At 55.2% G+C, this 60,948-nt stretch overlaps 1 protein-coding gene across 1 annotated transcript; it reads left to right on the forward strand.

Moving 5' to 3' along the window:
• Window positions 1–24,851: 24,851 nt before the first annotated feature.
• TBX4 (T-box transcription factor 4) lies at window positions 24,852–60,386 on the forward strand. Its single transcript, XM_082008421.1, is given in 9 exon segments — window positions 24,852–25,363; window positions 25,366–25,409; window positions 26,317–26,411; window positions 38,377–38,496; window positions 40,275–40,422; window positions 53,485–53,637; window positions 57,408–57,496; window positions 57,999–58,240; window positions 59,638–60,386. Coding segments are annotated over 9 exon segments (1,896 nt in total). The 5' UTR covers window positions 24,852–24,981; the 3' UTR covers window positions 60,261–60,386.
• Window positions 60,387–60,948: the final 562 nt, after the last annotated feature.

A 60,948-nucleotide genomic window follows, 5' to 3' on the forward strand; every position in this document is an offset into this window, starting at 1 on the left:
GTCCTCCAGATGGGGATGATCAGAGGGTCCCTGATCCTGGGATACCCCAGTGTGGCTCCTTGTGGCAGCAAAAGTGGTTTTTGCAGCTCGCACACTTGCCCTGTGACCTGGGGCGATTTGCCAGGACCCCATTTCAGGACCGGGGGAGTCCCGCTGCCCCCCACCTCGCTATTCCACTCTGTGAGGTAAGACTGCTTTGAGACCCCACTGATGCCTGTGATGCCTCCAGAATGGGGAAGGGCTGTTTATGAGTTCCCAAGCTCTGCCACAAATCCAACGCCAAAACTGCCACTTCTGGGGGCGCAGGATCAGGCCCTGGTGCGTTGGTGGCCGCGTGTGCTGTGGGTGGTTTGAAGAACGATGCATAAACAGCCTGAGCTCTCAGAGGGGACCCAGACCCTGCCTCCCCCCCTCCCCATGCGTCCCTGGAGCCTGCGAGCGCTCAGACTACCCTATCTGCAAATTGCAGAGCAGATTATCAGCGAGCGCGTCTGAGATTAGAGACCCGTATTTATGTCTGCTTCCCCCAGAGCCAGGGAGGCCGGAGCTGAATTTGGTGCAGACTCTTTGGCACCATGGGGCTGATTACTGGGGTAACCTTTTCCTTTGCTGCCAGCGTTGCAAGGAGGGCTCAGATGATTTTCAATTAAGGGGGGGGAGAGAAAAGGGAACACACACCACCACCACCAGTTTCCTCCATGAGGGTGGTGGGAGGAAAGTCAGGCGCATCTCCGAGATGCCACTGGTTTGTGCAAGCTGTGACCCACGGGGCTGGGAGCAAGTTGGGGGGGGGGTGTGTGTGCGCGCTTCTTCAGCCATCCTTTGGTGCTGTAAAGTCTCGATCAAGAGCCCAGTGAGAGCACGGAGATGGTGGGTTTGCAGCTGCGGGACGCAGAAGAGCCCCGGGGCTGCCCTGGCTTTGCTGTCCTGGCTGCGTGTGCCCCGCAGAGCATGTGTGGGTGCGACGCTTGCTTTCACTGGGTACAGAGCCCGGCACTGCGCGGCGAGGGCATCCTCATCAAGCCGGGGCGAGGTTTTTTTTTTTCTGAGGGATCTGGTTAAGGAGAAACAGCAAAGATTTCGTTCTGCGTGCTGTGTTCTCTTAGGCAGAATGAGTGCCCAGCTTCTCTGAGCAGACCTCAGGCTTTGGAGGGTGCGCAGCCAGGCAGCGGCTTTGCCGGGCCAGCCTGGTGCCGTGGCCGGCGGGAGCGGGTAGCCCTGGCTGGCCGGAATGGCTTAACAGGCTTAGTGCGGCGTTGTTCTTATAAACAATCATGTGAATTAGTACAAATCTCATTAGACCCGTGCTTCTCCTGGTCTCCCATGTTCCTAATGCCAGGAGCAGCCCCTCGCCAGGGTCCCGCACGGTCTCTGGGGCAAAGAAACTCTTTCCAAGGAGCTCTGAGCCGCTGCTGCGGGCGCTCAGCCCCCGCGGCTGTGTCCCTGTGGAGCCGTGGCATTTTGGCTTTGCTTTTCTCATAACCGTTGCCATTAAGCTTAATGGGAGGGAGAGCAGAAATGTAATAGGTAAAAAGCCATTCAAGGTCCTTGGCTATTTTAAACCTGATTTAAAGCTTTGGTCGCTCCGCTAGCGCGGTGATTCAGCTGATGCTGCCCAGGGGTGCTCCTCATGTCTCCCCTCGTTAAGCAGCGGGTGCGCAGCGATGTGCTCTGCTCTGGCTCAGCACCAGCCCCGTGGGGCCGCAGTGCTTGTCCCCGGCGGCTCAGCTCTCCATCGGCTCTTGCTCTTGGCTGGCCGGTGGCCTGCCACCGTGAGGACCGGCGCTGTCTCGGCAGGGTTTTATAGCGTGTTCAGCTAAGAGTTTAGCAGCAGAGGTGGTCAGTGCCCAAAAAACGTGGGAACCGCAGGTTTGGCCTGCAGCGCTTTGGGGAAGAAATGGTTTTCCTCCCGTTAGTGCCGTGCTGTGCACGCCTGCTGAATGCTGCCAGCTCCCCGGCAGCGACAGGCCTCCGTGTCGCCTGTTTCTGCTCCCAGATCGCTCCAAGAAGCAACGCCGGAGTCTCCCTTGTTCCAGAACCACAGCCGCTCCTGGGGCGAAGCACCTCGGCTGGTGCTTCAGAGCCTGGGTTGGGGTCCTGGGAGTCAGGGCAGGAAACGCCACAGGAGCTTTCATGACAAAAAACCTTTTTAAAATTTCTGCTGAAAGTCTGTTGGCTGCTTCACCTCTCGGCAGAGGAGAGCTGTGAGCAGCAAAGGACTGGGGCAGGCAGCAGAGCTTGAGAAAGCTGCTCCCCGGGGACCGGGGCTCTGGCGGAGCAGCCCAGGATAAGCGAGCATGAGAAAAGCAGGCTTAGCCCTCCAGTCACCCGTTAGATGCGTTTCCGGCTGCTTTTCATCCCGCTCCGAGTTTAAAAGCCATCTTATTGCAGCACGGGTGCTGCCGCCAGCCCCGGCACGGCTTCAAAGCGCGGCTGCCGTGGGGCGGCCCGGAGGGAGAGGCGCCGGCAGGAGAGCGGGGACTGTGGCCCAGCAGCACCCGCCAGCCCCACGGGAGCCGCGTCCACGGGCGCTGGGAGGGTCTGGCCTCCAGCAACCCCCCCGTGCACCGCGAGTCTGCCCCGGCAACGGGCCTGTGGCTTCCCAGGAAAGCGTGGTGGTACAGGGCCGCCCGTGGGGACGCGCTTAAGGCCGGTCACTTGTCCCACTGTCCTCAGGCCTGCAGACTGGCCACGGACACCACCAGGGATGCTCTTTCTCCAGACCCTTTTTGTCCCACTAGCACGAAGCTCAGCCTTGCAGCAGGGAGCGGGGTCACCTCCAAGTCAGGGGCCTCTCCAGAGTTTTGCATCCCCTTTTTACAGTCACGCTTACCTAAATTTCTTCTTCTCCCCCGTAGCGCTCCGTGGTGTGGCCGGTGACACCCGCTGTCACATACCCAATTCTGGGGAGACCCCGGGGGATCCTGGAGCACTACAGACCGTGCCTGTGGGGTTAGGCATTCAGATGATCTGGAAAAGGGAGGATGGCGAGTGACGCAGCGCCGGGATGGCGTTGGCCATCGGGGTGGTTATTTTGCATGTCACAGCTCGGGTGATGATGGTGGATCCCCACAACTACAGAGGGACTGTTGCCCGAAGCTGGGGCTCTCCCGCAGTCCGAGCAAAGGCTGGGGATGGGGTCTGCTCAATCCTGGGTCATGCGTGACTGATTTTTGCCCCAACAGTGCTGCTTTGGGCAGGAGCTCGCGGGTCTGAACTTTGTGTTTTAGGCTGGAGGCAAGACCTGAATTCAGCTGATGGTGATTTCCGTGGATTTGCTGGAAAGACTCTTGGAGTCAGCAGTTGCATTTGCTTTTCCTTTTTGGCTCTTCCTCAAGTGAGAAATACCAGATAATGCAGCAAACTGTGGCGCAAGCAGCATCTGCCGCTGGCCATAAGCTCCCCAAGAGCCAGACACCCTTCTGGGCCTCATGGGGTGTCTTCGCTACCCCGAAAGGAGCAGCAGGGGCAGTGCTGGGGGAGGCACAGGGGAGCAGAGGGTCCGAGTTGGGAACCGGGGCTCCCTAAGGATGGATGCACTTTTTTTTTCTCCCCCAAGTGAAAAAGTAGAAGAACAGTTAGAGGATGAGCAGCAGACCTCCTCGGATGGAAATGTGCTGCCCGGACTCCTCTCTTCTTGGCCTTTATTTGTTTGCTGAGCGCCTGGATGCGACTCTCTGGTTTTTCCAAGAGCTCTTGCTTCAGCAAATCTGTCGGCAGAAGTGCACTTACTGCTCAGTGACAAAACACATTCTTGAGGTGGAAAAAGCTCTTTTCAAGGAAAACATGACATTTCAATGGAAAAGTAACTTTGCGTGCTGTTTCTAATTTTAAAGCTCTGCCTTGGAATGCTCCCATGGACTTTGAAATCAGAGCTGGCTCTTATGCTTTCCAGGTTTTACCCACCTTTCCCATATAATTTCAAATTGCTCCCTCTGTTAACGAGACAATATTAATTCTGCCTTGGTGGATTTTACATAGATCACTTCCAAAGAGTAGTTTCCCTTATCCCATCCCTTTTTTCTGTTTGGTTTTTTTTTTTGTGTGTGTGTATGTGTGTGGGGATTGTGTTTTGTTTCATTTTGGTTTTGTTGTTGTGGGTTCCCCCCCCCCCAGCTCTAGGCTATAAATACCTTCAGGCCAGACTCTGGGAACTGCACAAAGCCCTGTACCTGGCTGATTCCTCCTGAATAAGTGGATGAATGAATGCTCTTCCTGGTATCGCTCCATACTAAGATTAGCTCCTACAGCCTCCTGCTTCAAATTAATGCATCTGCTCATTCGTAAAGCATTTCATCTCCATTAAACGTGCTAGCATTAATTGTCCCCTGTTAATCTGACCCGTGTCATGCAGGAGAAATGCCGATGGGTTTTTCCCAGAATATTCTGTGTAGTCCCAGTTTGGCCTCGCTGTGCTTAACTCTTTTAAAGCAGGGGAGCAAACCTGGGTGAGAGTCAAGTGCTGCAGCTGGCCGGAGCCAGCAGAGGGGAGGCGAGAGCAGAGATTCTGCGCTTCCCTACTTCGCAATAAATTTCAGGAGAGGGCAAAAATGGCTACTGGGTCATTTTTATTATTATTATTATTTCCCAAAATAAGAGCGATCTGGTCAAGCTGATGGTAAGAGCGGTCAGTCCAGCAGCAGTCTCAATCCAGCAGCAAACCAGTGGCGTGGGACGAAGCCGTGGGCAGGCGGAGGCTGGAGGGCAACCGGTGTCATCCCAACCGCCGCCCCGAGCCCCCGCAAGCTCCCGACCCTCTTGGAGGGTGATGCGTCCCGTTGCGCCGGCGGCCGAGCTTGCGCAGGGCCCGCGGCCGCATCCTTCCCAACCCCGGTGGGGACCGCGGGCACGGGCACCCCTCTCCTTGGCAGAGCTTCTGCTGGCGAGGTCCCGCGCTCTGGGAGAGCGGGGGAATATTTATACTGGAAGATGGTATCGTGGTGCTGCTTGAGCTGTCCTTTGAGGTGAAGCACAAACAGGTTTGTTTAAACAAGGTCAGCCCTTTAACAGGTTTAAGTGAGTTTCACTGTAAAATGAATTTATTTCAACAAAACCTTTTTTGATAAATTAAACCGGCACCACTCTGTATATAATTTCTATAAACAATCTTCTCTAATGTTTACCTAACCTGGGCATGCAGAAACTCTCGCATGTTAAATATTAGATGAAAAGGGGCTATGAAAGCTTTAAATACTTTTTTTTTTTTTAAAGCAAGAAAGCCAGCATGCCATGGGAAAATACTTTGCTGCTTTTGAGCTGGGGCTCTTCAGGCTCCTGCCAAGGGTGAAGGGAGGCAGCCCTTCATGCTGCCATGGCTTTGCTTTGGGGATTTTTATTTCCAGGGCTGTGGCCATGGGCAGGGCTGTAGCACGAGGCTTGGTTGGGCTTGCTGGGTGCCCAGTGCCATGTACCAGCACCCATCCATGCACACCCTTTTGTAGCTGGAGTTTGATGCCATAGCTTATCTCTTCCTGCGTCAGGTTTGCGGGGCCCCGTGAAGCCCAGGACTCTAATTTGTGAATTAATGGTAGAGCATTCATTAATTCATTAATTCCAGGGCTGCAGCCCAGCCCCGCTCCAGGCACTGGTTTGGGAGAGCTGAGAACTGTTTGTGGTTTGAAGCGCTGCGGTGCTTTGGGCCGTGCTGGGTCGTTTGCTGGGTGATTTGGATGCTTTCCCTTGATCGCCCAGGTTGCAGAGCACCGCTGGAGAAGATGAGCATGACTTTGGCAAGGACAAACTGTCCGGCTCGTAAAAGGTAGCTGCAGTGAGTGTGAGATCTTCTGCCTGCAGCAAGAGGGAAATTTGCCTGATAGGGACTGTGCAGGTTTGAGTGAGTTTGGGTGAATTTGTGCTGTTTGCCTCCAGAAAGAAGGAAGGGGGGAGTGGATCGGACCCATTCCTGGTGGAAAGCCCCAGCCTGGACAAAGCATCTCCCTTCCAACTTTGCTCCTCGGGGGCAGGTCACTCCATTGCTTCAAATCCTTCTTGGGCCGGACTCTTGGACTTGTAGGAAAAACCTTAATCTTAAACAAAGTCCTCACTGCAGCTGACTTTTCCCTAAGACATGACCGACCCCAGTCCCAGGTCCCACTGTTACGTGAAAATAAGGGCAGTGTGCTTTGCAATTAAGCCTATAGCTTAACTGGATTGGAGGGAGGACAGCAGAATCATTTTTGCTGAATAATTCAGTATTTGGAGATGCCCGCACTGCTCATGTCCTGCTAAACCAATGATTTCCTCATGAGTCAAATTATATGGTAATATAGAGACTAAATTTGGCCCCTTCAGGCCAAAGAAGGGTTGCCAGAATATTAATCCAGCAAGCTGCACCATGGGGCTGTTTGCGGATCAATTGGCCGCAGCAGCTCCTGCGGAGACCTGATGCCATCAGGGGAGTACCCACCCCAAAACCAACTCCCTGCTCCTCCGGCACCCGAGAGCCAGCGACCCCCCCAGCTGCGACGCCCACGGCTCCGTAGCGTTTTCTATTGCCTGTCGGTAAAAGTTTCCCAAAAAGTTTTTTGGGGCTGTTTTAGATGGCTTCCCAGAGTCTGCTCCGGCAGGTGACAAATAACCTGAAGCACTCGGCGAGACGGGCGCTGCCGCTCAGAGCGTGAACGGTGGCGGCAGAGCAGGGCGCGGCGCAGCTGCCGGCAGGGGGGAGAGGCGATCTAGAGCGACGCGGGAGGGGAGATGGGAGCGATCTAGAGCGACACGGGAGATGGGAGCGATCTAGAGCGACACGGGGGGGGACGCCGGGAGCGATCTAGAGCGACACGGGAGATGGGAGCGATCTAGAGCGACACGGGAGGGGAGATGGGAGCGATCTAGAGCGACACGGGGGGGGGCGCCGGGAGCGATCTAGAGTGACACGGGAGCTGGGAGCGATCTAGAGAGACACAGGAGGGGAGACGGGAGCAATCTAGAGCAATGCGGGAGCTGGGAGTGATCTAGAGCGACACGGGGGGATGCCAGGAGCGATCTAGAGCGACACGGGAGATGGGAGCGATCTAGAGCAACACGGGAGGGGGAGACGGGAGCGGTCTAGAGCGACACGGGGGATGGGAGCGATCTAGAGCGACACGGGAGCTGGGAGCGATCTAGAGCGACACGGGGGGGGGACGCCGGGAGCGATCTAGAGCGACGCGGGAGCTGGGAGTGATCTAGAGCGACACGGGGGGATGCCAGGAGTGATCTAGAGCGACACGGGAGATGGGATCGATCTAGAGCGACACGGGAGATGGGAGCGATCTAGAGAGACACGGGAGGGGAGACGGGAGCAATCTAGAGCGACGTGGGAGCTGGGAGTGATCTAGAGCGACACGGGGGGATGCCAGGAGTGATCTAGAGTGACACAGGAGATGGGAGTGATCTAGAGCGACACGGGAGGGGACACAGGAGGGGAGACGGGAGCGATCTAGAGTGATACGGGAGCTGGGAGTGATCTAGAGCGACACGGGAGGGGAGATGGGAGCGATCTAGAGCGACACGGGAGATGGGAGCGATCTAGAGCGACACGGGGGGGGACGCCGGGAGCGATCTAGAGCGACGCGGGAGATGGGAGCGATCTAGAGAGACACAGGAGGGGAGACGGGAGCAATCTAGAGCGACACGGGGGATGGGAGCGGTCTAGAGCGACACGGGAGGTGGGAGCGATCTAGAGCGACACGGGGGGATGCCAGGAGCGATCTAGAGCGACACGGGAGCTGGGAGCGATCTAGAGAGACACAGGAGGGGAGACGGGAGCAATCTAGAGCGACGCGGGAGCTGGGAGTGATCTAGAGCGACACGGGGGGATGGGAGTGATCTAGAGAGACACGGGAGGGGAGACGGGAGCGATCTAGAGTGATACGGGAGCTGGGAGTGATCTAGAGAGACACGGGAGGGGAGACGGGAGCGATCTAGAGTGACACGTGAGATGGGAGCGATCTAGAGCGATACGGGGGACACGCCGGGAGCGGTATAAAGCAGGTCCTGGCTGCAGGACCCATGAGCTGGGCGCGTCCCCACCTTCTGGGGACAGGGTGGGACTTGGACGGGCTCACAGTGACTTTTGTCACTGTCTTCAGTGCAAGTGCCTTGAAGCCCTTTCTCCTGCGGGCAGGGAGAGCCTGCACTGAGCTCATGTGTTTCTTCAGGGCTTTGTGGATACTGGGATTGCAGGATCTGGCGAAAATGTGTGTTAAAAATCAACTTATCTTCCAAACAAACTCTCAGAAATTCCAGTATCTCCAAGATCCGCTCGGAAGTGATTTATTCTTTTTGCTTTTGGTGTTTCCCCGACACTTTTCAGCATTATTTTCAATGACAGTGTTTTACCAGAGATCAGTTTTGGTGGATAATACAATATTTATGGAGAAACCAACAGCTAAATCTGGTTATCATTGACGTTGCTTATAAAATATACATAGCAATCAAGATACTGACCATGGCAGTAAATTGAAAATATATTGAAAACATAAAGCATTTTTTCAATTTATTAGTAATATAAAAAATATTTGGGCGTTTTTTCCCCCCGTTGTTAAAAAGAAAGATATAGAAGCTGTTATAAGGAAATCTCGAGTAGTGTTGGTGCAAATGCGGGTGCGATGCAGAGGGTGAGCGGCGTGCGGGGTTTTGTGGGGTTTCAGACCGCAAACAGCCCGCTCCGGACACGCTAAGGCAGCGCCTGGGGCACGTTCCCATCTACCCAAGGGCTCGTGGAGGGAGGCCAGCCCGATGCAGATGCTGACTCGGTGTTCGTGCCAGCCCCCGTGGCTCTAAGGGGTCCTGTGAGCAGGTTTAGGAGCTACTGGAAGGCTGGTGGCTTTGCAGCGGTGGCATTAAAATACGGGACTCTCCCACCGGCTGCAGCCGCCCGTGCTGGGTCAGGTCACCCCTCCTGCCCCTGTGGCACAGAACAATTTGGGCACGTTGTTGAAGGGTTAGCCCTGGCAACTGCTGGGTAAGTGTAAAAAATATTAATAAGGCTGCCGTGAGTCGCCCTAAAATGGGAATTTACGGTGGTAGTCAAAGCTAATGTTTTGGATCAATGAACATCCCTTCTTGGAATGAAAAAATAAATTAAACAGACCGTCATACGGAGGGTATGTAACCAAATCAATCATATTTATTGCATTTAATCAAAACTTGATTCAGTTAAATTTATTCCATATGATAGCCATGCGCTTCCCATGATGCACACCTAGCTGAGGCGGCTGGCGCGGCTCAGCGAGCTCTGCACCGCGCACCGGAGGGAGGGCTCAACCCCTGCGTCGTTACACGTTGTGTAAGATTAGAGGTATTAATTTGTGTACGATGCTCCGAGCAATGGATGAAGGGTGTGTATGTGTACCCAGGGAAATGATCACGGGGGCTTTACCATGGATAAATAATACGTATTTAGTAACCAACACAATTCCTGCTGATGGAATCTGCCCAGTGGAATCCTGGGCGGAGATGTCCGTGCCTTCGGGAAGGCTCTTGCCACCATCCCGGAGGAGCAGGTCCTTGGGAGCAAGGGGTGCTCGCAACCCCCGCCTGCCTGCACGCACCCACTGGGTGCTGCGTTCCCATCCAGGGAGGAGGATTTGATCACACGAACCTTCCTTCTCCTCCTGGAAGTTAAATATTAGAATTCTTCCTAGCTGCATGTATAATTCACTACATTAATCTTCCCTTAAAACATGCTCCTTCCACAAAGCCCCTCTGTATTGATCCAACAAAGACAATTATATATTATGGGGGGAGGGGGAAACAGCTGAAATATTTGAGATTGGCCCTTCAGCAGGATTTATGATGTGTCTGAACTATAGTGTCTGCCTATTTTTTATTCTAAGCCTCTATGACAGGGGTCATGTCTTCCTCCATATACTGTACAGCGCTCTGCACTCCGATGGGGCTATATTAAATACTCGGGATGATTAATCGCGCTGTATAAATAACACACTTCTGTTGTGTTTGGAGGCGTGCACGCCTGCGTACGTCAGCGGTCCCGCGCAGCCGGAGCGCCGTCTCCAGCGACAGGTACTGCAGGGTCCCGAGCGGCGCGGTCTGACGCTGAAGCGCTCCTTGGTGTGTGCGGAGGGTTGGTCTGGAGGCCGCCAAGGTCCTTTCCAACGTGGATTTCTTCCGGTTCCCTGTTGGGTTTTTTTCTCAGCCCGGTTGGTTGCAGCGACCTTTCCGAGCGGGATGCAGCCCCGGGGCGTCTCCCAAAGGCGAGACGGAGCAGGAGCCCGGGGGCTTTTCTGGTACCCCGCCTCTGCTGGAGCCCCAGGTCGTGCGGGTGCAGATCCCGCTGCCTTCGGGAGAGGGATCGTGTACTATCTCCATCCGTACCCCAAAACGAGGAGGCAAAGCAGACAAGCTGAGAGCATCTGTGAGCCTGTGTAGAGAATGAGAAAATAATGAATTACCAGGATCGACTGTTTGTAAATGTGCGTAAGATTAACGAGCAAAGGCTTCTCCATAACACAGAAGGTATGAAATCAATCCTGTGCTCCGAGAATAATGAGGGAATCAATAGGATTATGAGGTTAAGGCTGGAGTAAACCTGAATGACAGCTGCAAAATAAATTTTATTTGGAGGACGTGGCTGGGGTTAAATGAAACGTAATAAATAATGTAAAGCATTTAAGGGGTGGGGAAATGGTCCAGAGATGTAAGGAAGAACAGAAGGCCCCACAGTTGCTAAATCTGCCCCGTTTTTATCCACGGGGTGTTTTCACAGGCGTGTGATGAGCGTGACAGGCACCACGCCTGCGGCGGGGCTAGTGCCCGTGCGAGGCTGTGCCCGCTCCCCCGGCTGTCTGGGGCAGGGGCAGGAGCGGGGCGGTGGCACCGAAGCGGGACAGCGACGTGCACGCGTGAGCGAGTGTAACGCCGCCTGGGACGCGTTCGGGGTGCGTCGTGTATGAGCTGCAGGTTTGTGCATCCCTTTCTCCCTCTGCTTCCCTCCCGGTGTCTGACGTTGCCGCCATCCCGTTTCCCACCAGCCACAGACCCCCGGAGTCCTGCTGCAGGGCACAGAGACCCTCCTCTGCGGAGCCCACGGCTGCGCTCGGGGCTCCTGTGTCCCCCCGCGGATGCGTCCTCTGTGCCTGCGGGGATGCGGTCCCTTCGGCAGCGTGCACCCGCGGCCGCTCCGCCTTTGTGCCCGAGGTGGGCACGTCCGCTCCGCTCTGCGCTCCTGCAGGCAGTGGGGAGCCGTGGGCTGCGGCTGGGGGGGTTCGATGTCCCGCTGAGCTCAACTTGAGGGATAAAAGCTGTGTGGGTGGGTGTAGGGCTGGTATTTCAGGGACTCGGCGCCTTCTTCTGTGCAGCTTTAGGGGGACGGTTGTGGAAGAGCTCGGCGTCGAGCCGGCTGCTCTCCGAGAGCTCAGCAGCTCTCAATGCCTCGGTAAAAATTGCTCTGAAAAACCGGCCACAGCAGTGGGTGCCAAACCGGTCTGAACCCTAACGCTGCGCTGGTTGCACTGATTTTCCCAGCATGATTAACTCCTGGTCCTGCTCCTCCTTGCTAGGAGTTCTCGGGGAAGGAGATCTGGAGTTCCTGGGACGTGCTTAATGCTTTAGAGGCAGAGCCCAGCCCGGAGAGACATCAGCCGTTTCTGCCCCCAAGGAAACACATTTCCCACTCCAGGAGGAGCAGCTCCAAGCAGGGATGCGGCAGCAGAGATTTTGCTCTTGAATCTCCATGTAAAAAACCCTCTCTCTCCCTTCTGGGGCCAGTCCCAAGGCAGCCCGCGGGGCACTGCTTGCCCCGGATGCTTTTCCATCAGGTTACCCTGGGCCATGAGGGCTTCTCCTCCTGGAGCGGGCCGTGCGTGTGCTGCTCAGCCCTGCTAGGAACGGCTGCGTGTGTTTTTCCAGTCATTAAGCGCGTGACTAATAGAGCTGTCCTGGCTGCATAATGCACGCTGACAACAAGGAGCCTCAGGGGAGGGGAACAGCAGTAGTGGGATATGAAGAAAATAGCTTAAAATTATCCGCCAGCCAGTAGACGTGTTTTCCCCGTAGGTGTTACGTCCCCGCCGCGCTGGGCCGGGAGGAGCCGGAAGGCTGCCTTCTGCCGCTCTTCCCATTGGAGCCGCCTGGGGCCCGGTGTGTCCGTCCGTCCGCCCCAGCCCGTTCGACGCAGCACAGTGGCACTCTGTGCTGTGAGCTGCCCCTGTGTGGGGGATGCCGTGAGCTCATCCCCGTGGGTGATGCCCGTGTGCGTCCCGACCCCACCACGTGTTCACTTGGGCTCTGGTGTCGCCAGCGCAAGGCTGTTAAGGGCAGTGCTGGCGGCCGGTAGTTTATCCCGCTGCCGTGTGCCGAGTGTGTGCTGAGGGAGGGTTTGCAAACCTCTGCACGCACAGGCAGGTCCCTGCTGCCCACCCCCTGCCCGCCTGCTGCCCGCGCATCGCTGCGTGCTCCTGCACACACATGCCTGGTCCGGGGCAGCGCCTCCCCACCGGGGTCCTGCAGACCCACCTGCCTCCCACATGAGACCTCTCTGCAACAGGATGCAGAAAAAAATGCCTTTAAGTTTCCTTTTAATAGCTCCTGTAAATCTTATTTTATGCTAAAGCTAAAGACATGTTTATTATTGTCATAAAGGAAGAAGAACCGGTGAGTCCCCGGCTGGCCCCAGCCCAGGTGACTTGGGCAGAGCAGAGGCAGCAGGTTGAGGGCCACGCTTATCCCTCGCTGTTTGGCACATTTGGGAGCACATCAATGACACCAGGCGGAAACCTCCGGCTGCTCGTGGGGAACAGTGCCCCACACCCAGAATGGGCTTGAGGAGCCCAGGGGCCCCGGGGGCAGGAACATGGAGCTGTGGGTCAGGGCTCGGGGACCAGGCTGGGGATGCACGTGTCTAAGCACCCGGGTGCTGGTTTTGCTCCAGCACCTTCCATGCCTTGGGAAGCCATGCAGGATTTTTTTTTTTTTTTAATGTTTTTATTTAATATTTTTAAACCCTTGCACAGGCAATCTCTATCCCAAATCCCAGCCCAGAGGTCAGTGGAGAATTGGCCCTGCACCTGCAACCTGAAACCAGCTCTGCCTGGCTGGCGAGCCTCATGCTGCGCCGCTAATGGCAGGGTTCAGGGGGTGGTTTTTCTTTTCTATTTTATTTTGAGATGCTGTTTTGAAGACTGTGGCCAAGAATGGGAATTTCATACAGTAAACAGAAAAGCTGTTCTGAAGTTATTTATTGGTTCTCTTTTCCAGCACGTGGACTAGTATTGATTTATTTTGCAGTGTCTCTAGAGGCTTCTTCAAGGTTAAAATGTAGACATTGCATGTTAGGCTGGACTAAATACTGGCAGGAAAATGCATTTGGCTCTTTTAATTGGAAAAACATACTCCTTTTATCATCCTGAGGCCAAGACTCTACCACAGCAGTGCAGCACAGCACAGGGAGGGCAGGGGAACGTACACAAGCGTGAGATGCTCTGGTTCACGCCTGCTCTGGGTATTCGGTGGGAGCACAGAGGCCCCCGCAGCCAGCTCTGGGGTCCCACCTGGCCCTGAGAGCAATTCCCCAGGGGACGGTGGGGGCCAGCGGCCATCCCGGGTGGGGAGGCTGGGCGTCAGCATCCTGCTGAGCAAACCCGTGCTGGTTTTAGGAGTCGCCGTGGCCAAGCTTGGTCCCAGCTCCATTTTTGCCTCTGTGATCTCGTCCCAGTTGGCACCAGGGGCCAGCCAGGCTCCCGCAGCCCAGCAGGGGTGGCTTGGTGCTGGTCTCCAGCAGTTGATGACAGGGGTTTGTCCCAAGTGGAGATGCTCCACGTCAGGAGCAGGAAAGACCCACACGTGCGTACCTCAGGCCCCGCTACCCCGTTTTCAATCCATACAGTTGCAACAACCATTCAGATGGCGAAGGTGATGGGAAGAGAATTCTTCATCCCTAAGCAGCACTTCACAGCCCGTTACATCCTCAAAGTGCTTTTCAGCTCCCGTGCTGCTCCTATACTGCTTGTGCCCCTTTCTTTGGCAGGTTAAGGGACTCGCCCTGCGCCATCGAAGGAGGCTGTGTCAGAGATGAGATGGCGGCTGTTACCACGGGTCCTCCTTCCCTGTCGCTGCCGAGCCGGCAGCGAGCGCATGCAGCCAGGGCGGAGGTGGGGAGCTCTGCTGGGAAGGTACAGGCTGAGGTTTAGAAATCATGATGTGCGAATTGAAATGGGAAGCAACGGATCGCAGGAATCACCGCAACTGCTACAAGGTGTTCCTGAAGCTGTCAGCAAGCCATCTGCCCGCTCGCCCTAGGTAAACACTGCGCCACGGCCAGCCCTCCTTGGAAAGCTGTGGGGCAGAGGGGTCCCGTGGGGCGATCCCCGCCGGGGCAGCAGCGTGGTCCCGGGTGGGAACGGGAGGAAAAGGGCTCTGGCGCGTACATGCGGAGGGAGCCGTGCTGCCTCGCTCATGCTGGGGCTCTGGAGCGAAGCCCTGGCCGCGGCGCTCGCTCCTCGTAACTCATCCCAGGGACACCCGCGGTGGGGAGGCTGCGGGCGACCGCGCGAGGACTGCTGGCCCCGGCGTGCAATTTATGGCTCGGGGGGGGGAAAAATAGCAGCTGGTTTGGGAGCAGAGCGGCGTGCGGGAGGAGCGCACCCGGGCTCAGGCTGTGGCCCGGTTTCTCTCGCTTGGAGCTCGTTATTCAAGCGTTGGCTCTGCCCGTCGCTCCCCGGCACACGCCGCAGCCACCTTGGCTGCACGCTGGGTGCAGCTAGGAAGGCGAGGCGTGCGCAAGGCATGGCTCAGGGCGCCGGGGTGGAGAGCCTGCCATGCTCCGGTTCCGCTGCACATCACGGCTCCCGGCACAGCTTGGGCAGTGGGTCCCTGATGCCCTTCGCTGTCAGGCACCTACGTGCACCGGTGCTCACGGTGAGCCGGCTCGGAGGCCACGTGGAGCGATGAAATGGCTGCGGGCTGGCCTTGTCTGCAGCCCTGACGCAGCAAGGCAGGCAGGCAGCCCTGAAATGGCTGATTAGGGCAAGCTGGGTGATCTGGGATGACACGGGGGGCTGGTGAGTCCGTACGGCCCCAGAAATGGGTCAGGACTGCAGCATCGCCGCCAGCCCCGCGGGCAGGAGCGGGAGGAAGGGCCCGTGGCTGACGCAGACCCAGCGCGGGAGGGCCCGGGGGGCTGCTCGTGTTTCCCTGCAGGGTTGGGGTGCAGCCCTGGCCGGTGCCCCCAGCCCCACATCTGCTGCATGCCCAGGACTGTTGGTCGTGACGTGCCTCGGTTTCCCCTCTGTCCCTGGGTGCCCAGGGCGGTGCGCTGAGCTTTGGTAAGTTCTGGGGCTGAGTGAGCTAGAGAAAAGCAAAACTGTGAAAAAACACATATTTTTTGCAAAACTGGGCAAAGGGATGCCAAGGTCCATCCGCACCTGGCGCAGCCATGCAGGGGGGAGTGCGGAGGGTTGTGATTTCGGGGCTGAGCCCCTTGCTGAGGACACTGGGGTGTGCGTGAGCCCGAGGCAGTGCCAGCCAGCACTCTCAGTCCTCCCAGTCACTCACAATTCAAAATAAATACAGGGAGCGAACATGACCTTGAGTGTATAGTCTAAAGCTTTTAAAACTCTCCTCTAATTCTTTTAACTTCCCACACATCTATCCTCTGCAGCAGCCTCCTCATTTCTCTTTCTCTACAGTAAACTTATACCCTTTCTAAAGTGCCCGGAGAAGACGCCATAGATGAAATGTTGGCTTTAGCTTAATTTCCTATTCCTAACATATGCTTTAATTAATGTCATTTGCTTTGATTTGCTGCCAGCATGCCAGTGCAGCACTTCCTTCGTTTCCCAACCTTTACTATAACCTTGTGGGAATGAGTATCAGGTGTTCCTGGCTGATTTCATCTGTTTCAGGGCATTTATCTTGAGCTCTGTGGCTTTCCTGTGCTGCGTTGGTGGCACCAGCACAGAGGCAAAACTGCAGCGTCCTCCTTTGCTGGAAGTGCTGAGTGTGTGTGGTGTGCGGACATGCAAAGCGCTGACCAACACTTGTGTGTGTGTGTCCCCCCCCCTTTTTTTTTTTTACACTTTCTAGAGCTGAAAGTTCAATCCAGAATGGTGAGTAAAAGTGGGGGAGAGGGTGGATGGGGCCCCCGGCTCCTGGTTTCTCCATGTCAGGATCAGAGAAGGGTCCCCGCTGCCAGCCTGGGCGTGTGCTCGTGGTGGTGGACCGGTGGTTGGGGTCTGGGGCAGAGCCCCCTTCGCCCCCTCCCAGAGCTGGCTCCCTGCTAAGTGCGGGGAGTGGCAGGGGCAGAAGCCCCTGGTCTCCCTCCGTAGCAGCGGTTGTGCTGAAGCTCGGTGGCACAAACCTCCTCTCTCCTGCTGCACGGAGCAACAGGGCTCCGTGGACGAGAGCAGCATCTCCTGCTGTCCCCACTGCTCCTGCTTCTCCCCAGATTTCATCCTATTGTGACAGGTGCAGATTGATCAAGAGGACCCAGATCCCCCTTTTCCATACCTCTCGCTGTTCCCCCTGCTTGGTGAGACACGTGTGCCCACATCATTCACCTCGGCTGCGGCCATGCGATGCCCTCCCTCCAGCTGGAGCTGCCCCAGCCTCGCTGCATTGCCCAGTCAGTGCCCTGAGCTGCTGTGTGAGAAGGAAAACTGCTAATTTGAGGGATCTTTTTCCTTCCGTTCTCCTGATGGAGCCAGCTTGGTCTCCCGTGCCAGGCAGAAAAGCACCATTAAGGTCCCCACAACTTTCCGTAACCGGTACGCTTGAGAGCAGCTCCCTGCACAGTGGAGCCCGGAGGAACATTTAGCAATTGTCTATTCTGGCCCCAGACCACTGGCACTTGAATACAGTGGGCCTGAAATGGCCCCTTTCCCAGACAGCTCCTTAAGCAAGGTTTTCCTGTCTTTTTATTTAATGAATCTCAGCCACCCTTTCTCTCCTCGCTGGAGCCAGGGACAGAGAGAGGAGAGGGAGCACATGCCGCTCTAGCACTTCATCCCGCCCCTCTCTCCAGTTTCCCTCATGCTACCTGCAGCATTTGGGGTTCCACAGCAAGTCATGCCCCACGAGGAGGAAATTCCCAGCTTCTGGGCCCCATCCCAGTTGGCTATCATTTCCCTTCCCATTTGCTCCTATTGAGAACCTCGCCCAGGAATGGGAGTGTGATGCCTGTTGCAGCTCTTCCCCCCGTTACTACAGAGGCAAAGCCACCCCAAAGGCTGAGTCCTCTTTTCAGAGCAACCCCACTCACTGGGCAAGGAGGAAAATGCCCAAAATGGAGAATGGCATTTGTCCCAGGCCTGGCCCTGCCCCGCTGCAGCCCGAGGAATGTGTTTCATCGCAGGGTCCCGGGAGCGGGACGGAGGCATGGGAGGGATGTGACTGAGCAGGGAGCCAGCCGCCACATCCCGGAGGCCGGCTGGCGATGCGGCCCGGCTTCCTGATGAGCAGAGTTACTGGGAACCGAACCCAGCCCGAGGGTTTGCCTCTTTATGGGAGATGCTCGGGGGAAATCCCACCCCAGCATCTCCTGACGGCAGAGGGATGCGGTGATGAATTTTGACAGGCTTTGCTGTCCTGCTTCCTAGGAAGGACCTTGTATTCCCCCCTCCCTCCCCCCCACTGCCAGCTCCTCAGCAGCTCTGCAGCCCCCCAGGGCTGCTGCTGGCCCCGCAGCTGCTCCCCCCCATCTGTGGGGCAGAAGCCTGCGGCCATCGCACTGCTCTGTGAAGCAAAACCCCTCCCCGAGGCGGCCCCTTCCCGCTGCAGCCTCCTGCTCCCCAGACCCCCTCTCCTCCCCGCTCTCATCTGCCTCTCACCTCATCTTCCTCCATCCCGTCTGGCCGCCTCCTCGCCGGCAGCTCCACATCCGGACGCGTGTTTGTGCCTCTCTGCCCCTACGCTCGGAGGCCGCCTGCTTGCGCCGCTCCCCTCCGCCCTTTTAAATCACAGCTGCCTTCCCGCGCCCCGAAAGCATCACGCCCCTCAAATCTGCCCTGAGTTAGCAAGGACCTGGGACAGGACTGACCCCCAGGAGCATGAGACATGGCCGTCGCAGGCATCTGGCAAGTGTTTAAATCCCCAGGGTCCCCATTTGCTCCTGGCTTAGTGTTTCTCGTAAGCCCGAAAGAGGGGGTGTCGTTGTCGTCCCCCCCCCAGTAGCTACGGTGCCGAGCCCTGCTTTGACCCACTGCCGTGCTGTGGGGTCTGGCCCCAGCCCGGGAGAAGGAGGTTTCCCTCTGGGCAGCACCATGGTGGAAAGGGACTGGCCGAGAAGAGCCGTGGGCTCTGGTGGGGAGCGGGGGTTTGTGTGCGCCGGCCGGGGGGATGGCGGCTTTGCTGATGGCTGGGATGATGCTTTTGCCTAAATTGCGACTGGAACACCAAGGTAAACAGCGGGAGCGTGGGCTGCAGCCTCTGTCCCAAGGCACGGCAGCGCTCACCAGGCACCACTGGCACACGCTCGTGTGCCGCTCTGCTGCCTTGCCCGGGCTGTTGTTCACGGGGTCTGTCCCAGAGGACAGGGTCCCTGTTGGGGTGTAATGTTTAAATGTGGCTGTTTGACCCAACCAGCCCCGGTTGCCACAGCAGAGCAGTGTGCTGTGCCACATCGCGGGTTAGGACAGGGTCTGCACCCAGCTCCAGGGCAGAGACAGTGCTGGCAGCTGGCTGCTTCATCCCTCCTGCTGGGAGCTTCTCAGCCAGACCAGCATTTTCCCTCTGTTCACCCTGGAGGACAGTGATTCCCCATAGCAACAATCTCCTCCTCATCCCCAACACAAATTAAATATTTGGGTAGGACTCACCCCAAGCCCCTCATCCCCTGCGCAGTGACGGGTGGATGATGCCAAGTACGCCGTGCAGAGCCACGACGCGTTGCTCTGAGGGTGTGCTGGGCTGGTTTTGCGATACCTTAAGGCAGTTTCTTGCTCTGATGCAAGGCTTCCGAGACAAGCCTCTCCTCTTTTCTTCCTGCCTGGTGAGAAGTGACTTGCAGTGTTGTCACTTGGTGGATTTATGTGCGTCTTGTTTTCGCTCGTAGCCCGTGTGCTCCGGAGCAGCTTACCCAGGAGGTTCCGTGCGTCCTCCTCTGGCTCCACCGAGGTCCCCGCAGGACACCGTGCTGCCCCGGGGCTGCTCTCCCCTCTCCCCGTCGCTGCGCACAGGTCAGGCTGCCGCCCCGACCCACGCCGCCGCCTGAGTCCCTTCTCCGGGCTATCCTCCGGGCCTCAGCCAAGGTTACCTGGCGGTGCCGGTGACCATGGCACGTCTAACCGGGGGCTTGCGCAGCCAGAGATGCTGACCCGCTGACCTGCCGTAAACGGCGGTGGCCGCCGCGTGCAGAGCAGCGATGGCGGGGCCTGCTCGCGCCCCGTCCCGGCAGCACCGTTTTGGCTGGGTGCAGGAAGCAGAGCGGAGCTGCGGCTGCCGTGGCGCTTGCAGCCAGGCTGCATAAATATCACAACGCGCTGAGCGCTGGGCGTTGTTCTGCTTTTATTTTTTAAAACATTATTTCCATTTCAGCGTGGCCCTGTTTGCCTGCTCCCATGCTCCAGCACGCTGTAGCTTTGGGGCTTCTTTCGTTAAAAAATAAAAAAGTAATTGCAAAACAGATGAAGCAATTTTTAAAATATATATGTTGAAGTGAAATCAGACCTTTGGCTAGGAGAGACCATTGGGGACTATCTCAGTCTGACATTCACAGGGCAGTGATTTCTGGACTATTCGTTCTTACTCTGGTGCTGAGCTCACAGTAAAGTCTCTTCTGTACAAAATGTGCAATGGTCTTGAAATGTTATTTTTCTAGATGCTACTTTAAAAAATAGTAAGACAGCACATTCAAAAATAAAACTCCAGAGCATTCAAAGTTAGTGTTAGTTTTAAATATTAAAACAATTCCACAACTGTTTGCTTTTATTTGTAAAATAATTAAGCAGATACATCAGTATTCTTTCGTAGTTTAATTATTACTGGTTACATAGTGAATATTGCCCGTTTACATCCTACATAACTTTGAAATTGCGAGGGGTAAGTACACTTGGTATGCTGGGACAAAATTATCAAATATCCCCCAAATATTTAAAAACAAATCGGAATAAGGTTGTTCGTTTGATTTACCTGGTTTCAGTGGAGCTCGGTGCAAGACGGAGTAACACATTAGTTTACAACGTTTTAAAACATTCGTTAAATATTTACTTCGTAGTCTAAAACAAAGCCTTAGAGGCTACAAACGTGCCCAGGTCAGGCAAATACATGCGGATAATTCGGCTGAACGATTTAGAAGCAGAGAATCACTTGCATTTAAAACTCTGCATATTTTCAGTACCCCCTTAGTGCGTTTATTTTAGGCAGATACTTAAGATTAAAGGGCCGCGTGTCGGCCCGTATCTTACCCATGCTTCCTGTCATCGTTTCTTTGCGATTTAATTTTTGTGTTTTCCTTTCAGCCTAGAAGTGTTTGGTACCAGTCTCTTGGCAAAAGAGCCCGAGGAATGGAAGAGTAAAGAAATATGACCCAGCTGCTATGCACAATGAGGTTTGTAAGTCCTTGTATGGTATAAATAAGCATATTACACAGTTATTAGAAATCTGGCACTGTCCCTGTTTAGAAGCCCGAGTCTGATGCTGTGTAATTCCTCCCGAGTACGTGCATAATTCAGTATTACCACTCCATCCTCCCAGCCTTATTACTGGCCAAATTCGGCAACTTTTTCTCAGTCCTCATCCATTCAAACCCTCCTCGGCAGTGTAAACCGGTGAGTTTCTGCTCAGGCCAATAAATCTGTGCCAACCCAGGCGTCCGACGCTCCGTCCTGCCTTCACGGGAGCCGGGGCCAGGGCGGGAGCGACGCCGGGGCCGGACCCCGCGGGTTCCCCTCGCCGCCCTCCGCCTCACACGGGGGTTGCGAGCCGCCGTCGGAGCCGCAGGGTACCGTCGGGTATGGGCCGGGGGCTCGCTTCTCCCCTTGTCTCCGCCGTGGCTCGCAGGGTTTCTCGGGGGGCAGAGGAGCGCGGTTTCCCGGGGAGCAGAGGAGGAGCCAAGGGGAGCGGCGCTGCCCGCCGCGGCGGGAGCATGCCCGCAGGTACCGCGCAGAACTGAGCCCGCTCGCTTTCTCCCGGCCCGCAGACCGAGTGTAGTTCTTGGAGAAAAGCGACAGTAAATTTTTATTAATCGCCGGTGTTTAGGGCCAAGGCATGAGCGAGCACAGTGACAGTGATGAGTGGTTTGGAGCGCCGGTCCTTGAAAGCGGGGCTTACCCCCCCGCCTGCTCCTCTGACTCGGCGATGATGAGCCGTGGATAGGAGCCACCCTGCCGTAGGGGATCCGGCCGTTTATCTGCCGAGTGATGACAGTCGGGCTGGTTTCGAGCCTCGCCGTGAATTGCCGGAGCCTTCGGGAAGCGCACGGCGCTGCCGCAGCCGGGGGGCTCCGGCCGGCGGGGACGCTTCGCCCCTCGGCCCAGTCCCTCCGGCCGGGGGGTGATGAAAGCGGCCGCAGCTTCCCTCAGCCCCGGCCGAGCCCCACGGACACCGAGCTCGGTGCAGGCGGCGGCTGGGGGAGCCCCGGAGCGGGCCGCAAGGCACGGAACGGGCCCGGCACCAGCATCCCTGTCCGCACAGACGGGGAGGGCCGGGGGCTGGCGGGAGGAGGAGGAAGCTTTGGCTTTGCTTAATTAAATCTTCCCCACTTGGGGATCGCCCCCTCCGCCTTTTTTTTTTTTTTTTTTTTTTGTTTTTTTTTTTGTTCAAGGAGGGGGGAAAAAAAATGCATTTAACGTTGGGAAGCGCAGGCAGCGCCCGTGGCTCCCTCTATCCCCGTGCGCGGCCGCGGGAGGACGGGGCGGAGGGAGACTCTCCCAGACAAAGCCAAGCGACCGGCACCAGCCGCAGGGTAAATACAGAAATTCACCTTGCCGAGAAGCCCGGCCCTCGGCAGCCGCCCCGGGCCCCGCCGCCTGCGGGGCGAGCCCGGCCCGCAGGTGGGAACCGACGCCGGGGAAGAGCGCTGCAAGCGGGAGGCGGCTGCGGTGCCCGGCTGGCGCATCCTCCGCGGCTCTGCACGGAATCTCCCCTGCCGCGGCGGTGGGCTTGGGATACGGGGCCGGCCCGCGGCTTAGAGGCAGCTATGATCCGCGGAAACCACCGCGGCCCCGCCGGGACGGCTCCTCACCCCCGGGCCTGTCTCGGCTCTATCTGTGCGGGGGCAGGACGGGCACGGGTCCCCACTCGCCCCGGCCCCGCGTGCGCACGTCGGGGCCCGCCGCCGGCCCGGTCTCACCTGCCGCCGGCCCCGGCTCCTGCGGGAATTACTCGCCGCTCCCTCGCCCGCATCCCCCGGCCCGTCCGCGCCTGCTTTTTTTTTTTTTGCCTTTTTTTTTTTGTTTCTGGTAGGAGTGGGGGAAAAGGTTCATTAAGAGGTTGACCTCAGTTTACTTTTTATTCTGCTCCTGTTCCCAATTTCGGCACCACGTGACGGTGGGAGTGAGTTTGGGTTTAAATTCACTTTCAAGAAAACCCCGATAAAAATTCTGCCCCGTGCAGCCCCGTCGGCCCGCGGCGGTGTCCCGGTAAGCCCGGGGCTGCGGGAGGCGAGCGGCACCTCGGCGCCCGCCCGGGACCCGCCGGCTCGGGTAAGGGGCTCCTGCCCGCCGCCCTCCCCGCGGGCGCACAGCGGGGCGGAGGCCGGCGGAGAGGGTGCGCAGGGGCACGATGTAGAGCAGAGCCAGGCGGGGCTGTCGCGATGGGCATAGCTGCAGGGGGTAGCGGGGGAGGCTGGGCGCGTTTCGGCCGCGGGTGGAGGCTCAGCACAAGGCGGGCAGCCCCCACGGCAGCGCTGCGGTGGGTGCTGGTGGTGTCTGTGTCTTGGTAACCGCGACAGCAGAGCTGAAGCGGCCCGGTCAGTCGCGACAGCACACGTGGACTCTCCCGAGGGGGTTCTCACCTTGATTTGGGGGTTTGGCTTGGTGGTGGGAGCCCCGAGCAGGCGGTGCCCGTGGCCGGAGGGTGCGGAGCTCCTGCCCGGCGGCGTGCGGGGCCGGGAGCTCCGCTCCCCCCCGCCGCCGTCACCTCGAGGCGGCCCGGCCTCGCCGCCGCTTTGTTGTGGCCGCCCAGCTCCTACACGCCCCGGGGCAAGGCTCGGGGCTCTCTGTCGCGACCGGCGGAGGACGGGGAGCCCTGTCCCCCTCCCCGGACTCCCGGGGAGGCCCGCGCCCTAAGAGCGGCCCCAGGCCGGCGGGACACGGGCAGTTTGGCTGCCTGTGCAGCAGGGCCGCGGAAGCCGCCGGAGGCTGCGGACCCCTCCCGAAGCGTGACCCCCGTCCAGGCCCGGGACGGCCCCATCGCCTCGCCCGGGCGGCCCCGGCTCCTGCCGCGGGGTCCCGCCGCCCCACACGGCCCGGCCCGCCGAGCCAAGGGCCCTTCCAGCGCGGCCTGCGCCCGCCGCGGCCCTCTTACCCCCGCTGCAGGCCCCCGGCCCGGCCTGGCTCCCCGGCGGGCAGTGGGGAGCGCCGGCAGCACCGGGACTGGGAGGGGGCCGTGGGGCTGGGGGTGCCCCCACCCCGACCGGGCTCCCCCCCGAGCAGCCGGCGGCTCCGCTCGCTGCCAGGCCCGGCGCAGCGCCGAGGCAGGCCGGGGAAGGCCGCAGCCGGGCCCGGTGCGCGGGACCCGGTCGGTCGGTGCCCCCGGCCGCTGCCCCCCCGGTGCGGGCCGTCGGGCGGGCGCGGGGCCGGGGCCGGGGCGAGCGGGCCGGGCCGGGCGGAGCGGGCCGGAGCCGGTCTGTGGGGACGTGATTGACAGCGGCAACGTCAGCAACAGGAGGGGAAGGGAAAAGGGAGGGGGGAGACAAAGAGGGAGGGAGTCGAAAGGCCCCAAACTGGATCTTTATGGAACATTTTCCGCCAAGATCAAGGGAAAGTGAATCCGCGCAGCGGGGGATGCCCCGCACGCCGCTGCCATCGGGGGCCGCGGAGCCGCGCCCGGCCTGAGCGCCCCGCGCAGCCGCCGCGCTGCCCCGCGGATGCCCTTCATGCCGCAGCCGCCCCCAGGCGAAGCCCGGAGCCCCCCGCTGCGTCTGCTGCCCCCCGGCCGGCCGTGTGAGTTCCCGGGGTGCGGAGGGAAGGAAGGGAGGGAGCGGGGGGTCCGCGGTTGACGGGCTTGCTGCAGCCTGCCCCGCTGCTCCCCCGGCCTATGACCACGTTCCGCCCCCGGGAGCACCGGGGACCCCCGCCCGCGGGCAGGAGCTGGGCCCTCAGGGGTCGCCGCCGCCTCCTACCCGCGCTTCCCCGGTCCCCCGGTCCCGCGCGTGCGGGTTGGCCGCCGGGAACCTCTGCGCCTCGGCCAGGCTGGGGCCGCCCCATCCCGTCTCCCCGAGCGGGACGGGGTGACCCGGCGGCGCGTCCGGAGCAGCTGTGCACGGCACCGTGCGTGTGCCTGCCCCCGCGGCTGGAGCTGGGGGTCTCGGCCTCGCTCTCCCCCACCGCCTCCGCCTCCCCGGACGGCTCAGCCTTGACGGTGCGGGGAGAGCGCCGGCCAGGGACCGGAGGGAGAGGAGCGCTCCGTCGGGGACCGCGGGCCCGGGTCCCGTCAGTGTTTCGCCGTGGGTTTCGGCCCGGGACCCCGCAGCCTCCTCGGGGCCGCTCCGCCTCCTCGCCGGCGGTGCCCGCCCGTCCGTCCGTCCGTCGAGCGGGGCGGGCGGCCGCGTCCCTCCGCGCTGTAAAAGTCGGAGTTGATGCGCGGCAGCCCCGGCGGAGCTGTCAGGCCTTATCTTTATTGGCTTTTCCCAGTCTCCGTCCAAGTTTAAGAGGGGCCCTTTTATCTCCGAGCCCAGCACTCCGCCTGTTTACGCCGCCCGCGGCTCTGCCGCAGCGCATCGCCGCGGCCCCGAGCGCCGTCGCGGAGCCCCCGCAGCCCCGACGGGACGGGGCAGAACGACCGGCCGGGCCGGGCTGCCCTCCCCGACGGGTACCGGCCCCGCAAAAAGCGGGGAGGGAGAGGAGAAAGGGTCGGGGCTGCACGGCTGCGGCCACATCTGAGATGAGCTGCTCGGGCCTCAGGCGGGAGCGCAGCCACTCGTGGGCGGCTCCCCCGCGGGGGCAGGCGGGCCCGGCCCGGCTCTCCCGGGCGCAGCGGTTTTACCCCGGGGCCGGGGGGGGGTCACGTCCCACTCTCGGCGAGTGCCGCCGCCCGAGGAAGGCCCGCAGGGCCGGGCTGGGGGAGCCTGACCCCGCAGGTGGCCGTGCCGGGGCTGGGGCGGGCAGAGGCCCCCGGTGCTGCGAGCTAACGGTGCTCCTCTCTCCCTCCAAGGAAATGCTCCAGGAGAAAAGCCTGTCTGACACCGAGGAAGGGTTTCCAACAGCCCCCGCGCCCGGCCATGCGGACTCCTCCGCCGGCTCCCCCGCCCTCGGCGTAGCCGGGGGGGCAGCACGCCGCTCAGCAGCCCGCAGCTCCCCGACCCCGAGCAGGTACGCGCAGCCCGGCCCCGCGGCTTCGCCCCCCGCTCTCCCCGCCAGCCCGGCCGGAGCGCGGGCAGCGGAGCCGGAGCCAGTCCTCCCGCGACCGCGCGTCTTCCTCGGCCACCGACACGGAGCGGGGGGGAATTGCGAGGAAATCATATTTTTATTTACTTTTCTCTTTTAAATTTTTTTCCCCGTGTAGACCCGTCCAGGGCGGCGGGTGGGTGAGGGTGAGCCCGAGCCCCTCAGAGCCGCAGCCGTCCGGCCTGTCGGGTGGTGGAGCCGCGGCCGCTCCTCCCGAGCAGGATCCGGCCCAACGGGGGGTTTCATGGTGGTTTTTTTTCTTGTTGTTCTTTTTTTTTCTCCCGGTAAATAAAATGCCGGGTGGCCCGTGGCCCCCGCACCCGGCCGGCGCCTCCGCGTTGTCCCCGTCATTCCGCGGAGAGTAACCTGTCCACGTAGAAACCGCGGCCCTGGACGCACACATTGCTCAGCCGAGCCGCACCGGGCAGAGCCTACGGGTATCCCCACGGAAGTCCCCGTCGGATGCTCCCGGCCCCGGTTTTTGGGACCCCCAAGGCCATAGCGGGGCCCGTCCGCCCCATCGGGGTACGGAAACCCTACGGGGAAAAAAAAAAAGAAAAAAAAAATCCCTTTGGCTGCCGTGTCCCGCCTGGATGTGAAACTCTGCAATTAAAACGGCCTCAGTTTATTCCCCTTATTTTTGGCAAAGGGCAGTGGAATTTTTGGGACCCCATCCTCCTCCCACACAGCAGGACCGAGGCTGGGGGGGTTTCACCCGGCGCCTCGGCTGCGGCGCTCGTCGTGGGTGCAAGGCCACCGAGCCCCACTGCCGTCCCACGGCCCTTTCCTAGCTTTTCTCAGTCATTTCTTGCTATTCTCGTTATTTTTCCAGACAATAGAAAATATCAAAGTCTATCTCCATGAGAAGGAGCTATGGAAGAAATTTCATGAAGCTGGCACCGAAATGATAATAACCAAAGCAGGCAGGTTAGTGAAAATTCCCCGTGAACATGTATTGCTTCTTATCCGTGTGAAATGCCTCTGTTTGGCAAGACTGGATTTTCAAGAGCTACTATGATCAATGGCATTTAAAACCCCCACACTATTGTGATTGCAGATTTCAGTAAGATAATTTTTTGGTGTAAACTGTGCATGTGTGTGAGTGTGGCAACGAGACTGAGGATGCAAGAAAGAGTTGTGGAGTCATTTGCTACATTTAGTCCCAATTCTCTTTGGTATAATGCTTCATTTTATTATTTGGGTGGTGATTTTGTTGTTTGTTTGTTTGTTTTTTTGTAAAGATGTTAGCATGACTGTGGCTCCACTTCTACAACTTTTTTTCCAAAGCAAACCCCACTCTCCTGCTCCACACAGTGCAATAAGACTTGTGCTCATACTTTGCACCACAGTTTTAGCAATACGAAGGCTTAGGGTGTGCTTTTAAATCTCAAAACTGGAAGGGAGAGAGGTACCACTTTTAGCCTGTTAGATGTGGCAAAAAGTTCTACTTTCCCTTGGAAAAAAACAAGATTTTTTTACCAAAAAAAGAGGAGTGAGACCCCTCAGTGTGCATACCCAGGCCCGGATGAGAGCTCACAGGGGCTTTGCTTCCCCGGGGACCCCTCCCTGCGCCTGCTCAGGTGGGAGATGGCAAGATTAACGTCAGAAAATTAAACATCAGAATTAAACCTCAGTCACCGGCCTCAGAGTCAGATGGTTCCCAAGAAAACTGGCCAGGTCTCACTGGGGGCACCGAAATATCTGTCCTTGGCTTCTGCGGCAGCGGGCTTGCAGCGCTGCTGCTGGAAAAGAACAATTTCCAGGCTTAGGTATTAAAAATCTATTTAATTTTAACAAACACAGCTGTGTGGTTCTGCTATGCCCTGCGACTGCTGATTTTACACCGTGCTAGGGAGCTGTGGAGAAGGACACCCAAATTATGGGGAGCAAGCAGAAAAAAAATAATCCCACGATCAATATCTATGCAGTCTTTTTCCCTTGTGATCCCTGATCCTTCGTGCAGGGCATCTGGGGGGCTGGGGGGGGGCTGTTTTTTCTCCCGTTTGCTGCTCACACTGCGAGACCGAGACCCCAACCCTCAGCTGCGGATTTGGGGGGTGATGAGCCGTTTTCCTCTCCTTCCCCCCAGCCTCGGCAGCGCTGCCCTGTGCCGCAGCTGGCCGGTGCGGGAAGCTTTACTCTAACCACCAAGATATTCCCATTAGTACCCCAGGAGAGGGGGTGTATGTCCCGGGGATCTTCAATTTGTTTGTTATTTGGTCTATTTATGAAGTGATTGTGGAGGTAACTCTGTCCTTATCACACTACGTTTTGGTGTATAAAATCTTGGTGTATAAAATCTTGTTCTTGTTCTGTGGTGTCTACTGATGGGAATAGCTGGATTCATTTTGATAGGTCTGCTACCTAAGTCAGCTAAGACTAGGGGATCAAGACCTCAAATAATTCACCCTTAATTTATAGTATCTGAGTGTGTCTGTGCGGGACGTGTAATATCTTCACCAAATTCTAGACCCTAAGCATCCCAAATGTGCATGTTATCTCTTTGTAAGTCTTAACGTGGATTGTTTAAACAAATCCATATGTATAGGGCTCAATCCCACATTCTTTGTCCGGTGGAGCTGGCAGTGCGCACGCAGTCACCTCTCAGGAGCATGTGGATGGGACTGAGGGGATGGGGGGATGGACCTCAAGAGGTGCAAAACTTTGGTTTTTAAGCTATCAAGCCGAGTCCTCCATTGGTGAAAATCAGTGCAGCACCAGCAAGCTGGCAGCATTTTAATTTTTTATAAATAGGTTTTGATTAAAAAAAAAAAAAAAAGGCTGGAATGCTGATGAAACAGAATAGCCGCTTCGCTTCTTTTCTCTGTGTCCCGCTGCAAACGGTGTTAAAATAAAGGGCAACTGTTCAGTCGGTGCTAGCAGCGGGGCCGAGGAGGACCCAGCCCCGGCGCCCGCCCCGCGGGGCCGCATCCTGCCGCGCTGCGGCCGCGCCGGTGCCGGGACCCGGCTCTGCCCGGGCCGGGCTTCCCTGCAGCACCGAAAGCGAAAATGCACAAAATAGCTAGCGTGAGGACGGCAGAAAAATCGAGCAACATAAATCCCGTGATCGCTTAAGTCTCTTCGTTCATATGCCGTTCGTCGTGATGCAAATGACGACATGAAAATGAGTACTTCATGCAGATTTTATTTTACCCAAGCTATTTAAATAAAGAGTAGCAATAATAAACCTCCTCTTGACCCAATTAAAAAAAATAATGGTTAATGGAGATTTGTATGCACTTACATTTAGCATTGGGGGTGGGGGGGAGAAGAGGGAAACCGGCTAATTGCAGGCACTAATTAGGACTCTAATCCCCCTCCCAGCAGGCACAGAGATGTCCCTGAATGCAGTTAGTTGAAATCACTTAAACATCGGTCTGTCTGACCTCAAGGGGCTCAAACGAAAAGAAATTGAAGCCTGATTTTTAAATTTCAAACAACAACAAAAAAAGTGACTTTAATGACAAGTTCACTGGATGGGGAGGAAATGTAAAGCTCAGCGGAAGCGTTAATTCCATGGCAATGGTGTAAAACAGCCTTTTTGTGTAAACAAGGCAAATATTGGTAACTTAGTGGGGGGGGGAGAGAGGGAGTAATTTGTTTCATTCTTTGTAGAGCTCCACAGAACGAGCCAACTATAAATTATCGAGAATTTAGGGCTGAGAATTACTTTGGGGGATTATTACTCCCTCCTAGGACTGATCTGTAGGAGACATTAGGAGAACACAGCAAGCTCAGCATTGAAATAGAAATCATGTTGTTGCCAAGAAAGCTTGATTTATAAAGTGGAAACATCTTTAAAATGCACTCGCTATCTTTTTAATGTTCGACTGCTTCGTTGTGGGAGGGAAAAAAAAAGAGATTATTTTATATTAAAAGGATCATCAAAAGATAAAAAGTTTATGTTAGCAAAGTTCCCCGAACTTTGTATAAAACCGCTCGCCTCCTTCAGACATAAAAACCTGCCCATGGCAGCGCCCGGAGGATGGGACGCTGCGCTCCATAAATCAGAATTTTTTCTTCTTCCTTCGGCTTGAGGTTTGTTCTAATTACGAATTTCTACCCCAGAGGATTTTCTGTCGCCGGGTTTTAAAGGCTGAATTACACGTAGTGCAAAAATCGCCCCGTCTTTCCCGTTGCTCGGGGCTGTAGGTACCCACGGGCAGCCTAAACCCGAGGGGAGCGGGAAGAAAACCGTCCACGCGTGATTTCTTTAGGCGCTGGCCATCGCGGGTGGCATTTTGCAGAGCATTTTTTTCGGAAAGCAGCCGGGCTCGGGCGCTGCCGCCGTTTGCAGGTGAAACCCCGTTGTTCGGGTGGCTACGAGCCCGGCTGCTCCCCCGAGCAACTGGTCCCCGCTCCCCGTCCCCGCTCCCCGCGCGGCCGAGTCGCCTTCCCGGGGCGGGTGAATGAGCCCAGCACACCCCCATCGGGCTGGGCATGCCTGTGTTTATAAATACGGCTGTAATGGTTCACAAATCCTCCCATTTATTAAAAAAAAAAAAAAATATCCAGGCGGTGAGGTCCTATTAAATCAATTTAATAAAATCATTTCAGATGGTCTAAGGGGAACAGGGGACATTAGAGGGTGGCGATGCAGGCGTACATCCGAACTCCTTCCTTCTAACAGCCCCGCTGCGCGGAGCATCGCTCCGGTCGTGCCTGTCGGGCTCCGCGGAGCCGCAGCCCGTCCCGGCCGGGCGCTCGCCTTCCCGCTGGGCTTCGGCATCCGGTAGCGATGGAGCTGAGCGAGGTAAAGCAGAAAGTAAACGAGAGATTTCATTACACCTCCTGCTTTCCGAGTTCATATTCTCGCTCCTATGTGCTACTATTTAACTGAACGATTGTTTTTGGGTTTTTTTTAGCCTTGCGGCAAACCCCATTTTGTCTCATAATTCTTTGTGGAATCTCATCTTCCAGAGTTTATCGCTGCAGCGAGTTAATCTTCGCTCACACAATCTTCCTGGCTCAGAATTTCTTTCTTTCTGTTAGTCTTCATTCAGCTCTATCTGTTCACTGGTTTTTCCAGGGTGCCAGTCTTTGCAGCATTGCAGTTTCTACCCAGGAACAATTTGATGAAGCTTATGGCTACTCGGTAAAAAATACCAGTTCATGGGATGTCTGGTCACTTTTTCATCAACAGTTATGGAAGAGAAAATAATGTGTCATTCCTCTGTGGTACCACAACCATCCCAGAGATGTGAACAGGAGGCTTGAGATGCTGAAATTGAGTTTTGGGAAGGATGTGCACAGGTACAAAGATAGCTTCAGTCTTTATGGTAGCAGGTTTTAAGAAGCATATATAGGAAAATACTGCACAGGGAAAAAAAAAATCAATAAAGCAGCTTGCATGTGTGGAAAAGACGCAAACCCCCTTTAGATGTTCAAGTTTCATTTTAAAAGTGGCTTATTTCAGTTTAAAAAAATCTGTTCCTCATCAACTTTAGTAAACCAAAATAAAACTACTTTTTAGGACATCAAGGTCTGAAGAAGTATAAATGTTTTGGCTAAGCTGGTGCAGCTTTCCTCTGTGAATAATCCTTTAAAAGTTAAATTTTCCATGGCTCTGTAGGGCATATGGATGCCCAGTTCTCATTACAATTAAAGGGAAATATTTGTCCAGAATCTTTTGAGGCAGTTACAAGAATCTCTGCTAAAGGTTTTTGATCCAAAAGCAAACCTTAATATCCGAGATCAGCGATGGAATGTGAGCCATCAATTTAAAACTTGGAAATAAAGTAGATATTTAAGGAATGTTTGATCTGCTGATCCTAAATTAGGGGTCCTGGAATTACCCTGTTAGGGCAAACTCCCGCTTTTAGAGAAAGGAGCAGGAGCAAACTCCAGTGGCCCTTGGCCGTGCTGCTAAAGATGTCGACAGCTTTGGCAAGGAAGGCAGAGCTCGTGCACGCTGAGTAGGGCAGGGATGGGGTTGTAGTTTTTAATACGCCTCTCTCCAAACAGCGATGCTTGCTCCTAGTTTGTTAAAGACATGGGATGCTCATGGTTAAGGATGTTCCCAAAGCTTTCCTGGCTCATCCTCGGGCTCGAGCTGCAGCAGCGCTGGCCAGGGTGGCAGGGAGGGTTTGGTCAAGCCCCAACCATCTGGGGAAGATCCCCGCCATTGCTCGAGCTCTGCCTTTGCGTTGAAGACTATGGGCACAGGGGCTGAGGATCATCTCCTGCTCTGCACCGATGAGCTGGCGCACGGCCTGGCACCGACACCAAGGCTGCCCACGGCTCCTCCGAAAAGCCCCTGCAGAGCCTGTGCAGCTGGAGGGGCTGCGCCGCGGAGGGAGCCGGGCTGGTGAGGGAGCAAACCTGCCCTGAAGTGCTGCAGCGCTGGGTCATTGTCCACGCTCTTGCACAGCTGCTCTCTGAGGTACCTTTGTGCTGTGCTGCTGGTGCCGCCGGAGGCTGCCGGCACCGTCCTCCGGCACGTTGGGACCTTTTCTGCTCAACTTCAGTTGCGGCAAAATGAAAGCACCGGAGAAGCATCCCATGGCAAGAAGCCTGCCCGTGTTTCAAGTTACTGTGGGGCAAGGAGAGGAAATGTTTCTAGACCATGAAAGCAGCCATCCAGCTAACCAAGTTCTCAAGTATGTGAGAAACAATGTTTTATTTAAAATTTAGATGTGCTAGCCAGAATAAAAAAATACAACCTCGCCATTCCAAAATATAAAAATCCTTTAACTGTCTGACCTTCTCATCACTAGGTCATGGTCCTGCCACCAGATAAATCTCTCCTATCTGTCCATAGACTGCGAGTTCAATGTTGCTTGTGTTAGTGACAGTGAATTTGGGGCTGAAAAATGAACTACTGATGAGAACTCCTGTTGAACCTGTATTGTTTGTTATTCTGAGGCAAGGATCTGGCATGGGCTAATCCAGCACTTCAAAGTTAACTGCTCTTACTTTGTATACAGAGCGTCATAGCGGAGTGGCGTGGGTGATAAGAGAAATAAGGGACTGAGGGTTAGGATACACTGGGAAAATGGGACCCTGTTGAAAAACTCTTTGATCTCTTTAAAGTATTTTCTGAAAGCAAGAATCTATCAAAAAGGAAATGCCATTTAAAAGGCTAAAAGAAACAGCTGACAGCCCCAAATTTGTTTTAATCTGCCCCGGAGAATATTATTTTTAAAGATGCGTTAAGTCAGTGGGAGAAATACTTGTCAAAAGAAGGGAAATTAGAAAAAAGAAGAAAGGTCATCAGAATGGAAACGTGGTTCTTGAAGTCTCTGCACACCATTCCTTTCCCTCCTAACAATGAAGACAAGGAGAAGCATCCTCAAGCAGGCATGGCCAATTCTCAAGGAGAATTTGGGGTCACATTAGTCATTATCAGGGATGTAGGCATGTCATCTGCCTTGGTGCCTTGAAACCATCACTGGAGGCATCTTGGCATGCTTGGAAGCTTCTGAGGAGGTTGTCTTTCAGCCATGATATGGCTTGTTAGCCAAGATGTTGAGTGATTTCTTGTTTTTCTGATCCTTTCACAACCTGATAAGCCGTAAGCATCACCTTTCCAGGCAGGACTGTACAGGAACTTCTGAAAATCCAGTCGTTGCTTTACTTGACCACTCCAAAATCAAGGACTGTAAAATCGCTGTCTGTCTTTGGAAATTTTTGTCTTATTGACAGTCCTTTTGAAAATAGGACTTCGGCTGCTGAGATGCTGAGGTGCCAGGGGACATTTTTACTCCCAGGAAGGACAGAAGGAAGCGCTCCGCAGTACCTGAAGCACCATCCACCCCAAAGGGAGATGCAGTGGGCACCAGTCCGCACATTCCCATGGGCTTTCAGAGAGCATCTTTGGTGAGGACATGACTTGGGTTGCTCCGACAAGACTCAAGTGTCTTGTTTCTATGCAGTTTTCTCTATGGAAATACTGGTTGAGTTCTCCACGGCTTCCTTGCTTACCCTGAGCTGGTCAGAGAAACCCCTTCCCAGCTGATGCGTCAGTAGGAGCATCAGAAATGATGTTTGCACCTAAGCAAGGAAGGTCAGATCAAATCCGTGTGAGCAGGAGGGTGGTGAGGCCCAAGGGGTTTGCTGAGGCCACCTCGTCGCCCAGCAGTACCAAGGCATGGGCCAGTGTCCCTGGGACACATAGGTCCTGGCGTGCACTGTGGCACGAGGCAATCGGTGGCCAAATGAGCGCTTTGAGAAATTTGATCAGCTCTGATGTTCTCGGCTTTTCTGGCTGCACTGGATTGTTCTCCCCTGCCCCAAAAATAAGACTTTATTGGCCCTGGGAACCTTGCAGTCACCCAGCTCCCCAGGACCAACCAGGCCTGCTTGTCTGGGGATTAAAACCCAAGATGCCCACGCAGTGGCCAAGGCTGGAGAGCCCGAAAGGCTGGGAACTGCTGCCCCAAACAAAAGCAAAGCTTTCCTCTTATCGCTTTCTTCCAAATCCAACCAACCAATTACACATTAATTAAACTTTGTTTGAACATAATAGAAGGTTTGGCTCCATGTCAGCAACTGCTCCATGGTTCAGGGGATTGGATAGTAATAGAATAAATAAATAAACAAGAGATGCTTATTCTAACAGTTCATTTTAAAACAATTTGTGAGTATCATGTAGAGATAAAATGTGCCTAGCATAAACTCAGCTAAGCAATGACTGCTTCATTATCAGAGCAAATAATTCACTCACACATCATCTTTGAATCTTGGGAGGGCTACAGAATTGTGCTGCTTGTTTATTTTCCTGGCTTTTACTGTTTTTGCTACATTTCATCTGCACAGAGCTGTGGGGAAGGGTTTAGCCGGGGCTGTGGCAGCGCGGTGCCAAGCCCCGGCGACGCCGGCCCCGCTCCTGCCGCCTGCGGTCCCCAGAGCCAGGCTGAGTCCCTCTGCCCTGCCCCGGGCATCACCCTGCACTCCAGCCCCCGGTGACCGCGTGCCAGACCGTGGTATTTTAATGCCGTGCCAGATGTCCCGCTCGCGCAGGAGCGGGGCACGGTACGCAGCCTTTCTCCTGGGGCCGCGTTCCTTGAGGGCAGCTTTCTCGTGCGAACGTAGAAACTCATCTAACTCTTCCCCTCTGAAGGGCAGTGAGAGCTGCCGCCGCCGCGCAGCAGCGCCGTGCCCTGCAGCGCAGGGAGGGAGGCGGAAACGTGCCTGTCAGAGCCACGAAACCCAGCAGAGAGCCTCGAGGGGTGCGGGAGACCGTCAGGACGGTGCTGGGTGGTCCCTTTTTCACTGGGTCGAGCTGCAGGGAGGGAGAAGTGGGTTTTGAACGTGTCCAAAATTGGGATCTACCGACTCGACGTTTTGCAGAAGAGCAGGCTGCTGTCGGGGCCGACGCTTGGCTGCTTGCGCCGCGTCCCCGTGCATCGCCGGCGGTCGCACAGGCACGCCGTGGGCTCGTGGCCGGTTCCTGGGCGGGCAGGGGAGCTGTGGGGCTGGCGGCGGCTCCGTGGCTCCCGCTCACCGAGCAGCCGCGCTGGCTGCCCTGTGTTGGCTGGGAGCATCCGTCGCACCCGGTGTGTGCTGGTGGGTTAGACACACACCTCGTGCGGCTTTCAAAATAACGAGCGTAAAGGGGGGGAAATCCTGGAATCCCCCCAGCCCAGGGATGGCGGAAGCATTTGCACGATCAGGACATTCGCTGCAGTCCCAGGACACCGTGTCCGACCAGGCTTTGGGTCTGAACAAAAGACGATGAGGCCAGGAATCGCTGCTCTTAATCTCCTGGTTACTGCTGGCTTAAACTTGGCCTAATAGTCGGTTTATCCTGCGCTGCCCACGTGCCCAGCACTTAACCTCGCGGAGCTCCCCTGCTCGCACGGCCGCAGCAGGGCTGCCGCCGCCCTCGGCGCAGGACGTGTCGCCGAGGGTCAGATGCCGCCTGCTCGGGCACGCTCCCCGGGAAGCCCCAAACTCCCAATTTTTGTAACCGGTTTCCACGCAGTGAAGCCCTCGCCCGGTTTGGAGTTGCGCGTGGCGGCGGGAAGGAAGGTGGGTAAAGCGCGGGTCTGCCTGGGTCCTCCTTCAGACCCCCCACCAAAGCCAGGCTGAGCTTTCCCAGAGCTTGGCAAGACCTTGGCAAGTTTTTATTGCGGCGCTGGTTTATTCTCCTGCCGCTGCTGGTCCCCGAGCAATGGATGATGAAGCAAGCTATTGTCAGGGAAAGCTGGCCGCAGCGAAGCCTCCTCTGCGGAGACGCCCATCCGCCCGACAGCTCCTGCCTGCGGAGATTTGGCAGAGGGGCCGGTTATGCAAAGCTACTACTGAGCGTGGAGCCCGTGGCTGTGAGTAGCTCCATTGACCTGGAGTAAATCTGGGGAAGCAGGCAGGTTTTTGGCCCCCTCCCAGGGCTGACGGGGAGCTGTATAGACCCACTGTAGGCACGGCCCCGCTGCCGGGCAGGGCTGGTGCAGCCCCGCGCCTCCGCTGTGGCTTTCTGGACATTTAATAAGGGCCAGGACATGATATTAGGTGCTCTCTCTTGCCTTTTTTTTTTTTTTTTTTTTTTTTTTTAATTGAAACTCTGTGACTGCGTTTTCTTGGACCCAGCTCTTCGGTTTGTCATGCCTTCCCACCAGAAATGCACAACCCGTGTTTGTATCGTATTGCATAGAGATATTTACTAAATGAGTCTCTGCCAATGGGTTGAGAAATATGTTTTCATTAAGAAAATTAAACTGACAAGTCCCTGGACAGCACATTGGTCGCTTTTTTTTTTTTTTTTTTAAAGGCTAAAATGCAGCAGCTAATAATAATGATGAAATGTCCGTGCACAGCCAAATTACTAAAATCTACCCCATGTTTTCCTGGAAAAGAATGCAGAGAGTTGGCAAACTTGGTTGTAGCCCGGTCTGTCGACTGCTGAGTACAATGCTACCACTGCAAGATACTGAGCGGTTTGCAAGTTAAGCAACACCTTCAATCAGATGTGAGTCCCCATTTGTTATCCTTAAAGAATTTCAGCTGTATATATTATAGTAGTACTTTGGCTCTTTGTATTTATTTTAGAGGGCTATACTAAAGAACATTATAAACTCAGGCATGTCCATGCTATATGAACTCCATATGCTGAAGCTTAATTTTAAATGCCATTAAAAAAGCACTTAACATTTACAATATATCAGTCCGGCTACTTTAGCAGCTTGGATGTACTACAGTAAATGAAATGATTGAGAAAAAAAAGAAATTCAGAAGCTGGATGTTATAAAAATCCCCGATGCAGGACGTTCGCCTGTAACTGTCAAATAGTATCCATCTCATTTCTGGTTTTTAATCAACTCCTCCTCTTTTTTGTTTCATTTTAAAATGTCATTTTAAGGCCTAATTAAAAAAAAAAAAAAATGTATCTTGGCATTCAGATTATCCGGATGCCTTATGCAATTTTTTTCAACGTGTGAATTGGGCTGTGTATTCGCAAATTGAAATGTCCTACTGTATTTATCCAGGTGCTTACCTGTGGGAGGACGAGGTTAAGAGGACTGCAGAGTTTATGAATGAAAATCAAATACGGACATTGGTAAACCGCCTCTTTTTAGCCCTGGCTAATTACATGGTAAACATCTGGAATGTATGCAGGGCGGTTAAAAGAGGCAATTGAGAGGATTTCGAACAGGGCCCATTTTGTTGTGTTCTCTTCCAAGCGGCGACAAAATGGTTCTGCAGAGCCGGGCTGAGCCAGGCGGGCGCGGGGCGACGCGCAGGGGAAGGAGGCAGAACGGGTTGCCCTCGATGTCCGATGGAGAAACGACATCAGAATGTGGGCCCTTATTAATTAGGGTAATTAGAATGACTCCAGGAGGTAGCAATTCTCATCGCTCCGTCCCCTTACGCCGGTGGGAAGGGGAATTTTTTTGTTCCGGCTGGTTGCTTGAGGGCAGTGACGGGCCAGTTTGCTCAACTGACTTGGTTTTTTCACTGGATGAGGAGGCGGTTGGGAAGATGGAGCCAAGAAAACTGTTGCTCAGAGGATGTAAAGTGCCGGATCCTGCAAATCCTGGCTCCTGATGCAGCCTCGAGGGCTCGGGAAGCCCATGGCAGTGCCCGTACCCATCAGGGCCATCTCCTTGGGACGGCAAGAGCAGACCGTGATGGTGTATGCTGGTTTCAGGGCCATAGCTTTACAAAAAAATATTCTTTAGTACTGCAAAGTTTCTTTAGATATCTGAGATACATATAAACATCCCTTAGTGATACACTGGTTTATGTGACGTTCCCCATTTGGTGCTGGTTGCCACCCCTCCGCTAAAGCCAGTGGACAGTCAGTGGGACGGGTGCTCCTGGCTCAAACAAGGTTTAATGGGGGTGCTGTGAATTTGGGAGTGGTGGCTGTCTACCCCCAGGCTTTGCCGATCCTCAGTTTTCAGCCTGTGGCAGGGAACGCATGTTCGGCTACCGACGATGTGGGGAGACGCCGTGTCGTGGACATTGGCAACGTGTGAATGAGAAAGCTGTGTGTGCTTTGGTTCTTCTGAAGCGCAGTTAGATCTCATGACGTTTCATGCACGTTCACGGCAACAAGAAATCTGCATTTTTGAGGTTGCCTTAAACCATGCGGAGCCTCCGGGGGTAGTGAGGGCTCTCCGTCCGAGCCTGCCGTGCGGAGGGATGTGTTGACACCCCCCCAGGTCTCTCTCTCCGCACACCTTTTCCTGGCACTAGCCCATAACCCCCTCTATATAGCCTCAGCCGTCTTTGTGCCCCAGGTTGCACTAGCCCTGTGGACCCGTGCTCTGGAAAGGGCGAGCGTAATTCAGGTGACGTAGAAGCAGCACTAATGTCTTGTAGCTCATTTGTCCCCGCATGAATTCATCACACGGTGGATCTGCCTTTTGGGGAGCTGCTCCAAGTTTCCACCGGCTCCAGCGCTGCTCCAGGTTGCTCACTAACGTGTTAACCCTTTGCTTTTCCTAAGGAGGATGTTTCCTAGTTACAAGGTTAAAGTGACCGGAATGAACCCCAAGACCAAATACATCCTGTTGATCGACATCGTCCCGGCTGACGACCACCGGTATAAATTCTGTGACAATAAATGGTAAGAGAACATTTCTGTTTGCCTTCTTTTCCATAAGAAAATTGCAATTGGATCAACCGCTTGCTGTGCAAACTCAGAAACCAACACAAATACCTTCCCACGGGAGGGATGCCAACCTCCTAGAGCTCTCTTTCGTGGAGCAGCAACAGATACTAAGAGCCAATGGCTGGAAGTTAAAACCAGACAAATAGAAAAGAAAATATTCTTAACAGGCTGGGCGATTAACTGCTGGAACAAACTGCTAATGGAGGTGGTGGATTGTTCATTTCCAAAGCGCTCAAGTCTTTTCAGGGGAGATGCTTTAGGCCAGGCATCTGGCCACGTGCAGGTGTAAGAGGGTAAAGCCACAGCCTGCATTATACCAGAGGCCGGACTAGATGATCTAACGGTCCATTTTGGCCTTAAAAATTAGGTGTCTATGTGAGCTGAGAAAAGTTTTAAATTCCTTTCTTCTCTAGTCGTATTTTGCTTTTAGGACATCAGCTATACAGCAAAACGTGGGGTGCTGATCCGGCAGACGAAAGGAGCAGCGATTCCCCCTCCCGCGGTCCAATGCCAGCTCTGCTTTAGAGTTTTTTTCTTTTAATTCATTCTTCCTCTGGAATTTCTTCCTCTTCTGTTATTCTTCCCTTCCCTGTGCCTTTGCTAGTGAAGTTACTTACCCGAGAGGCAGTTATGATTTTTGCTTTCTGACGAAGGAAACGTGTCCCCGCTTTTGATTTTTACCCCCAGGTACAGCCGGCAGCCGCCCTCGCTGCGGCTGTTCGCTGTGCTTGTCCCAAGCCCTTCCACCGGCTGTTGCGTGGTGAAAAGACGAGCGGTGGAAAATTTCGTAGTCATCTTAATGGTAACGAGCCTGGTGACATCCTATAAAACAGTAATAATTTACTTGTGCGTTAGGGCTGCTCTAGTTTTAAAAAATCCCTTTTCCGTTCGCTTTTGTCCTGGAGTGCCGCTGGGTAAGAGGAGCGGACTGAGGGCCTCTGTGGCGCGGCGGCCACGTTGTGTTTTAACATTAAGCCCTAGATGATGGATAGTTATTAACTCCGTTTAATTTAGCTTTTGCCAGCCCTAGAGCTGTTTCCCCTTTTCCTTTTACTGCTGCTGGAAAGTCTCTGTTGTTTTTGGTAATACGGCTTTTATTGGTGTTCCGAAAGAGGATAACAATGTCCGGTAACGGGGGAGTCGCCAGGAGGTGATGGCTCATGGTCTTTTGTCCCTGCGAGCTGGTGGTGCCGCTGGTGTGGGGGCAAGAGGAGCGGGGTGCGCGGGGCAGCGCCGCGTGCCAGCTCCGGAGCCGCAGCAGCCCCTTCCCCCCAGAGCCGCCGCCTGGCCGGGGGCCGCGGGAGCCCGCGTGGCTGCGGCGGGTGCGCACCCATGCCGGTACCTGCTCCCGCTGCCGGGTTCCTGCTCCTTGGGGAAGCGTGTGTGCCCAGCTCCCCTTGCAGAACGGCCTCTGAGGGCTTCGTCCTCTCCAAGCACCCGGACGGGGCTCCCTCCTCGAGCAATGCCGCCGCGGTCGCCGTGCAGAGGCGCTGCCCCGAGGGAGCGCCGCTCGGGAGCGGAGGGGAGGCTGCTCTGCCGGCCCGCGGCGCTGAAACGAGGAGCCCTGAACCCCCACGAGCAGCAGGAGCCTCTCCGAGCCCCCCCTGCCCCCGCGTGTCCCTCCAGGGCTGGCGGGAGGGCTGCTGGGTTGAGTTCAAGGACAAAACGCTCGCCCGCGTCGGGGCCGACGACTGCTGCCGGGGTGATGCGACCTGTAACCGCTGTGTTTGCAGGATGGTGGCCGGGAAGGCAGAGCCGGCCATGCCGGGGCGGCTGTACGTGCACCCCGACTCACCCGCCACGGGAGCGCACTGGATGCGGCAGCTGGTGTCCTTCCAGAAGCTCAAGCTCACCAACAACCACCTGGATCCCTTCGGACATGTAAGAGACGTTCTGCAAGGGTTTTGGCTGAAGGTGGGCCCGCGACGCTGATTTTGTGTCTGGACTGGGATGTTGGTTGGGGTGTCGCAGTTAATTTAATAACGAGGAGCGACATTTATTTTGTGCTGCCGGCGCAGCTGGGTGGGGGAGAGGTTCGTGCTGGACGAGGTGGGCTGCGGTTGCTGCCTGCGTGCGTCCCTGCTCTCGGAAATGCAGCCTCTGACTTGCTCAGTCGTTGCCTGCCGGACGCCACCGACATTTTATTTTCTGCCCAGGAATTTTCCAGGCAGCGCTGCGGGATTTTCGGCCCGTCCGTTGCTGCGCGCAGTACATCGTACGACTCACAGAAACAGGTTGCACAAACTCATTATTTTCCAAACTGGCTTTGGCAGCCGTGTGAAAGATGAAGTATTTTATTTGGAAAACCTTAATTCCTGTGTAGTGCGAACACAGAAGGGGGAAGTCCAGAGTTATCTACCGCAGTGCATAGTTTAATAACTTAGCACAAGGGCCCTTCCAGCCTGCCAGGCAGCGTGCTTAGCGAATGCGTATAAAAATACGGACCTGCCCGGTTTGCAGCGTCCGAGCGGAAAGTCACGTTTTTTACGAACCTCGCTGGCGGGAGGAAGGGAAGACAGAGTTTAAAACCCTGTTAGGTTTAGCGGCATCAGCTCCTCCTAGTACCACAGGTAAGAGAATCTACTTGGCGTGACCAGACGCGGTGCTTAGCCCGCCGGTCTTCGAAGCGGCTGCAGGCTGGGGGCGAGGCGGGCTGTGGGAAGGTCCCGAAGAAGAGTGCAGAGGGAGGAGGAGTGTGGCTGTCTTGCTTAAAACGACCGTGCATCAGGCCTCTAAAGAGCAGGTTTTCACGTGGTGTCAGCTGTCCCGACCTAAAAGTTGTACAGAAAGTGCAATTCTGGCACAGCTAAAGCTGACGGAGCTTTGTGGGGTTGACTCTAGAGGCAGGGTGACACCACCAGCTTAAAACGCTGTTTAAAAATCCAGAATTGTTGCTGCTTTCATGATTTCCTGCGAATTTCAAACTTTAAAAAGCAAGTGTGCCGATCCCACGCATCGCCGCTGCGGTGCCGCGGCACGGCCGGGCTCTGGCGGCGTGACACGGTGATAACCCAGCGCTGCGCAAAGCCGTCAGCCGCGCCGGGAACTGACCCTCTTCCCCAACCTACTGACCCCAGCGAGACATGTGTGAACTTCAAAGGCTAATCGGGACCGTTTAATGCTGATGTTATTAATCACAGGCCATCTCGCCCCTTCGCTCTTCTTTAAGGGGGAAAGCACCATGGAAATGAAATGAGAACAACTGCTTTAAGGGTTGCACCGTAAAAATTACGTAAAGCACAGAAATGCCGACGCTTTGGTGTCAGCTGCCGCACTGACCTGCTCGCTTTGCACGTGGCGGTTTTTTGCTCCTGTGTTTTCCTCTTGGTTAACTGTGTAGCTTAATATATGACTGTTTATGTTGTAAAATGTAAACCATAAAACATACAGGATGTTCGATGTGGCCGTAAAACAAACAGGATGTGCAGTGTTGGTTTTGCAACTTTAAACGTTTGCTTTTCCTGACTTTGTCATTTTTTGGCTGCAATTTTAACACTGCATTTTAGCAGGGAAGGTTTCTCCCCTCCCTTTTAATAAGCCGCCTGTTTGTCCTCCCGCAAAGCTTCCCCAGTGACACGGCGGGGACGCCGGTTTGTGTTTTGGGGCGCTACCTGCAGCGGGACGCAGCGACGATGCTCCAGACGAGCCCTGCTGAGTCCCGCCGTGCCGCGCGAGCCGTCCGGCCTCGTCCGCAGCCCGGCACGCTGTCCCACGCTGCCGGGAAAAACGCCTGGAATAACCTGTTTTAGGCTGCCAGGTCACGGTGCGCTGACAGCCTGCCTGGCTAAACGGGATTTAGCACCTTCTCAGACAGTTCCTCGTTAGGCTTCTAAATTAATCATCCGCTTCAGAGAAGCGGTACTCCGCTTTTTGCTGGGCACACGGAGGAGACCTGGACTCTGTACCAGGCGCGCGGGAGTTTTCCGACCAGCTCCTCCCGAAAACTGTTCTGCTATTGCAGGGGTGGCCGACGTCCCCAGGACGGGCAGTGCCCGCGAGGCGTCTGCCCGGCACAGCACAGTCCTCCCAGCCCGGCCTGCAGAGGCATTACGTTATAACAACAGCTTCTCATTTCTAGGAATTCGTTCCCAGCGATTGCAAACGCTCTCTTAAAGCTGCCTAAGAAAAACAGGTCAGCAAACCCGCAGGGTTTGTTTGCCTTCTCGTGCTCCGGCAGAGCCCGCCTGCCGCTTCCTTTTGTCTTTGATTTTCTCCAAACCTCAAAACCGCACGGAGCGATGGTTGCCGTAGGCTGCCGCCGGTGCCGCTTTCGGTGCGCGGGCAGCTGTCCAGCCGGGACCGCGCCGGCTCGCCCTCCTGGCACGCTTGGGCGCCCGCAGGTGTCACGGCACTGGGCTCCCGACCTGGCTCCCACCGTCCCGGGCTCCAGCTCCTGCCGGCGTCCCAAAACCCCGCCGAGCGCCTTGCTGCCCGCAGCCCTTTGCTGCCCGTGGGCAGTGCCCTCCGGCCCCTGCCGGGCTCCCATGCGCGGGGCTCCGGCAGAAACCGCTTGCTGCTTGGGGGCAGGAGGGGCGAGGGGGCGGGGGAGAGGCGCACGGTGAAACACCTTTCTGCTAAACAGTCCTTTTCTGGATTAACCGTTTTTTTGGTAGACACTTATTTGGGGGGAAAAAACCAAAGCAGCTCTTCCAGCTCCCCTGTCTGCTCACCTACCGGTTGATGTCGAGCGTGGGGAGCGGATCCTGGGGTCTGGCCGGAGCGTGCGTGGTGGTACGGGGGGACACGGAGGGTTTTACGGGCTCGCGGCCGCAGACGCAGCCGGAGCGCGACAGGCTGCTGGGCTCCCTCCCGCCCTGCGGCCGCCGTGCGTGGCGGGGGGGCGCGGGGTTGGAGGGCAAACACGGCACGGCGTGGGGCACAGCTCCTCCGCGCCTGGCTCCCGGGCACCCGGGGTCTCACCTGAAAAACGGACGGGCAGAAATTTGACGTTATTTCAATGACCCCGCTGATAAATGCGCCCACGCCCTGCCTCCGTGCGCTGTAGTAGCTGCCCGACGTGAGGGACAAGCAGCCCCACGGAGTTCATAAAGAGAAGCGTAGGTACATTCGAGGCTCAAAATAAGTAAGTTAAACAGCTTAATTAATAAGCCGTGGAGCTGAAGCCCTTGCTGCAATCCACGGAATTAGACTGAAGGTTGTTTACTGAGCAGATGTCTCAGGCGGCGCGGGGAAGCCTCGCTTTCTGACACCCAGTCCCTAAAACCCAGCCGCCAGCCGTTCCTCCTCGGTCTCGGAAACCTCGCTCCTGCGTCTGCCACTGGCCAGTTATCTGTTGCGGTAAATTCCTGGTTACAGTCAGAGGCATGGGAGGCATTTTTCAATGCAGACACGTAAAAACATGCGGGTTTTAAATACGGAGAAATTAAGCGCAGAGCTCTGTAATCTGCCTGCAAACCCCTCTGGTGGAGCAGGTTTTGAGCCAGGTAAGCCTGTGCCCAGCTCCCGCACCATGGCCTGAAAACGTGGGCTGTATGTTTTCCTCCTGGGGGACTTTTTGACCGTGAAAGGCTTCTTTCACACCAGGCTTAACAACTGAGACATGCTCATGTTGAGAATGGATTAAGAAATCAGCAGCCGCTGTAACGTTTAGCTGCGGCGAGGTCTATCTGATCCCAAAGAAAGCATTGTAAGCCACCTATGCTTAGAGTAAAATCTTAATTTATGTATTTTCAAATCTTTACATGATAATCAGCCTGATAGAGCCTCTGATTTACGTGCGGCCGCTGAGCGACCGGCTTAGTGATTCTGGCAGAGCCGATGCTTCGTGCTTTAACGCCGCGTGAATAAGAGGCAGCTGCACATAGTCCGTCTGCGGGGACGAAGACCCTCTCCCAAGCGCCAGCAAGCGCGCACGGCCGGCGCGCCCCTTACCCATTCCCAGCGTATTCTGCCTGGGAAGCACCCGGCTGTGTTTTCCAGGTGACAAAATGGGAACGACGCCTTCGTCACGACCCAGGTGACACCGCTGCAAGCGCGAGCAGGCCGGCTGGCGAAGAGCAAAAATAACCTCTCCGTGGGAAAGGGTAACACAGCGCTTGTGTTGCCCTCGGGAGGTTAGCTCAGGGCGTACGCGGAAATATTGGGCGAGTCCTGACGAGCGTCTCTGTAGTGATAAATGCTCGTGAATGGAATTCCGCTTTCTTCAGGGGGATGAAGTATGTAAGCAGCGGGGTGGAGGGCGCCCGTGAGACGGTCCTGACGGCCGGCGAGCCGCGGGGCGGCGTGGGCCGCTCCCGCTCCCGGCCCCAGCAGGTGAAGGATGCTCGGGGTGGGCGTGAAGCGGCCGAAGGGGCGCGGGGGGTTTGCCGAGGGGCTTCGGCTCGGACCCGCGGGGAGGTCGTTCTGTGCAACTCGTTTCAGTTAATCGGGCTTTTTTGTTGTTTCGCTGTTTGGGCTTTTCTTCACCTCCTGGCTCAAGGGATCCTGTGTGCTGCTGGAACCGGCAGCTCGTTGAAGGAGGAATCACCTCTTTCCTTTCCCGCACGCGGCGCTGAGCAGCCCAGCGCGGGCGCCCGGGGCACGGCGGCGGCACGGCCGGCCGTAATAACCCCGCAGCACCCACGGGCCCTCAGCCCCGGCTCCCCGCGGCCCCGCACGTGCTGCCCTGCGCTTGAGCAGGACTGCGTGGGGCGCGGGGGCCGTCTGCCCCACAGCGCGGGGCGGCGTGCCGTGCCCGACGGCGAGCGACCTCCCGGCGCAGCCAGCCCCCCGCTAACGGCACGTGACGGTGTACGCTAACGGCACGTGACGGCGTGCACAAAGGCGCGGAACGATGCGCGTGGAGGTGCTTAATGTACCCGCAGGGGTGGCGAGGGGCGGCCGCACGGGCTAGAAGCTGCCCAGCGAGGGCTGAGCGGCCTCATTAAACGCGAGGGCTGCCGCGAAGAGGCAGAGGCTGTTCGTTAGGGCAGACTTTAATTTGGTTTTACACTCTGTACGTGCCAGACGGGGAGGAGATGGGGACGCCGTCCAGGCGCTGGTGAGAGGGCTGGCCACGAGGAGTGCCGGCTGAGGGACGGCGCCGCGCAGGGCCGCGGCTTGGTGGCTCCTGAGCGGGCTCCGGGCACGCGCCGGCAGCGCAGGAGCCCGGCTTTGCTCGCGCCTTTCCCCCGGGGACCTTCGCATGGGGTTTTCAGTACCCAGAGGAGTTAAGGATGATTCCCCCGGATGGCAGCTCCGGGGGAAGCCCGTCTCACCAGCTGCACTATGTCTGGGAGAAAACCCCCTCTTACTCTCGGGCCCCTCCTCCCCCGATTTTCGGCAGGCTGCGAGCGCGCAGAGCCCCGTACGGCCAGCGCTCACGGGCGTGGAGTCACGCCGGAACGCGGCAGAGGAGCAAGCGCGTCACGTCAGGGGTTCCTGCTGTTGTTGTTCACGACTCCACCGAAACGAAACCTCTGCCAGAGGCATCGGCCCTTGTCACGGGCTCCCGCGGCCAGGCCAGCTTGGAAAGGGCGATGGCATCACATCGGTACTTCTGGCACGCTCCAGCTGGGAGCGGGGCAATCGGAAATGCTTTTCTTTTTTTTTTTTTACAGAATATATAAAGATATTCCTGCAGAAAAAGGAAAAAAGACAAGTAATAAAGGAAGATTAGAAGTGGAGATTGTGACAAACAGAAGTAGATATTTAATTTAATCCCCCCCCGACACAGTATTGCCGAGCTTGGTTATGTCACGTACCCTGTACCTACCTCGCTCCTTGGCTGCTGACGGTGCCTTTTAATTGCCATAAGGGACTTTACCTGCTTTTCAAGTGTGGGGTTATTTTAGTTTCTGAGATGTAACCTACTGAGGTTTAAAGATACAGGATATTATAGATGGTCTGTCACTTGTGATAGCATTTTAAGTAAGCGATATTCCCGGTTTTCTTGACCCAAATCTGCTATTTACTGGCTTTGCTCTTTAATGCTGATGATTTTGTTAGTTCTCTCCAGATTTATTATTTGCACACTTGGTTTTATTTGAATATCCCTGAAAGGCTTAATTTTTCCCCTAGTCTTGGGGTTTCCCTCTCATTTTTCTGTTAATTCAATTTTAGCATTTTTCTGTCAGGCACACCCAGGCACTTTAATTAGGTTAATGTCCTAGTAATCTTATGAAACCCTGAATTTTATTTTGAATTTCTTTTTCTTTTTCTTTTTTTTTTTTTTTAATTTGTTTGCTTTATGACTTGCGGCCAAGCGGTTTCCTGGCCGGGTGCTGGTATGAGGTTTATGTGCTCCGGCGCAGCCGAAGGGACGGGGCCACCGCAGCTCCCAGGCAAAGTCCTGCCTGCTGGGAAGAGACGGGCTCGCTGGCTGCGTCCCGCCTGGCCTCGCTGAGAGCCATGCTGTCGTGTCTCTGCAGCAAGAGAGCAGCGTCACGTCCTTATTCGCGGTGAAAGATGTCTTACATTTATAGGTATAAGATTTCTTTGATCTGTATATATGGTTTTTTATTTATAAGATTTCTTACGTATATAAGGAATATATAACATATTTTTAATATTTCTATTTAAGAATAAGAAATATATAAGAATTTCATATGTATACGTCTCTCCCGTTACTAAACTAGCTTTTTTCTCAGTCTTGAAACTTGAAAAAAACCTTTTGTCCTCCCCTAGATTTGAAGTAAATGTTTTTGGAGCATCACTAAATCTTCTGCTGAAAGAATATCCCTGAAAAGATTCTTTTCTTTTTTTTTTTTCTTTTTTCCCCCCATTCATTTTAGGAAATGTCTTACAGCTGATATGAGAAACAGTGGTGCCCAAATAAATTATAAATTCCGACATGAGGTTTTACATTGTTTGCTTTGTTTCTGCAAAAAACCAAAAGGAGCAGGGCTGGGTGCCGCCGGGGAGGGCGCGTGTTTTGCAGGGGTGACGAGATCCGAGCGTGCAATTTAAACAGCAGCGTGCGAAGGACCGGTGGGGTTCTTGGTCGCAAAGACGATTTACATCTCCTGTCTTAAATCTTTTTGGCGTCACGTTACCGGTTTACGCGAGTCAGATGCGGCGGATTTCGGTAAAGTTGAACTAGAATCCGATCCCGAAACCGCCTTCCCGTCTCGGGTGGGGAGCTGGCCCGGGGAAGGGCAAGGGAAGAGGTCACGGCTTGCCAAGGCGCTTTTGCGCCCGCGGGTGACACGAGGCGGCGCGGCAGCGAGGGTCGGCGCAGGCCGGCGCGCCCGCCGGCGTCCCGGCGTCGCACCCCGGCGCCCGCCCTGTCCTGCTTACGCAGAGACGAACGCTCGCGGGCTGGCGTGGAGGTGGGCTTCCGCTCCACGCCGCAGCCCTGCCGCAGCGCCCGGGAACGCTGCGGATCTCAGCTGGGATATTAGATGAGAAAGGACGAGGGGAAAAAAAAAAAAAAAGAAAATCATAAAAAATCCGAGCTTTGGCCTTCTCGTAAGGAACAATTTGTCTGAGCTCATGTTGAATCTTTTCCCAGGATTTTCCAGCCTTTCTTTTTTCCCCCGTCGTGCGGATTGCCAGGACAAACGTGTGGCTTTGGGAGGCTCCTCCTCCAGCTGCCTGGCCGGCTTCAGGGCTGGGGCCGCCGGAAGGACCCCCTTCCCGCCGCCGGCGGGGGTCCCCGGCCCGGCCGGCCCCGGCGGCTCTGCCGGGCGCCCTGGCTTGGAGCAGAGCGAGGAGAAGCGTTTCCTGGAGTCGACCGGGAATAAGTAGGACGAGATTTAGGTAATTTTGGAGCTCGTGGTTTAGCTGCTGTAGAAGTTGCCGGAATATTGTCTTTTATTTGGTTGAACTCGATGATCTCGGGCTCACTTCCAACCTCAGCGACGGTACGGTTTTAACTGCGTGCTCCGGGGAGACGGGGCTCTGCGCGCTCCCGAGGCGGCGGCGGCCAGGGCGGCCGTCCCGGGCGGTGCCTCGGGGCTCCCGCCGGGGCTCCCCGCGGACGCCGCCTTCACCCCGGCCGGCAGCGCCGGCGCTGCCGTGCGGCACCTCTGAGCCATTCGCTCGTCACGGAAAGTTAGGTTCGGGGCGGCTTGTGCCATCAGGTGCTCTAAAGACTAAGCGAGTGAACCGCAGCGGCGGTGGCGATTCTGGAAGAGCCTCGTTGATCAACGGGCGCGTTTTTCCTGCGCGGGAGGCCGAATCGTCGGGTTTTTGTTCTGGTCCTTCGCGCCCCAGCTCAGTGTCCGGGCGCGGGACGGGGGCCAGCCTTAGCTCAAAGGCTTTTTCACTTTGAAAGAATAGAAGGAAGGAAGAAAGAAGCAGAAAATATATTAAAATGGGAGATTTTATATGGGTTGTGTGATCCCCTGGGAGCACCCATAAAATTATGCGGCTTTTTCGTAGCCATTTACTATTCAATATAAAGAGGGTAGTTGCCATAACAACTACTGCACCGTATGACATTTGATACCTTGGCGAAACAGGGACCGCTCTTAAATCAACTCCCCAGATTTCGTATGAAAGTAAATACATTTTGCTGATGATTTCAAGGCAAGTTTGTGTGGCCACCAGCCGCGCGCTGCCATCGCCCCGCTAAGCTTCTGGCCCCTGGGCCCGATCCTGCAAACTGGCAAACGTCTTCCAGCCCTGAAGCCGACGTCACTCAGCGGCGTGCGAGGTTAGATGCTAAAGGAGCGCGTTTTCCTAAGTAAAATTAAATGGAAGGAGCAAATGACACCACTTTTTTGGACATTTGCTGCTGACTGGGGAATGCCAAAGAAATAAAGAAGCTGAGCTATATTACAGCTTAAGTTTCAGCTGCCAACTGTGTGATCAGCACAAAGGAGGGGGACGGCGGCTAAAAAAAAAAAAAAAAAAGATGTTTGTGTAAGCTCACATTTGACTTTGGAGTTCGTCTCTCGCAATCTGGTCCGCACGTGCGACGTTGAGGGGGTCGCAGTGACGTCACCCTTGAGATCCGCTTCGGCTCCGCTCCGGCCAGCAGTAACGGAGCTCGGCGGCGACGCGGGGGTGCGCGGGCGGGGGGGCACCCCCCCGCTGCGGGCTGCGCGCCGCCGTGGCCGCCGGGGAAGGCGAGAGGCGCGAGCTGGTTCTCAAACGATAGAGGAGCTGTTCGGGTCTCGCCCGGCGCAGCCCGCGCAGGGTCCCCGCCGCTCGGGCCCCGCGGCGGCGCGGGGGGTTCGTCGCGGCCTTTCGGTGCCGTCCGCGCTGATACTCTTAAAGACGACCGCCATTACCCACGTGGGGTAATTTTTAGCAGCCATTTTGATTCTTGAAAATGTGTATTTTCCAGGCAGAGGGAGAGCGCTTGGGTGGCGGGAGGTGGCATCCCCCACGGGGGCCCGATGTCAGGCCAACATCCACCTCCCGAATTTGTCCGTCTAATTTGGGGATTCTGGTTGGGATACCTGTTCTGAGTTCCAATACAGAAAAAAATGGTGTGGATTGGACTCCTAAATACGCCGCCATTTCGTGTAAGCTGGTTGACTCTTTCCGAGGCAACTAGACAAGATCACCAAGTGCAGAGAGAGGCTTTCAGTTCCTAAGCCCAGTGAGCCTCGGTGCTGCTCAAGAAACCCTGTTTTCCAGTTTCCCGTACTAATTTTGCACCCTTGTCCTTCGTGACGTTAAAATTCCCCACTAACCAATACACCAGTAACTATTTTCAGCGGCAAGACAAGGCAAACACCGTTTCTTTTTCAGTACCTCACCTATTTCAAACTGACTACACTTTGTACCGAAACCAACTTAAAAATGTGTGCGACAGGATCTGACACCGACTTAGTCTCTCCGTGCCCTTGCAACGAAGAAGATAAGTGCAGGAAAATATAAAGTTATTGTTTTGGCTTCACCTTGGAAGCTGAGAGCTCCTCCATCACCCTCTGTCCTGCCCAGTGCTGCCCTGCCTGCCCCGCGCCGCTCTGCCCCGTCAGTTAAAATACTTCTCATTTTTGACACAATTCTTGAAGTTAATCTTTCCACTGACGACCGTCATCGCGGTGGAATTTACATTTGTTTTGCGTATTTTTAGCCAGTGACCGGTTTTCCACAGCAGCCTTGAAAACTATTTAGCCTGCATTGTTGGCATTTCACTTTGCAGAGGCACAGCGTTTTGCAGCTAAGGGTTGGGAGGCTTTTTTGAATGATTTGTAGGGTTTTTGGATGCACCAGGCTTACACCGAGCAGAAGTAAGGAGGATATGTGTGCAGACACAGCCTCTGTACACGGGTTCTTCTTTCCAAGCCTTGGAAACCTTCCTGGTTGTGATTACGTGGAGAGTGGTCGCTGCCCCCCGAAAAAGGTCTGAGAAATGACCTGGCACAGGGAGGCCATCCGAAACAGCGCCGTTTTCGTCCCCAATCTTCTGCCAAAGAGCCGAAGGGATTTTTCTTCGCCGTGCGAGAGCGGTGTATTTTTATGGGGCTTTGCTGGAAACGGTTCCCCATTCGCGTCCGTGGCCGCTGACTCGGTTAAGTTAACCTCGGCGCTCTGCGGTTCTCACATCTATTAATCACATTTTGTGCTCGGTGATGGCTGTTCCGCTTTGATCTGGCACGTCTCAAGGGGATCTCCTTTCACGGTCCCCGCACTCAAAGAAATCCGGCACTTTCCAACGGGTACTTACACTGAGACGCATGGGCAAATACTCACTTCGGTGCAAGGGACAGAAATGCCCAACCTTGTAAATGCAGTGGGCTAAATTAAGCCTTTTAGGGGATTTTCCCCCCCGACAAATGTCCCACAGATACCAAGCGGTTCACCATGAACCTCCAGGCAGGTTTGCAGCCACAACTGTAACCTTGAGCGTCGGTCAAAAATCCTTTCCTAAGTTTATCTATCAGGCTCCAGAAAGTAATGTCTTGTTCGTTTTGAAAATTGTTTGGATGCCTTGGGTTTAAAGGGGTTGTGAAAAAAAAGAAAAAAGATTTTTAAGAGGGTCATTATAGCCCAGTGGATTCTGCTTTGGAGAGGGAATACAGACTATTCATCCAGAGTGTATTGAAACTTGGGCTCCTAATTTTCCCTTTGGAAATCGGAGTTTAAGGTTGTTTTCTTCATCGTGCTGTTGACTTGCCCTGACTCTGGGGACAAGTCACCCGTCCTTGCTAGACCTGGGCAGGCGGGGACAGGCAGTGAGGGGAGCTTAGCCTCTGCTCCAGACACCCATTATTTATCAGCTTGGCTTTCTTCTTAATTATTGAGAATTAAAATGCCCCTTCTTATGAAATTCTCAGCCCTCTGGCATTATTCATCTTGGCTTTGTTTTACGAGTGGCTGATACATGAAAGCAGAGAAAAGGCTCCAAACCCAAACCTGAGCCGACCCTCTCAGATCTACACCCTGCACATCAACAGCCGCAAAGTGGTTAAGAGGCTTGATGCAAAGCTGATAAAATGCCAAAAATTCCTCATTCTCTCTCTTGGGGAGCAGAGAGGGTTGTCTGGAAAACGTCAACAATAAAAATTGCATTTAAGTGGTATATAATGCAGCCAGCTACTGTGGGCAGAGTTACGTGCAGCCAGACGAAGGGGTTTAAAGAGCACAAGCTCCCTACGCTACCTCCCGTCCCAGCCGGCGCGCACGGAGCAGCGCCGCCGCCGCGAGCTCTCCTCAGCATCGCCAGGCACGAAATAGAAAGGGTTCCTGAGCACAAATGCTGATCAGGGAGCAAGCGGCTTCTGTTTCTTGATAATTCTCATTTAAAATTGGCTAAATCTACCATCGGTGTAAACTGATGCTGCTCTGCTGTGTTGTGTACACCCATCTGTCCACCCGTCCGTCCACCCATCCATCCACCCGTTTATCTGCCACCAGTTGAAGACACTACCCATCGCGGTCTTCCCCAGATGGCCCTTTGCCTGTGCCTCCGTCGGGATGGACGTGACCTTGCTAGCTGCTTTGGGCACCCCGGTAACGGGAGGGGTGTCAGCCTGGCTGGAGGTCCCCTCGTCTCTAGGACCAGCCGGGCTCGGGGAGGACAGACTCAGTTAGCCAATTTGGGAGAGGGAAGAAGAGATTGGAAAGGGTTATGGTGAGAAAACAAGAGAGCAGTATTTCTTCTTTGCCCAGTGAAAGCAATAAAGGCTTTTCTCAAAACCATTCCATTTCTTAAAAGAAATTCAATTTCTTAAGCCCATTTTCTTCTGTAGCATCAGGGCACATCCCTTCTTTGTGGAAGAACAATGCTGTGGGGCCAGGCTGGGACGGGCGGCACGGCCGGGGGTCGGGCCAGCCGCTCCCCGCTGGGGCAGCCCCCTCGGCCCCTAACGCTCCGTCGGAGGAGCCCCGCGCTGGCCCGAGCCCAGCTCTCCCCGCCGGACCTCCTCGCCTCCCCCGGCCCCCCGCTGCAAAAAAAGCGCTCGGCCGGCCCCCGCCTCCCACTCGCGGAGACTCGACAAGAGGACGGTGGCCGTGGGGTGGCTGCGAGAGGTGCCTGTGACCCAGCCGCCCGCGCAGAGCCGCTCCACAACAGGAGGGGAAAAAAAAAATCTTCTCTTCTGTAGTTTTCTTTTACCAGCAGATAAAAGAAAAATAGCTTGCTCCCCCCCCCCCTTCCCCTGTGGTTTCTGTGATTTTTTTTTTTTTTGCTTCTGCTAAACTGCGTATTTTTCAGCTCAGTAAAGTATTTATTAGGAATCTTTATGGACCAGACTGCTGGTGAATTATATATATTGTACAGCTTCAGCATGAGCTGGGGAAAAAATTTATGGCTTTTTTTCCACCCAGACTGACTCTATCCAATAGCCGTAAGAAAATGAGGGTTTACCAGGAAAGCCTTAAGTTCAGTTCTGCTTGCCAGAGCTGCAGATACCTTTTCTGTCTTGGTTCATGTGCATTTATATCATGTAATTTTCCCCTCTAATTTGAAAGCAAAGCTAAAGCTGAGCACTAGTGGGCTTTTGTGTCCTGCTAGTAAAGTCTGCCGAGTAGCTATGGCTTGTCTTTTTTTTTTGTTTTGTTTTTTAAATTGGATTTCTCACTTTAGCATCAATTGTTTTTCAGATCATTCTTAATTCAATGCATAAATACCAACCACGGCTGCATATTGTGAAGGCAGATGAGAACAACGCTTTCGGGTCGAAGAACACAGCCTTCTGCACCCACGTTTTTCCGGAGACGTCCTTTATATCGGTGACCTCCTACCAGAATCACAAGGTAGGCTGCTTTTCTGGCTAAAGGCGCTTGGTTTCTGGTTGCGGACTTTTGCGGCTCGCAGCCCTCCGCTGCCGCCGGCTGCGACATGGTCCTCTCCTCCGCGTCGCAGCGGCACGGCGATCTCGCTGCGGTGCCGTGCGTTGCTGGGCAGGCTCCGGTCGCTCGGAGGGAGGGGGAGAGCCTATTATGCTGCTATTGTGCGGCAGAAACCGCCCGCTTTAGAAGAGAAGTTTCCAGCCCAGCGTTAAGCAAGAGCGATGAGCCGGAGGATGCAGCTAAGGAGCGGCATGAGCATCGTTGGGCAACAATATTTTGGCAAATAATTGGAGTCCAGACGCTAATGAATCGGCGCGTTCGTACACGCTAAGATGTCATTCAGAACAGCGAGCAAATCTAGTAACGGCTGGTAAAGCTTGCTCATAAATCTACAGCGAAAAGTGATTATAGCGTGTGTATTCAGTGAGACACACGAGGAACGTAACCGGAAGAACCCGGCGCGGAGCCCGCTCTGCGGTTAGCACGGGAGGGCGGGGGGGCTCGGGGGGCTGGGTGTGTTTTGGGGGCAACACTCAGGACGAAGGTTCCGCGCTTTGGGTGTGCGCTGCAGATGCCCGTGTATCGCAGGGCGCGGCTTCTCCGCTTCTTTTTTGGGCGGGTCGGTCGTGGCGGCGGGGGCTGCCGAGCCCGTCGCAGGGTTTTACCAAGGCGGGTCACCCCGGACGGACGGCGCTGTGACGGTTGGTCGTCGGCTCGCCGGGACGGCGGGCGCGCAGTCACCAGGGCAGGGAGAGGAGAGGATGCCGGGCAGGGCATGGCCAGGCTCCGTTCGCAACCCTGCCACCGATTCACCGGCCTTCGCCCAGGCTCCTTCTCCCTTTCCTAACGGCGAAGCCCGACTGCGGGGTTGTATGAGGGTTAATTGGAGTTTTCCACAGTACGTTGGGGTTCATAAATGAAGTCGCGGAGCAAAGCGGCACCGCTGGGGCCCTGCTGTCACCCCGAAGGTGGCATCTGCCACGTGTGACAGTACCAGCTCCTTTTCTACACATTCATAGGAAAATACTGCAGGAACAGGAACATACGTGCAATTCCTTCTCCCCCATAATCTGACCAGACCTTTTCCTCCCAAGCAGGATGCCTGTATGCCCTTCGGTGCTTGAAGCATAGAGTCTTTGCAAGAGCTTGCCATTAGCGAGCCAGCTAAAAGACTCCGAGCACAAACACGGATGTGTGTGTGATGGTAAGATGGGGGCAAAAAACCAGAAGTCCCTGTTTGGACACTGAAGTGCACCCTGTTAGAAAAGTTGTAGCTGTTGGTGTAAAATGAGCGGTTCCCCAAACATGGTTAACCAAAACGGCTCGAAAGAGCTTGTTTAATACCTACTTAAAATGTCTCGCGAGTCAATGGTGCCTTTCATCCCTGAGGTTCCCAAAGTGCTTCATAAACTTAATACTTCCACGGGCATTGCCATGCAGCCACTGCCGGGGGAGGCTGGCAGCGGGGCGGCCGCACGGAGCGCACCCGACAGATTTAGGGAAAAGGCCCCAGATGAGCCCGAATTCTTTTGCGAAGGTGCGGCGAGGAGCCGCCCCGGTGCTGCCCGGCTCTCGCCCCGCGTCTGCAGGCGGGGGCTCGGGTGCCGCCCGGCGAGGGCGAGCGCGGCGGGCTGCGGCGGAGGGGAGCGGGGCAGGAGGTCTCGCCACGACCTCACCCTCGTCTCGAGCAAATTGCCACCTCAGAGAAGCGTCTGAATGGTTTTCCTTCTTCTCTTAGGCCTTAACAATTAAAAACCCGGTCTGGGCATCTTTTAGCAAAACCAAACCACCGCATTGTTTTCAGCTCAGGAATACCCTGCTAGCAAGAAGCATCCTTGCGAATAATTGTCTTTCGAAGCAAAAGATGCGAGTTATGGTTACAGAGCTGGCCGCGGGGCTCCCAGAGGGGGAAAGCTGATGGTAGAGGCTTCCCAAAAGTACAGCCCGGCGAGCAAGGCGTAGCTGTTTACCCAAACCCCCCTCCTGGGTGGGGTGAAGGCAGGAGAAGGTGCCCAGGAGGGACTGAAGCCCTGATTCCGTTCATGTCCGAGGAAAACCACAGTCACTAAATACCAAAATGAAATTAAGATGTACAAACCTGAGGCCGGGCTGCGGGTTAGGAGGGGCCTCACGCTTCTCGTGGTCCGTCGGCTGATTGGGAACTTCCCTGGAGCCACTGTGGGCTGCGGGAGCAGGGAGGAGATGCTCGAGCCCTCGAGGCTCGATAGATAAAATTTTAAAGATAAAATTCAGAAGTCACCACCTTCCTTCTCCATGGCAGATACCTGCCAGCTGTTTTCTCACGAGTTTTTTGGTAAGGGGTATTTTTCAGCATTGCTAGAAGCGTAGTTGTCAGTTATAGCAGCTCTCGTACAATCATCCAAACGCAGAACTTGCGGCTAAATTCGGGCGCAGGCTGGTGCAAGCCCGCGGCCGGCTAGCGGCGGGGAGCGGGGCCGCGCTGCCGCGGGCAGAGGGGACACCCGAGGGCAGCGGCGTGGTCTCCCCTCCCCTCCAGCGTCCTGCCACGCTGTCACCTCTCCTCCTCCTGGAAAAGGTCTTTCCTTTTCGGATGTCCAAGGAGATGACCCTGCGCAGCGGTGTCCCCTCGAAGGGAAGGACACGAAGACGACCTGTTTCTGACCAGTTCTGTCCCTGAGGGGTGCTGGACCCGCACCTTACTGTCAGAGACCCTCAGGCATGTGCTGGTGCACAGGCGTGCGTCTCTTTGGGAGGCGGACGAGGGATGTTTTTAGGAGCTCCCTACAATCGTTTTGGTGCTGTTCTGGCATCTTCCAGCTCCTGAAACCCTCTCAGATGATCTTGTTCGCTACCCGTTTGTCTTTACAAAATCCTTTGGTAAAGAAGGAGGTGGATTATTTTAATTTTTCACTGGAAAACCAAGTACCTCTCCCGGCCATTGTATGGCTTTGGTTTGTGCCCCGTGGGGTGGCAGGCTTGGCGAGGGAAAACTATGTTTGCTGTGGCTGTAAGACAGATGAACTACTGAATATTTTTAAAGGAAATTTCACACATAATTTTTTTTTAACAGAATTTTCACAAAATGGCAGAGCTTTCACAGTTCCCTTGCAAAAGCTGAGCTCCAACTAAAATCAAATCTAATCTAAGTCAATTCTAAGTCCTTTTGACCCTTTTAATACCCTGCAGCTCCTGGGGGGAAAGGCAGATCTCGCAATGGGCAGCACCTTTCCCTTGCCCGCAGGCGATTCACTGTCTGAGCTATGAGTCTGGTCACAGAGGAAAAAATGACTGAATAATGAATGTAAAGATAAATAAATTTGTTATGGAAATGAGGGAGAGCCACACCATAAGGAATAGGCGTGAGAGATAACGTGGAGACACAGAAAACCTCTTAAATCAGACAAACGTATTCTCTTTAAGAAGAGCCCAGAATAAGAGAACAGGACTCAGAATAAGACCCAGACTCAAGGAAATCTGCGTTCCTGTCCTCATTCGTAACTGACAATTTTGTCAGCTTTAAAAGCTGCTTCCACAAGATCTAGCACCGAACTTCACAGCTCGGTTTCTCTCGGCGCTGAACGTAGAGACGCCGTCTCGGCCACCACGTCTTTAAACGGCTGAAAGTCTCGTGGACTCTGCGTTCGCAGGGTGCCACGTAGGACGGGGCGGCCGGAGGCCGGCAGCGCAGACCTGCTGCCGCACGTGCCGCGCTGCTCCCTTCTCAAACGCTTTATGGTTTCATTCTTTTAAAGATAACGCAGCTGAAAATTGAAAACAACCCCTTCGCCAAGGGATTCAGGGGGAGCGACGACAGCGACCTGCGCGTGGCGCGACTGCAAAGGTACGGCCGAGCGGCTCGTCGGGGTCGGGGAGCTGCTGCAGCGTGCGTGCGCGCGCGCGCGGGCGCGCTGGACGCCGGCGGCGTCCGCGGGCAGGCGGTGTCCGACGCGCGGCCGGCCAGCGCACCCGTCAGACCCGTGCCCTGTGCAGAAATACGGCCTTGCAGCTGGGCTTCCGTCCGTATTTTATTCTGCTGCTAATGTGCTGCACCTCTCTGGCGAAGTTAAAAGGTGCCCGTGCCGCCGGGGCATCCGAGTTTGCTGTGTTTGAGGCCATTAGGGCTTTTAACGCCGTGTGTGCCCCGTCATTCCGTGACACGCTCTGCGTGTTGTCGTAGTACTTGCCTACACCCAGCCGAGCGTGATGAGCGTGAGCTCGTCGTGTCGGCAAAGCGTGTTGAAGTCACTGGACGGAGGTGCTCTAGGGAAGCCAAACTAATAGTTCATCCTTCTGTTAATGCCAATCGCTGTCTAACCGGTAATAATTTTTCTCACCTCCTTTAGCAAAGAATATCCAGTAATTTCCAAAAGCATCATGAGGCAGAGGCTGGTGTCCAGTCATGGCCAGCTTTCAACAAAGCCAGACGTTAACCCACTTCATGGGAATCACCAGACCCTTCAACATTATCAGTATGAGAACGGTGCTCACATGCAGTTTGCAGCTTCAGATGCTCAAGATCTGCCACTCAACACCTTCACAGCACAGAGGGATTCAGGGCTCTTCTATCATTGCCTAAAAAGAAGAGGTAACTCGAGTTTACAGCTGGAAAAATATTACAGCAAATAAACCTAAGAGCACAAGCACTGAAAGCTTATCGCTAATTCCAGTTCATTTTCGATCGGTCTCTTATGCCTTGATCTGCAAAGATACCGATGTGATCAAAGTGTTTTGGAGGGCCAGGGCCCAAGAGCTGGGTTTTTGGGCAGTTACTAGTGGTTTTGTCCCACCCAAGGCAAATTCAGCCTCGGAGTCAGAGCTGAAAAAAATAATCAGAATGCATAATTCAAATGGCGTGAAGCTAAAAGCTGGAAAATTATCCATTGTTAGAATCAGCTGAATTAATAATTGCTTGGAGGAGGCCTTATCCACCCTGAGAAGTTCTGACACTGCCGTTAGCATTAACGAAATTATACACAGTCAGCACTTTTCCGGGACGAAGCCCTTAGCAGTTCGCTTGCTGTCTGCAGTTTAGCGGGACGGTGGTAGCTGGGTGTAAGCATCCCTTCCTTCTTACCCACTAGTTCTCAAGTTTAAGAAGTGAACCGTAAGTACATTCTCTTCCTTCTAGTCCAGCATCAGATGAGATCATGGCATGTTTTAAGTTAAACGGAAAAATTTTGCACGGAAAAAATCCTTCTATTTGCATGTCTCATTGGCCGCTAATTTATTTAAGCTGTGAGAATCCTCTGATCATGGGCAAACGAAGAATCTAACAGCACCAGTAATGAGGACTGCAAGGCAAATGTGTAATTTTAGCAGATGTTTAATCTGCAGATGAATTCACTAGTTCATCCGCAGAATATTCCTTAACAACTAACAGAAAGCTGCTGGTAAACACAGCCACGGCCACCGCAATCCGTAGGAGAGGGGCTACAGCTTCTCAGCGCGCAGGGGAGGGCAAGGACCCATGGCTGGGAAGGGGCTCCTTTATCTGGAGAGATTTCTGCAGCTTTTGACGTGAATACCTGGGAAATGTGTGGTCATTTTTGTAACGACAGGAAGGCAGGCTGCGATAAGACCCTTTAAGAGACTTCTTGAGTTTGTCAGGAGTAACGTTGCGAGAGTGTCAGGGACCTCTGTTATCTGGAGGGAGGCGAAGCAATCTCTGATGTGAGAATAGGAGCCCGAGTCACCCACTCAACCTGACAAATGTCACCAGAATGCTTTGAGGCTGAGGGGATTAGCCTGACATTTGCAACACAATGTCTTTTTGATCTTGTACATTGTCTTTCCAAACTAAAAGGGTTTAACCGGATTAATCTGAAAAAGAGCGCCAGTTGCTTAGCGAAATAATCACAGATTGCGCGCTCGGCTCCTGAGGGGGTTCCGTAGAACCACCCCGGGGCCTTAGCAGGCCGCTGTTAAACGCCGCCGCTCTGGGAGCCGCTGCTGAAGACGCTTTTTGTGTTTGTGTGTTTGCAGAAAGCGCTCGGCACCTGGAGCTGCCCTGCAAACGCTCCTACCTGGAAGCCTCCTCTTCGGTAGGAGACGACCACTATTTCCGTTCCCCGCCTCCGTACGATCAGCAGATGCTGAGCCCTTCCTATTGCAGCGAGGTGACGCCGCGGGACGCGTGCATGTACTCTGGTTCCGGGGCCGAAATTGCCGGTGTCTCAACGGTCGACGACTTGCCGCCGCCACCTCCCCCCTTGAGCTGCAATATGTGGACTTCTGTCGCACCTTACACCGGCTACAGCGTTCAGACCATGGAAACTGTCCCTTACCAGCCTTTCCCCGCTCATTTCACTGCCACCACCATGATGCCGCGGCTCCCGTCCATCGCGGGCCAAGGCTCGCAGCCACCAGGTACCGGCCACTTCAGCGTCTACAACCAGCTGTCCCAGTCTCAGGTTCGGGAGCGCGTTCCTTCTTCATCTTTCCCGAGGGAAAGGGTGCACCCGTCTGTGTGCGAGAGGAAACCCCCCTCTCCGCACCTAAGCGCGGCGAACGAATTCCTGTACTCGCAAAGCTTCTCCTTGTCGCGGGAGTCGTCGCTGCAGTATCATTCAGGGATGGGGACTGTGGAGAACTGGACTGACGGATGACTCCGGCGGCCAAGCGATGCCACAGCCAACGTTACTGTTCCAGGACAGTGTTCAAGCAGCGTCGATACCTGTGGGTAACTTGCACTTCGGTGAGACAAATGTGCCTTTCCAGAGGGATTTGTGTGGGTGAAGAGCTTGTATCTTCAGACACGCAGAGAATTACGTCTCCTGTCTCAGTGGGCTGGATCCATCAGTCTCTTACTGACCCCCGAATAAATTAATTCTCGTGTCTTCATTACCGGTCCAGTAGGAACCACCTTCACGACTAACAAGTGAAGTAGCTAGTCATTTTCTTTTGCTGGTAATATTAAACATCCGTGAGCAAAATTTGGCTACTTGGGAGAAATATGAGCTTCACTTTTATGGCACTTGGTTTGTGAAGTCACAGCGTCCCAAAACCCAAAGGAAAAAGCGATCGGCTTGGTTGCGTAGCTCGAGGACTGCCGCAGCAGCACTTCTTTAGCTCTTTTTAGCTGTAGAAGTTCCTTCTTCCTCTGGAAGTGATGGAGCCGTAGGAGCGCAGGGGCCGGCGGGGAGGCTCGGCGGTGGGGTCAGGGAGCTGCGGTGCCGCTCCGGCACCTCCCCGGCGCGGCGCAGGGCGCGTGCCATGGCGCGGAGAGGAGAAGGCACCGATGCACAAACGTCTCTTCTTCCCCCCACACCGCCATCGTTCGTGGCTGTGGGAAAC

This window comes from Phaethon aethereus (assembly GCF_964289735.1).
Source record: "Phaethon aethereus genome assembly, chromosome: 19".
Taxonomy (NCBI): Eukaryota; Metazoa; Chordata; class Aves; order Phaethontiformes; family Phaethontidae; genus Phaethon; species Phaethon aethereus.